We start from the raw sequence: 51,590 nt of genomic DNA on the forward strand, positions 1-51,590 counted from the left end.
CGATTTAATATTTTTTATAAGTGTCTGTTCAAAATTATTATAATCATTGTAAATCAAACATGAAATAATTTTGGCTATTGTTGTAAACATTACAAATTTTACTATTTTTCAGTAACCAAGAAAAGTTAGTAATAATAAAAAAATAAAATAATTTTATTTGTAAATAATTTTTTTTTTATTTTTTTTTTTATTTTTTTTTTTTAAAATAAATTAAATTTTATTTGTTTTTTTTTTAATAAAATTTGTTTGACTTTCAAAATTAAATAATTTTTTTTTTTTAATTTTTTTCTAATGCCTACAATTTTAGATCTTTTAAAATGACAACATTGATCATTCTCTGGTTCGGTTGCAGGAAGTGGGATTAGGTATGGATTAAGGATCATTTTTTTAGCATCCTCACCATATTTTTCTAAAATGGATAGAATACTTGCATGGGCTAATGCTTGGTGAAGTAATATTTGGTTCACTAATATTTAGTGAAGTAATATTTGGTTCACTTATGTTTAGTGAAGTAATATTTGTAATGTTAACCCAAAATACCGATATCACTGCTGTCAAAATGCTGTTCTGTGATGAAAAAATTATAGAATCTTCATTTAACAACTCTGCCAGCAGATGTTTTGCCCACATTTTAAATTTATGTTTTGTTTCAAGATGACTATGTAGAGCCCTACTTTAAAGCAAAAAAAAAATAAAAATTAAAAAAATTTAAAAAAGACTGATATAATAATAAAAAACTCATTTTTAAAATTCATGGTTTATTTAAAATTTGGCCTTTTCTTCGTAGTTTTTTAAAAAATTTAAATCTTTGTTTGAGAATTTAACATTTTTTAAAAAAAACTGTGTTATTTCTTGATTTTTACTGTCTATTGCGTTGACTACCAATTCCTTTTTCATTAACAATGATGGCTTTTTAATTAAAATGGCTTTTAGCACTTGTATATAACCTCTTGAAACTGATACCATTATTAAATCGTCGAGTTCGATATTTAATTCTACCAACTTTAAAAACAAACAAACACTAACATTATATGATCCTTTATGGAACAATGTAACAAGTTTTGAAGGTGTGTTGAATATTCTAAAGAGGGCATCATAACGTGCACATCTGCATAAGAGGGATTCCCAATTCCCATATCTTAGTATAATTTCGTAGGCTTTTTTATTTTCTGGGTTTGTACCTGATTTAATAAGTAATTCTGAAGATCCACTGTTATCAAATAAATATTGATCTGAGAGGTCTTGAAATATCCATGATAAAAATTTATAAGTTTTTGTGTACGAGGAATATCCAATGATTACTTCAATTTCTAAAACATCACTTCTTTTTAAATTCTTTATATAGCTTTCTAAAACTGATATTACTAAATCTTGTCTATTTTCTTCTATTGCAAAGCAAAGGAAATTATTATAACGGCTAATTTTGAAACCATTTTCTATAATATAAAGTTGAGGGTTTTTGAATGCTATTTCCAAAACTTCTAATAATCGAGTACTATCGTTATAATCTGGATGGGCACTGATTAAAAACTTTCTAGATTTACTTTTCATTAAATTTTCAAAATGGTGCAGTACTTTTTCATTGATGTGAGGCCAATATATGTTTTGGTCACTAAATAAAAGTTGGTTTGTTTTTTTATTGTTAAAAAAGTAATCTAAAACCTCTGTTTTTGTAATTAAAGGTAAAGATTCGGGAATACACTCTTCTGAAAGACATAAGAATTCCTCTAAGTTATCAAAGGTATGTTGTATTAAATCCAATCTATTGGTTGAAATAACATTGATTTGTAACTCATAAGTAGAGTGAAATAAATTATTTGAAGAAAAAAATAAATCTTTTTGATATTTTTTGCAATTATCGCTGTTGATTACTGTAAATAGTTCTTTTCCAAATGAAATTATATCTTCACCTCTTTCTTTAATAATTTGTTCTGCTTTTGACTTTTCTTTAAAATAAATATAGTACATAGTTGGTTTTTTTGAATTAATAAATTTTAATTTATATATTGAATATAAAACTTTAAATATATTGCAGATTATTGGGTTTAAACTTTGATCATTTGACATTGATATATCATCAATGGTTGAATTTAGTTGTAGTGTGCTAAATTGGTTCAGCTCTAAATGTTTGTTTATTGATTTCACTATACTCTGGTACTTTTCTTTTGGTTCGAGATTTTTTTCTTGGGTATTCTTGTATATCTTTATTAAGATTTTGAACTTTTGCGAATACATAAACCCTCGAATAACATGGTATATTGTTAATTCTACTAAATTATAATTATATCCATTTGCTTTAAGGTACTCTGTCATCTTATAACCTTTATAGCAATTATCATAATAGTTTTCAAATTTTCCTATTTTTTTATTTAAATTTGATGAAACTGAATTTTTATCCATATTAAATACTTTGATGTACCCATTAAATGCGGGAATATTACTGTTATTAACACAAAGTTGTAACCAGAATGGGGCGTTGGTGAACTGATTATAATTGTCACAACCTTTGGAATAGTATGGAAAGTTTGAGAACAATTGTATATAGAACTCTCTATTCTCTTTGGTATCTTTGGTAATTTTTTCTATAACTATCTCCAATTCCCTGAAATTGGCCATTAAATAATTTTTACTCTTTATTTTATCTCTTATAATTGCGTCCCCATTACTAAAGTTGTCCAATACATAGCTTGCACCAATTAAATCATTGTAGCTGCACAGTTTGCTATATTTGAAATTTGAAAATATTGATTTGAAAAGAAAAACATTTCTAAATATTTTCCAGAACAACAACTCCTCAGTACTTGCATTTTCGACAGTTAACTGTGATGGTTCTTTATTTGTATTACTTTGGATCTCTTCAATTTCTTCTGTTGGACCTTTGAGATAATTTTCTATTCTATTATAGATTGAAATTTTAGTGCCACCACCACCCAAATTTAATGATATTGATAATTTTTGAAGCTTTCTATAATCTAAACTATCTGAATTAAATTCACTTTTAAATTTTTTATATGTGATTGTACTATTATCTGTATCTAAATCTTCTATTTCTTTCCTTTTCTTTTCCATGATTGTCTTTCTATATATATATTTAATATTTTTTTAAATAAAAAAATAAATAAAAGGGAAAGATATTTTATAAAAAAAAATTTAAAAACAAAAAAAAAAAAAAATTTTTTTTACATTTAATATTATGGAAAATGTTTTTTTAGAAAATCAAATAATTTTAAAAAAAATAAAAAAAATTAAAAAAAAATAAAAAAAGATATTAAAAAAAGATATTGAAAAAAATTAAGATATTTATAAAAAAAATTGAAAAAAAAATGGTGTCACCAAAAAACTATGTGAATCATTTGTTTTATGCTATAAACCATATTTAATATTTATATAATATTATATAATTTTAATATATTTTTTTATTTATTTTTATAAATGGATAAAATATTGGATCTAAACTATTAATTAAATAAGTATGGGTGTTATCAAATTGAATTGTTTTTAAGTTGTAAAATTTGGGGTTGCCATATTCATCATTTGATATTTTAATAATTGGATTTGAACTATTGATTTGAATAGTTTCCAAGTTTTTAAAATGATCAAGATTAATTTCTTTTATAAAAAAACCATTGATTTCTAAAAATTTAATATTATTATCTTTTGGAAAAGTGGTTTGATCAAACTGGTACCTATAATATCCTATCACTAATTTTTCTAAATTGATTTTGTTTTTGAAAAATGATTCATTGATGGAATCTTCTCTTCCAAAAAAAGAAAGTGAACGCAACTGCTCGGGATTTGATTCATAGTATTTGATTCTTCTATCTAGATCATAGCAATAGATAATTGGGTTTACTTTAGGATCTGAATTGAACATTAATGTGTGTTCATAGTTTTTATTTGAAATTTTGAGGTATTCTAAACTTGGTGGAATTGAACTTTCATTAATAATTTGATTATATGTGCTACCCAAAAATAGTTGTTTTAACTTTCCTGTTTTGGGTATTGTGTTTTCTCCAATTTTTTGATCAAATAAATTAAATTTAAGAAAAGTTAAAGACTCTGGGAATATATTATCTTGAACCAATGGTTTATTTCCGTTTGTAAATTCACCTAAACTAAGGTACTCTAGATTTGGTGGCAACTGATTGGGTAGCAGGGGCTTGTCGGCTAGAAGAGCACCAAAAACATTTCCAAACCGTATTGATTTCAAACTTTTTGGAAGCAATGAAATATCATAGGAACTACTATTAAATATTTTGAAATGTGATGATTTATCTATATCGATACCAAGAGTTTCTAAAACATGTAGTTTTGATAATGTTTTTAATGCTTTTCTTCTGTTGCCCACTCTATTGATGTATATATATAAGTAATTTAGGTTCTTGGGCAGATCTTGAGGCATCTTTTCAAAGGTGCAATCCAACACGGTCAATGTTTCTGGGAACTTAAAGCCTTTTTTAAATTTGAAGTTTTTCATTCCATAGATTTTTAAGTTTTTTAATGATTTAAAGCTGTTATCGAATTGAAAATACGAAATTTTTTTTACTGAAAAAAAGTAGATATCCTCGATGGTATCTGGTAATGATTCTATTTGGCATTGTGATATTCTATTGTCATACTGATAGAGGGTGAAGTTTTTTAAATTTTTTGGTAACATTTCTTTGTTGATGGGAAATTCGTAATTTTGTAAACTTAATTTGGTAATTGAATCTGGTAATGAATTTTCAACGATCTTGAAATTTTCAGTTAAACTATTAATTATTTCCAATGATTCTAAACTATTTAACCTCTTTATTATTTCCATGTCGAAGCCAGAAGGTATTGTAACCTCTTTTAACCAGTATGGTAAATTTGTGAGATCTCTTGTATAATATAAACAATTGAGATGGGTATCTGGACCATCACTATACCATATAAAATCGAGTGATTCTATATTCTTTGGCAAATCTTCTAAATTGATAGATCTTGTGTTAAATAGAATCCTAAATTTCGAATTGTATTGATTGTACTTGTAACTGTCATAATATTCTTGAGTTTCAAATACCACTAAATTATATATAATATTTAAAACCGAAATTTCTTTTGCATATCTAAAAATTTTATTTATTAAATATTTATTTTTGAAAATTTTATTATAAAATAAATTATCTGTTATATTCATTAAAATTAATTTATATATGATAAAGAAAAAAATTTTAAAAAATTTTTGAAAAAAAAAAAAAATAAAAAAATAAAAAAATATCTATTTTTTTTTTTTATATTTCAAATAATGATAAATTCAGATTAAAAATATTTTTACCAAAATCAATTAAAATATGAACTATAATAGAAAATTACAAAGAAAATAATTTACTAATTTTGATCTTCAAATAAAAAAAATAAAAAAAGAAATTAAATAAAACCGACACCACAAAACCCATTTTATTATTATTATAAATATACAATCAAAAATTTTATTATTTCCAAAATTAGAAAATTAAATTAACCAAAAAAGTAGATAATCATTCACTGAACTTTTTTTATAAAAAAACAAAAATGAATATTATTGATAAGAAAATATCTTTAAAAATATTTATTTATACCGATTCTAATAATTTAAAAAGTAAAAAAAGAAAATTATAAAAATCAATCAAATCAATTTTTTATTAATTTTTACACCACCCATATTGTTTAATCCTCTTTTATTTTTTTTAAATATATTATAATGATAATAGATGAGTTTAGATTATTATAATATTTTTATAAGATTTAAATTTTAATTTTTAATAATTACCCAGTATCAGAGTAACCCCAAATGATAAAAAAGATGTAATATTATTGTTTTTTAGGGTAGTGGGTGTGTGATTGGTGGAATTATATATTTAATTTTTATATTTTTTTGGGGTGTGGGTGGGGAAATTATTTTAAAAAATTATAAAATATTTACAATTTTATACTTTATAAGCAATTACTGCAGTAATACTGTGTTAATACTGTTAGTATCTAAACAATGTTTTAAATATATATTCAAGAAAATCAATTCTTAAATATCGGAAATATATATTAAAAATAGTAAAAAGTGAAAATAATTATTTCTATATTTAAATTTTATTTTTTTTAAAATTAATTATAAAAAAAAACTAAAAAAAAAAAGTATAAATAACTTTAAAATTTTTTATTTAATCAATATCATAAGCATTACTAATTATTTATTTATTTATTAAGAACCAAAAATACTATTTATTTAAACTAAACTTCCTTTTTTTTAAAATTAAACTTATTTATTTATTTTTTTTTATTTATTATTAATTTTTTTATATTAATTTAAAACTTTTTATTAAAACTCAATATTTATTAATTTATTTTAAAACTATTTATTTATCTTTTTTATTTATTTATTTATTAATTAATTAATTTTTCTACTTTAAAAATGTTATTCAGTAAGTATTTGATTAATTAAATTTTTTTATATTTATATAATATTAAAATTTTTTTTTTTTTTTATTAACAGAATCAATCGTTTCATTATCATCATCACAATCATCTCAACCATCAAATGTTTTATCTAAAGAAAATACATTAAACTTTGATTCAAATTCAGTTGCCGAAACCATCCAAAAGAAAATGATGTTTTTCAGTAGACCATATTGTTTCTAAAAAAAAAAAAAAAAATAAAAAAAAACTTATCTTTTTCAAAACTAATTTTAATTTTTGATTATTATTAAAAATGAGTATTTCAATTATAATAATTTCTTTTTTTTAATTTATTTTATTATTTATTTGTTTTTTAAATTTTTTTTTTTTTTTTTTTTTTTTAATGTAATTAATATTATAAAATATAAACATACAATAACAGAAAACACTAAAAGTTAATAAATAAATCTAATGATATCTAAAATTTTAAATTTTTTCATTCAAATAAAACTAAAATAAAAAACTATTTAATTAAAAAAATAACTATTACATCTTTTTTATTTGTCTATTATTACATTTCTTTTTTATTTTTTATTTTTTTTTTTGTTAAATTATTATTGCAATCTGTTTTGGTTAAAATAAAAACCATTTAAATATCTATCTTTAATTTCTGATATAGGACTTCTTTGGAATATTTTACTGTTTGCTTTTTTACCGGTATTACCTGTACCATTATGACCCTCGATTACCTGTTGCAACTCTTTTAATAAACCTGATAATGTTGAGCTTGAATAACCATGACATTGAAAAGTTTTTTGATGATAATTATTAATTTTAATTCTTATTGTAAAATCTATAAGCGCTGTTTCTCCTGTAGTACCACTATTACTATTACCACCACCACCACTGCTATTATTTTTTGATTTTATTTTTAAATAAATATAATTTGGACATACTGGGTCTAAAAATAATAAGTAACCAATACCATTTAAACTATTTAACATTGAGCTACTAGGTATGAAATCTTTCTTTACACAGTACCCATACATTCCTTGAATATCACAAAAATTTTGAACACTTCTAAATAAACTTGATGATATTGGTGAGAATAATATATAGAATCTTGCAAAACTATCTACTGTTACATCCTTATTCTTTTCACTGACCTTTAATATATATTTTATATAATCGAGCATATATTCGTGATATGGTGATAATTTATTAATGGTATTGATATTATTACTGTTACTTTTATTATTGTTATTATTATTATTTATATTGGTCTTTAATGGTTTTGAATAGTCTATTTTAATTTGAGATAATAGATATGATTTGAAATCTTGCCATGGAATAGACTCTAATATCTTAACTTGGCTATTATTGTTGCTACTACTACCACCATTTAATTTATAGCCACAACAATTTTTCCAAAATATTTTACCGCTATTTATTGGTACACTACTTGTTATAATTTCCTCTAATCTTGATTTAATATCTTTAAAGTCTGGTCTAATCGATGGATCTTGTTTCCAGCATAGTCTAATTAAATCTTGAATACTTATGGGTAGATGGTCTAATGGTAAATGAGACTCTCTTTCCATTTCGTTCTTTATGTTTTTAATTTGATCTCTGGTTAAACTTTCATAAGGAATTCTCCAATTTAATAGCTCCCACAGCATTATACCAAATGAAAATACATCACTTGCCCTACCGACACTAGAGTTGTTGAAAAACTCTGGGGAAGTGTATCTATATGATCCCATATTAACCATATGTCTAGGACTATTGCTTGATGATTTACTGATTCCAAAGTCGATTAACTTTATTTCTCCGCTTGAGCTTTTTAAAATATTTGATGGTTTCAAATCCAAATGAAGTATGGATTTTTCGTAGTGAAGATAAATCATTGCATCTACAACGGACTGCATATCTTGAATGACTACAAGTGGATTTGGAAGCTGTTGATGTTGAATTTGGATATCTATTAATTGACGCGGCGAATGTTGTTTTGGTTCTAACGGCTGTTGCTGTGGATACTTTTCTAAACTGCCCTGATCCATATACTCTAATAATATAATTTTCTCTAAAGTTGAGCTGGTTATAATTTTGATAATATTGCTGTGGTCTAGCTTCTCTAATATTGAAACTTCATTTTCAAACAAACTACTGACCTCTGCAGATGAAGAGAGAGAAGAAGCACTCTTAAACTTTTTTAATGCACAGCCCATGTATCTATAAATGACAGAATGACCACCTTCACCAATTTTATTACTTTCATCAAAAATTGATTCTAAATTATTTGGTAATATAAATGATGTTGCTATTGACCCTGATGTTGATGGTGTTGATTTTAATCCATCACTATTACTATTACTATTATTATTATTAATATTATCATTATTTAGTGTATCATCTAAATTACTTTGACTTTGACTGTATAATGGTTTAAACAATAGTGATTTTATACTATTGGTTCGCATTAAATTTTGAATCGACTGGATTCTTTGGATGGTTCCTTGTTGTGGTGGTTGCTGAGTAGAGTTTGATAATGATGTTGGTTTTAATGATGCATCACTGCTATTATTATTTATATCTGTTGGAATATTTTTATTACTATTTAAATTTAATATTGGTTTCTTTGGTATTATTTTAGTTTCTATAATTTCCTCGAACGGTTCCTCTTCTTCTTTTTCTTCTTTTTTAACTTTTTTAACGTTTCCAAAATGATCCTCTTCAATTTCCTCTTCTTTTTTCTTTTTACCATTCAATTTTTTATTTTTCTTATCTTCATCTTCGCTGTTATTATCACTATCTTCTTTTTCACTTTCATCATCGTCATCTTCATCATCGTCCTTTATAAAAGTTTGTAAATATTTTAAATTAAATGGCTTTTGCTATAAAAGAAATAAAAAGTTTATATTAATGTTATTATTATTGTTATTATAATTATAATTAATAATAATATACATACTATATATGATGATTGTATTTTTCTTAGTTTAGAATCAATTATATCAAATAATATTGTTTTCTCTTTTGTTAAAAGTTGCTTTACTAAATTCATAAAAGATTCCTTTTCATCTTTTTTTAACAAGAGTAACCTTTTTTCAAAAGAATTCATTATTATTTATTATTATTATTTAATTTACAGATTTATTTATTTGATAGATTGATTGATTTGGTTGTTATTTACATAGTTATTTCATAATAATGTAATGATTAAAAACTTTATGATTTATATGAATGAAATCCAACCAAATATTTATTATTTTGTTGCATACTGATTAAAAATAATAATTTAAAAAAAAAAAAAATTAAAAAATTAAAAAATAAAAAAATTAAAAAAAAAAAATAAAAAAAAAATAAAAAAAAAATCTATATTTATAGCTCGTCTTTAGGTGAAAAGTTTTAAAATAAAACAAATTAATTATGATGATAATTTGCATTACACAAAAAAAAAAAATAATTAAAAATATTTTTTGTAGTTAAGTGGGACGAAATTTTTTCTTTAAAAAAAATATAGGCAAAATATATTTAGATGACAACAAAAAAAAAAAAAATAATATTTTGTTTCGGATCCATTTTTATCGTTTTGATCAAAATAAATATTTTTCATTTTATTTAATAAAAGAAAACAAATAATATTTTTTTTGATGAAAATAGGTTTGTTATTCACAAATTCCCCATTTTTAATTAGAATCCTTTTTTTATATTAAATAAAAAAAATATTTTAATTAATTTAAATGTTTATCTCTATTTTTATTTAAAAAATATACACAAACTTGAAATCAATTATCATAAAAAATTGAATAATAAAAATAAAAAAAAAATAAATTTTTTTTTTTTTTTTTTAAAAAAATTTTGTTGGATTATTTCTGTTTACTATCATAAATATAAATATATAAAAAAAATTAAAAATTTACTTTTATATGCATATGATTGATAAATTTTATTAGATTTTTTTTTTTACATATTAATTTTTGGTGGCAAAAAAAAAAACTGTTTTTGGAAAATTTTTTAATTATGATAAAATTTGGGAAAAAACCAAATTTTTCTATAAAAAAATTCTATTAAACAATACCAAAAAAATCACTTCACGGTTAGCGATTTACAAAATCTTTTTATTTTTATTTTTTTTTTATTTTTTTTTTTTTTATATTTATTTTATTTTTATTTTATTTTAAATAATATAAAGATATTTTTGATTTTCCTGTCTTTTTTCAAATAAACAAAAAAAAATCATATAAACAAGTGATGACAGAGTGTTGTCAATATTTTTTTGGATCAAAAAAATTATATATAAAATAAAAATTTTGTTCTATATATAAAATTTTTATTTTATTTTTTTTAAACAATAATGAAAAAGTATATTTTATTAATATTTATTTTTACAGTTATAAACTGTTGTTTAGGTGGTCAGTTTTTTGGAAATATTTCAAGTGATCTAAAAAATCTTAAACCAACATCAAAAGTTTTTAGTTATAATCTTGTTTTAGAAAACATTAATGATTACTATTTTTCATATTTAAATTTTAATGAAAACTTTACATACACTGGTTATCATTTAGGTTTAACTTTTAAAAATTTTAAACCATGGATGATAGTAGATTCTAAAAAATGCAAGTTATCAAAATATATTATTATAATTATACAAGATTTATTTATTTCTTATATTAAAATATTTAAATTTATGTATAGTGTTTTTTATAGGATTAAATTTAGATTTCGCCTTGCATGATACAGAAACTGGATATTTTGGATTGGATTTAAAAAAACCACTAGGTTTATCAAAGCTTTCATACCCAAATATATATAAAAACATTTTTTATGATGACGAATTGGATTTATTACTAATGACCACAAGTAATAGCACACATAATTATATTTGTGTATATAGTTTTGAAAAAGATTCACAGTAAGTATTTTACATTTATTTCAAATAGAGTTGCTTATGAACCCTTTTTACTAATATTTTTTTTATAGTTATTCAATTTATGTTGATTTTAATACAACTGTATATAGTGTAAGAGATGCTTATTATGATATCAAAGAGAAAGTATATGTATTTTCAAAAACATTGCCATTACAAGTATTTAGATTAGAAGTTTTAAAAAACACAACCGAAATGTTTAATATCGAAGGTGTATATATTAGCCAAAATTTAAATAGCTATGTGTCATCTTATAAAAACCAATTTGTTTTTTTAGGAAAGAATGAAGCTGATCCAGTTATGATGTTATACCTATTTAATACAAATACCAAATCATTGGAACTTTTATTCCAAACCAATAAGAAAGTAAAATATAGTAGCATTAATTTGGTTAGAGGTTTGAATCCACGTTTTGTTTATTTCAGTAATTTAAATACTAATGCAGAGGGTTACTTGTTTGATTTAGAAACAAAAACAATAGAATCTTTCAACACAACTAAAAAAAACCGCAATCAAGATGGCGTTGTTACAAGCTTGGTTGCTAACGAATTTTTAACCTCAATAGTCCCAAATTTTCGTTATGTACCTATAGCTTATGACTCTTCATATTATAAAGAAACAATAAGCACTGCATTATCAGTCAATAGTTTTAATCTTTCATTAGTATTTATTTTATTATTAACATCATTAATATTGTTAATTTAAAAATTTAATAAACTATAATCAATTATTTTACATCCCCTATTGTTTTTTTTTATTTACAGATAATTTGGTAATGAGATAATTTCAAATTATTTTTTTATTTTTTTCTTTTTATTTCTAATACTTTTTTTTAAATTATTAAATAGTTCTTTTAGGTTTTTATTATCATAATAATCTTCAATTAAATCTGATAGTTGATACACTTTTTGATTTTGTTCGATATAATCGTAAACTTTGTTAAATAAAAATGAAATTATTGGAAGGTTTTGAAATTGAATGGACCACACAAATAAATCCCAATTGAAATGTCTATTAAATAATTCAATGTTGCAAAGTTTCTTTAGAGTGTCTAAATCGCATTGGAATACCAGTACTTTTAAAATGTTGAAAAAGAAATCACCTAAATAAAACTGAAGTTTTAAATTGTTGTTACTTGATTCTGAAGAGTGATGAAGACTATTATTTCTTAAAGTTATGCAGTAGTATGCCAAGAACATTGATATCGTATCTTTATGGGAAAAGCTTGACAAGAGAATGGAGAAATCAGCTACAGTCGTTTTGGTAAAAAAGTTGAATAGATCCGAAAGGCATTTGTTTTTAAATAAAAACTCTGTTATTAACTCCTCTCTACAGTGGTAGAGTATTGGCGCTATACATGTTGGGTCAATTTGATTTACATTCCAATTAATGTACTTGGACCTAATGAACAACTCTCCTGTTTTAATATGACCATTTACGAAGGCGATAATAAAAGTTTCGGGTATAAATCTTTGATGTTCACCAGAGTTTTGATATTTTAATTTGGTAGCTAAAATTTTTTCTATAATCGAATAGTCTGATCCTTGTGCAAGTAGTATTCTAATATCGCTGTTATTATTATCGCTAACGTATTGACCTGTTTCATGGATTGAATCTAATATATAGTCTATTATCTCTTGATTTTCCATATAACATGCCATAGTTAATGATTTTGTAATTTTAAATTTTTTATTTTTTATTAAATATTTTATTATTTCATTTTTATTTTTATAAATTGATTCTATTGTATTATTACTGTTATTATTATTTAGATTACTGTTATTGATTTTATATTCATCTATATTGTGTTGTTGGTTATGTCTATTTTTTTGATGCTTTTTTAATTGATGTTTTTTTAGTGGGTCATCGTTATTAATGATTGCTAATGAGATGTATGTATCTATTATTGAATGATTTTGAACTTGATGTAAATATTTAACTATTTCTAGTGAGCCCTTTAGTATTGGAAATAGTAATAAATGAAGATCTTTGACTTCTACATGACCATAATAAGGTAGATTTGAAATAAATTCATAAAGTTCTTGATTCAAATTTATTAATGATAATCTTAGCCATAATATATAGTCTTCTAAATCTATTGTTTTTTCTCTCGGTTCTTTTAAAAGGATATCCATAAAGATTTCTTTTTGGTTAAAGAAGCACAGTGTGGATAGTAATCTTTGAATACTGAGTATGTTGGAGTCACTGTCTATTGATTTTTTTGATAAGAGATGGTCTATTATTAGTCTATTACACCCAATACCATTTGCTGTTGCTAAAGTTTCAAAAGATTCATCAATGGCTACACGAGGGTACAGTAATTCCATTATTTTGAAATACTTTTTAGAACATTCATCGTTACGGCCTTTAAGGTAATTGTGATGCATTTCTTGTTTTGATTCATTAACAAATGGTCTTAGTTCTTGTTTTAAAAAATTGGGACATACCAAAAATGAATTATTGGATTCTGACTTTAAAGTTATAATATCGATAGGTGTAGTTGATGAATGGTCGTAAATATGAATATCGTAATTATTTACATTGGCTGCTTCGTTGATATCGGTATCTTCATAGTTTGATTTAGGGTATCTTTCAAGTATGTCTAATAGATGAAATAAATTTGTTTCAAATTTAGATATTATAGGTTCGATTGATATTGAAAAGGTTGAAGAGTTTATAAAGTGCGTCGAATACATTGGAATGCCAGTTAAACATGCCAATTCGAATGCTACAGGTGCTATATAGCTAGAGTAGTTGGTGTTGCCTCTGCTTTCATTTCTTTCTATCCATGCAGCCAGCAATTCATATTCGCCAAGAAATGCAACGATCGATGTAAAGTAAATTGATAGTTCAAAGTCATTGTTGAAAAAGTACCATAATAATTTAACCGAGTCTTCTGTATCTTTACCATGCTTATCAAAGATTGATTTTATAAATCTTGGTAGAAGTATATTTGATTGGGATTTTAAGACATCTAGACCAAAAACTTTAACTAGGAATTCTATAGTATCATAGTTCTTTGGTTCGACCTTTTGAATTATTTTAGCCTGTGGAATCTTGTGCAACAAACCGGTTTTTTCATCTGCAATCCTTAATAGCTCTATTGGTAGCGTTGGTTCTGTGTTATATAAGTTAATTAGCTCTTCAATAACACCATTTTCTGTATGCTGATATAGTTCTTTATTATCAATTACAACCTGTAAAATATATGATAAAAATTCTTCTTTTGATTCTCTTTGTTGTTGTTGTTGATGATGCTGATGTTCATTGGGATCATTACTGTTGTGCCTTTTGATTTGATCTTTAATAAACGGTAGTAATAGTGATTTATCATTGCCTTTATTTATTATATAGTCTATAAGGTATTTTATTATATCTAATGGTAAGAGTGGCCTGGATCTGATGATTATTCGCTTAATTACATCTTCTTTGGTTAGGAATGATGAAAAGCAGCAACTTTCTTCAAAAAAGTACTTTAGTCTAGATAAGCTACCAAACTTTAAGATTCCATCTACTAATAAAAAAGTGGAGCCTTCGTACATTGCCATTATATCACGCTCGTTTTTTGGTTGTTTTTTTATAAAAGGTTGAATAAAATTGGTCGTTTGAACGAACATATAGTTATCGTTGTCATATTCATCCTCCTCTTCCTCATCCTCCTCTTCCTCTACATAGAAATCAATATTTACACTTCTTCTTCCAGAGTCACTACTTTTATTTTTCTTGGTTCTATAGCTTGAATCTTTTCCTAAACCTTCTAAAAACTCTAACCCATTTAAATTTACAGAATTACACGGTTTATAATTATCTTGCCAATACGTTAATAAATCTCTAAATAAACCTTCATCATGAATTAAACCAACTAAAACTAAAGATTCGTGATCAATTTTTAAAAACAAATTATAAATTGTATTATTATTATTATTATTATTATTATTATTATTATCGTTTATATTATTATATTGCTTTATTTTATTTATTTTATCCCTTATTAAGTTGAAATGATTGTTCTTTAAAAGCCAATATAAATTGTTTGCTTCATAATACGAATACGACTTTTTGTATCTATTTAATTGATATACTGCTTTAAAAATTTCGTTTAGAATGGTTTTATTTCTAAATGTTTTAAAAAATAATACCTCTGTTTTAATGGGGAGATAAATGTTATAATTAGTATAAATTATAGATTAAAGTAAAGATAATATTCAAATTATTATTAATAATAATAATAATAATAATAATAATAATAATAATAATAATAATAGTAATTCTAATATTACCTAATTTATTTTCATTGTTATTCATATTTTAAATATTTTAAAAAAAAAAAAAATATTTTAATTTAAAAAATATTTTTATTTTTTTAATATTTTTTTTTTTAGTTTTAAAATTTTTTTTTAAAATATATTGCAATTAAAAAAATTATTTTAAGTTTTATTATTTGAATTGTCAAATGGAATTTAAAATTATTTAAACTACTCGTTTTCAAGTATTTCTTTTTTCATCCAGAATTATTATAAATTCAGAAAGTGTAGGTTTCGTTACTTTGAACTATTTTTGTAACTGTTAGCACTGAATAAAATAGAGAATATCTAATAATCGAAACAAGGTGTAAATTTAATTTAATCATATTGTCTGGTGACTATGTTTGATAATATATCCTTACTCTCTCTCCAAGTAGTGCCATTACTGATGCTTTTTTGGGTATATTATTATTTCTTGATAATGGTGATTTAAAATCATAACTACATGTAAATTTTTTGATTGATGGAGGAAGATTTCCGCCATATTTATTTAATTGAAAAGTTTCGCCAAGAACTAACTCTGTTATTTCTGGAATTGAGTCTATAAATTGATTAAACGATGGAATTATAAGTGATTATTTTGAACGAGATGAATTGGTATGAAGCATTAAACATTCCAGTGGTTGGTTAAATAGAGTAATTTCAAGGGTAATATTTTCATCTTTTAACATTTTTAATTCGAAGATAGTTAAATAAAAAACAAAAAAAATTTTCATGCAAAACTATCAAACAGATAGAAGGCAATTTTTGAACCAACTGCACAATTAAATAAAAAAAAAAAATATAATATTTATAATTTAGTTTATTCTCTTTGTTTTTTCTCTTTATTGTTATACAATCAATTTGACTACTCAAGGGTTTCATTATACTTTCTTTTATTTTTTCTCTTTATTGTAATACTTGAAATATTGTTTGGAATATATTCCTTAATTTGTTCGTCTGAAAAATGACAGTTGCAAACACCAAAAGTTAAATTAATTACAGATGGTGGAAGGTTGCTAAAAGATTTAAACTCTTCCAAATCTTTGAAATTTTCACCTAATGTTAATGTGTGAACTGTTTCTGGAATACTATTTTTTATAATTGGGTAGTTATAATTATCTAATATTACTTCTAAAGCATTTTTTGGTATATTGTTATTCATTCTTAATGGTGATTTAAAATCATAACTGCATGTAAATTTTTTGATTGATGGAGGAAGATTACCGCCATTTTCATTAAATTTAAAATCCTTGCCAAGAACCAACTCTGATACTGTTTCTGGAATTGACTCATCATCGAGCATTTGATTAAATGATGTTAATGTGAGCGATATTAATGTTGATGGGATTGAACCGCATGGAATAGGTTTATTGAATGATGGTAGTATAAGCGAGGTAACTGATAGATTACGAATTGGAGTTTCGAGAAAATTCAACTCTTGGTTAAACAGAGGTAGAATAAGTGTTATTGATTTTGTTGGTCGTTGATTTAAATCGAATCCTAAAGATATATCATTGAATTCCTGTAATGTTATTTGAGTAACCTCCTCTCCTATTGAACAAAGTTTATCTAATTCTGAATTTTTTAATTCAACAGGTATGTTTTTTATATTATTACACTGACCTATTTTCTTTTGTATAGATACAATAAAATCATGGGTTACCAAGTCTTTTGCTTTTGGTCTTGATTCTGAATCGAAAATTAAACAATGTTGAATAAAATTTCTGCATTTGTTGGATAAATGTGATGGAATATCAGGTATACCATTTGGTCGTTCCCCTACTAAACTACCACCTGCCATCTCTATTAATGTACAACCTATACTCCATATATCTGATTTGCTGCTTGCCTTAGAGTTGTTAATAAGGACCTCTGGTGCCATATGAGTGGGTGTTCCACAGATAGATGAATATTTTGAATTGTTTTTGTCACCATAAAACTTGGATATATCAAAGTCAATTAACTTTAAACTTTCTATTTTCCCATCAATTAGCAATGAAAGAATATTATCACACTTAATATCCCTATGATGTATATATTTTTTATTTAGATATACAACGGTGTGTATGAGAAAATTAGCAACCTTTTGAATTTGTATTTCTGTAAAGGTTGAAAATTCGCAAAATTTTAAATTTGTTTTTTTTTTTAGTTCTAAAATCTGATATATGCTTTTATATTCTTTTAAATATTCCATATAAGTAAATAAACAGTCGAAATACCCTTTGTGATGCCCAAATGCATAATCATAAATATCTATTATATTTTTATGTTTAATATTTATTAATTTATCCAATACTTTAATTTCATTTTCATTCTATAATAATTATAATATTTATTAAAACAATGGTAAACAAATAATACTTTAAATAAATATAAATACTTACATTTTTATATTCTTCTGAAATTTTGATTGCACATTCGATATTTTGAGGAATATATTTAGTGTTTTTTTTTTTTTTTCCTAAATAAACACCAATACAACGTGCACCTTTTCCCAATACAGTTTCAAAATCTATATCCCATTCGTTATTATCATGGTGCTTTGTGTATGAAGATTCTGATGCTAACATTTAATATTAAATTTTGAAATTTAAAATAAAAAAATTTAAAAAAAAAAAATTTTGGTTAAAAAAAATAAAATTGAAAAAAAAAATATTAAAAAAAAGATTTTTTTTAATAATATTGCACGAGCCAAAACAGTTTGCGCAAATTTGAAATCAAATGTGTGGGCAAACTTGACCAGCTTTTATAATATAATGAAAGAAATAATAATTCAAAATCAATTATCAATATAAAGTCAAAATGAAAACCATATAGTCAATGAGAATTCGAAACCAAATAGATATAAAACATTATATAGTTTATAAATTCATTTCTAAATCAGGATTCAAAGTCAAAGTTTCCACAATAAAAAAAAATAAAAAATTTAATAAGAAAATTTTAAATAATAAAAATTTAAAATAATATTTGTGAATATAGAAATATATTTAATTAGAAAAATAGATAACTTTAAAAAGAATGGTGATGATATTCACTTGTTTGCCAACGATCCCTATGAAGAAGAGTATTACAGTCCAGAACTACAAAAAAAAAATTACAAAACATTGCAAACTGCTTAATTAAAATATCATATATTTGACAACTCTTGTGAACTGTTAGACGAGCATTTATTAGATATTAAGCTCATCTTTTTCAATTTAATTTTATATTTTAATATTTCCTATTTCTTATGGCGCCATATTCCGCTTCCAACTCCCTTTACTGTTAACTGACAGTTTATTAGTGGTTCAATTTCAAAACTGAGTCGAACAAATTAATACAAAAACATCATTAGAAAAATTACAAAACCTGTCTATTCTATATTTTCAATATTAATGTTGCTCAAAAATAATAAATTTATTTTTGGGTTTATCTTTATTTTATTAAATTTTAGTTTATTCTCTTTATTATAATATTTGTAATATTGTTTTGAATATCTTTCTTAATTTCTTCGTCGGAAAGCTGACAGTTGCAAACACCAAAAGTTAAATTAATTACAGATGGCGGAAGGTTGCTAAAAGATTTAAAGTCTTTGAAATTTTCACCTAATGTTAATGTGTGAACTGTTTCTGGAATAATGCCTTTTAAAATTGGGTGGTTGTAATTATTTAATACTAATACTGAAACTTTTTTGGGTATATTGTTATTTTTTTTTAATGGTGATTTAAAATCATAACTGCATGTAAATTTTTTGATTGATGGAGGAAGATTACCGCCATTTTCGTTAAAATCAAAAACTTTACCAAGAACTAACTCTGTTACTGATTCTGGAATTGAGTCTATATAGTGATTAAATGATGGAATTATAAGTGATTGTATTGAATCGAGAATCGAACTAGATGAATCAGTATGAACCATAAAACAATCTAGTGGTTGGTTAAATAGAGGAAGTTTAAGGGTAATATTATTTTTATCTTTTATCATTTCTATTATATCTTTGGTATTTTTACTATTAAATTCTGGGAATTCTATGGGTGTTGTTCTATTGTTATATTTCTCCAAAAAATTATCTTTTTCGTAATTCTATTTAAAGAAAAATTATTAATGTTTTATACTTAAAAATTTTAAAAAAGTTGAATACCTACAATAAATTCATGATTAATTAACTCGATTGCTTTTGGTCTCGATTCATGATCAAATATTAAACAGTGTTGAATAAAGTTTCTGCATTCAGATGATAAATGTGATGGAATATCAGGTTTCCCACTTGGTTTTTCTTTTGTTAAATCACCACCTGCCATCTCTATTAAAACACAACCCACACTCCATATATCTGATTGTTTACTTGCTTTTGATTTTTTAACCATAACTTCGGGGGACATAAATTGGGGTGTTCCTCTTTGATTTCCAAAACCTTTCAACTTTATATTTTTAACATAATCGATTTTATCAATATATATATTGCTACCCTTAATATCTCCATGAATAAGATTATGCTCTTCATTTAGATATGCCAAAGTATTTATTAGTGTTTTTGCCACTTTTTTGATATGGCTTTCTGTAAAATTGAAACCATTTTTTATTATATTTAATATAGTATCACTATTAATTAAATACTCCATAAATAAAAAAATTCTATTATTTACCTGCTTATAATTAAAAATTTCTGCAATATTGCCATGTTTAATGTTTTTTACTGATTCCACTATTGATAAATCGTATCCAATATCCTTTAGAATTTAATAATAAAAAATTTGTCAGTTTGAGTAATTTTTCAAAAATAATTTTTATATTTACCTCTGCAACCTTTACATGGATATTTGGATATTTGAATAATCTTGGGGGGATATTATTAATAAATATATTTTTAGCATAAACATAAAAATTATTAAATGATTTTGATATGAGTGATGTTATTAATGGTGATGGGAGATCATTAAAAGATTGTGTTTTTACTGATAATGAGGTTAGGTCAGGACAATTATAAAAAGATTGTAAATCGAGTGATGCTATTGGTGATGGGATTGAACCAGGTTTAATATAATCATTAAAAAATTGTAATTTCATTGATAAACAAGGTTCATAACAATGATGAAAAGATCGTAACTCGAGTAATGTTACCGATAGGATTGAGCCAGGTAGAACTAATTGGTTAAAATCATGACTGAATGTGAGTGTTGTGAGATTATTTGGTAATGTGCCGGGTAGAACTACTTGGTTAAAATCATGACCGAATGTGAGTTCTGTGAGACTATTTGGTAATGTGCCGGGTAGAACTACTTGATTAAAACACTCACCGAAAGTGAGTGTTGTGAGACTTTTTGGTAATGTGCCCGGTGGAACTTCTTGGTTAAAACAATGACCGAATGTGAGTGTTGTGAGACTATTTGGTAATGTGCCCGGTGGAACTACTTGGTTAAAATTATCACTGAATGTGAGTGTTGTGAGATTATTTGGTAATGTGTCGGGTAGAACTACTTGGTCAAAAAACTTACCGAATGTGAGTGTTGTGAGACTATTTGGTAATGTGCAGGGTTTAACTACTTGGTTAAAATCATAACCGAATGTGAGTGTTGTGAGATTATTTGGTAATGTGCCGGGTAGAACTACTTGGTTAAAACTATAACCGAATGTGAGTGTTGTGAGATTATTTGCTAATGTGCCAGGTAGAACTACTTGGTTAAAATCATGACCGAATGTGAGTTCTGTGAGACTATTTGGTAATGTGCCGGGTGAAACTACTTGGTTAAAACAATGACCGAATGTGAATGTTGTGAGACTATTTGGTAATGTGCCGGGTGAAACTATTTGGTTATAACGATCACCGAATATGAGTGTTGTGAGACTATTTGGTAATGTGCCCGGTGGAACTACTTGGTTAAAATTATAACCGACTGTGAGTGTTGTGAGACTATTTGGTAAAGTTGTTGGTAACATATTTAAATTTATCCAATATAAATTTGTCAAAAATGGTGGAAATTCATTATCTGGTGGTGTATCACCATACCACTTAAGTGTTGTTATATATGATTTATATTTAAAATGGTCATATAGTAATTTATTAAGTATTACAACACTATAATGAATAAACTTTAAAATATGTTTATGAATTTCATTTCTTAAAAATATATTACTCCAAACTCTATATAATAATCTATAATAAATAGTTAAAAAGAGAAAACACCAATTAATATGCTTTTAATTAATCCATTATTTATTTATATTTATTGTATTGTTCTTACCTATCACTAATATTACTACTGTTTTTTAACTCTTCATTTACACTAAAGTTAATTAGAGATGATAGCAGCTCATCCATAGTATAATATAAAAAAATAAAAATTAAAAGTTGGTGTGAAAATAAAAAAAAATATTTTAAATTTTTTAATACTTTTTTAAAAGTTTTCCTTTATAAAAATCAAGGGGAAAAAATTGATAATTTTAAAAATTTAAAAAATTAAAAAAAAAAAAAAAATTAAAAAAAATAAAAAAAAATTATAAATTAAAAAATTGTTTATTGAATATTTTATTGGTGGTAGTTGTATTGAGTATTTTATGGTGGATGAATTTATAACTGGTGATGAATTTGGTGTAGTATTATTTGATGGTGAGGAAGCGGCAGTTGGTTTGGTCTGATGTTGGCATTGCGACATTAAATATAGCTTGTGATCTTGGAGCTGGTTTAGCTGATGGTTTAACAGTTGCTGGTTTAAATTGTGTAGATGGGGAAGATGATGATAGTTATTATTGGTTTTTTTTTCTGTCTCTCCATGGGGTTTCATAGAATTAGTATGCTCAAATTGTTTCTATGAGAATGAATTCATTTCTAGAATACATACTCTTAGAAATGACATTGATTCATCGAGTGCCGAAAAGAATAAACCATACTATGTAGGTGTTGCAGTGGACGAAATTGATATTCTAAAAGGATTGTACAACGATGTCTATGGATCAAAATTAATTGGGCTTTGTAATGGATATGTCGATGATGAAAAAATTAAAGAAGAATGGTTTACTAAAGATTATGTTTCTGCAATCTAGCTAAAAAGGTTATACAAATTTTTCTTCAAAGCTTGGATGGTAAAATGTGGTTCAATCTTGGCAAGTTTCCAACCAATGGCAAGAATACACTGGCAGCAATAATAGAAATCATGGCATCATTAATATTAATAAGTAGAAGGTTTAATATTTTTTTTATTTTTTTAATCATGGATGTCAGCAATTATGTTTACACAATGCTACAAAGATACAAAATCAGCGAAGAACAAAGTAAAGATCAAATTCACTTTTTTCAATCAAAAGATCCATCACATGATCATACTCATCATCAACCAGGCGGAAAATTGCTCAACAGGTTCTTTATTGAAACGTGCAATTGATGATTCTGAAGGACAGGGGATACCACCATAACTATAACGAAGGTGTTTTGCACCAGTTAAAAGGCCAAATATCTTTGATCCACAATGATGTTTGAGTGTTGCAAGAAAACAGAGCGATGATTCGGACCAAACACCTTTTCCAGTGAGCAATTTTTTTGTTTGATCGGTCAAGAAGGTATAAAAGAAAGTATCTTTGAAATTTGGATCTTTTTCAAGAAGACTTGTAAGATTGGATACCAACGGATCCGTTGCTTTGGTTGGCTTTACCTTTAATCTACGATCGATGTGGATTGAGGTTTTAAAGTAACAGTATTCTTTGTTAGTCTTAATACTTAAATAACCACATATTTGGGCAAAATGTGTGACCTGTTAAAACATTACCATAACCTTGGCAAACTGAATAGAAATTACCAGAAGAACTATAAATTGCAGTGTGATGATCATCGAATTTATAGCTAAGACCATGATATAATAATAAAAAACGAACTTTTTCTTCTTCAACAATACTTGGGCACGTTCCTATTTCTTTTGGTTTGCCAGATGTATTAAAAGAACATTTATAGAAAGTGGAGATAAATTAATTAAATTTTTCTTAGAATATATGATTAACGATAACATCTCTACCGAAGTAAATAAATCACATACTTTTAAAGAGTGGTTATCTGTATTTGTAATGGCTGATTTTAACTTGTTTATTGTTGCCTTTGAGGTTGGTTGAATTTATCCAAAGAATTATTAAAATCAACTCTTTCTTTGTTTAAAGCTTCAGTAAGAGATATATTTTGTTTTTGTAGTATTAATTGTTTATTTTGATTTTGTTTGTGTAATTTTTTTACAAAAAGTCAAGATAAATTCATGACAGACAAACCTTGATAAAAATAGTTATTTTTTTTTTAATTTTTTTTTTTCAATTTTTTTTTTTTAAAAAAATATTCTTCATTCTTGAGGAGATGAGTTTTTCTTAGGGGTTCGAAAAAGGTTAGTTTGATTTTTTAAAAAAAAAAAAGTCCTGCCGACTGCACCCCCCAGCGCACCTATTTTCACTTTTTTTAAAGCTTTGAGATTTATAAAAATAAAAAATAAAAAATTCGATTGGGTTCGAAAAAAAATATTGTTTTAAAAAAATTTAATTGTTTATTTATTTATATACATTATTATTTAAAGTGGGATAATCAAAATTAAAAAAAAATAAAATTAATATCCAAAATTAAAAAAACCCTTGTTTTTCTAAAAATAACTTATTTTCGAACCCCTAGTTTTTTTTTTAATTTTAAGATATTATTTTTTTTTTTTTTTTTTGCCATTTTACCAAGTCTTTTTTTCCATATAAATTTATAATATGGGAAATTCTAATAAAAAAGAATTAAAAAAAAAAAACTCATCTCTTCAAGAATGAAGAATATTTTTTTTTTTTTAGTTTTTTAAAGATTGAAATTAAAAGCAAAGAAAAACTCATCTCCTCAAGAATGAAGAATATTTTTTTTTTTTTTTTTTTTTAAATATAAATATGAATAATTATTTAGTTTTAAAAAAAGAAAATAATTACTTTCAAACACAAAGCAATGGACACAGATGATCTTGAAAACCAGGCATATTGGGATATTGTTAGACTCTCGAAAAAACTTGATGTTTATAATGGCGGAAGAAAAACAAAAAAGTTATTAATTAATAGAATAAAAGAAAAACTTTCAAAAAATGACCCAACTAAAACAGAGAAAAAAGTTGCAAAAACAACAACAACAAAGGGAACAAATAACAAATCTAAAAAAACTGATACTAATAAAGAAGGTAATAAAGAAGTTAAAATAATTTTAAACTATACACATATAATAAATATTCATATTAATTTTTTTATTCATTAAAAAATATAGTTTTAAAAAATACAACAATATTACAAGAGTTATTTTCAAAAAATAAAACTCTTATTTATAATATTATTAAGCATTTAGACATTGACGATATCTATCATTGTGAATTAGTAAACAAAGAATGGAACAATGTTTCAAATAGTAATAGGCTTTGGGAATTATTATTTTTAAAAAATATATTAAATATCAAAGATTTCAGCGACGAAGAGAAAGAAATTTATTCGCAAGGTTTTATCAAAGAGTCATTCGATCCAACTAGTACATTAAAAGTAAGAGAGATCTACGCACTTTGTTTCCCACACCATTATAAAAGATTTTCAAATTTCAATAAATTGAAATCAGCAGGCATCATACCAAGTTCTAAATGTGTAGCAACCAATGGTGTTGTTAATTTCAAAGAAAAAAGAGGCAGTAAAGGATTAAAACAAGAATTGGAGAAGCACGTCATTGATTTATACAGCATTTTATCATCCTATAAAAGCAAATCAAAAGAAATCGATCCAATATGCTCAGACAGTGAAGAGGGGTTAAAACCTAGAGTTATTCACTTAACAAATTTTAGAACCACAGAATCAAACAAAAGAGATAGACTTTATTTTGGTGACAATATATTTCAAATTTTAATTTGCATACCAAATAAAGTTATATCAAAATTGGATCCAAACAAAACAATAATAGAATATTCAAGATTCATGAAAGCTCATTTCACATATGCATATGGTTATGATATTTCTGAATGGTAATTTTTTTTTTCTTTTTTATTTAATTATCACACAAAAATTTAAAGATCTAATTTCTTTTTTTTTTTAATTTAGTTGCCCAAATGAGAATCCAGATAATTTTGGTTTTTTACAAGGTCACTTTAAAGCTCATTATTACGATTTCAAACTATTTGATTTTGATAAGCCATACTATGATAAAATCAATAAAAAGTATGGTATGGATCAATTTAAAGAAAACAAATCAACAGAAAATAAACTCGATTTATTTGGTTTATGGATACACCAATTCAATAATGATTTTAATTCGCCAAGAAGCATAGACGAAGGATATGTAAAAGATTTAGAGAATTTCACTAGAGGAACCATTTCTTTTGGAACAGATGAATATAGTCTCCATAATCATCCACTATATGAATTAAAGGGTTTTCTTCCCGTTTTAGAATATTCTTTTAAAACAAACAATCCAATCAATTCAGATTTTGGAAACATTTTCGATACACCATCTAAATTTACAGAGTTTTATAATCAATGTGCCAATGATAATAAGATTGATGGTAAACGAATATTAAAGAATTTAATTTGGAAACTTGACCTTTATAATAATATTGTAAGCATATTTATTTTATTTACTTTAATCTTTGATATATATTAATTTTTTTAAAAAATATTTTAAACATATAGGGTTCAGTAGTATCAAAAAGTGAAGAAAATAACCTATCAGATTTTTTCAAAAATTCAATAATTTTAAATTACTGTTACAAATATGGTTGCTATTTTTATGAACAAAAAAAACAAGTAGATTATGAATTTGGTTTCTCTATTCCATACGATAAAACTAATAATCTTATGCTAAACTTCAGCTTTCAGAATATTGGGGAAAATAATAATATATATTTTTCAATTACATACCAATTTTTAGATAAAGAAAACAAACCAATTCAAGATCAAGAAAAAAAGAAACTATACAGTCTATCCGAACGTAAGGTTACCTATGAAACCGATTTAGTTAAAGAAAGCGACAGCACTAGTCTTTCATTCAAAAATTTTATTTCATTATTGTTTAAAACCAAATTCCCATTATTCAAATTTGAACTTTCAACCCTATTACAATTAGCAAGAATCGATAATTTTATATCTTGGGCCGACAGTGATACCTCCAATTTACCAATCTATTCAAAATTAAAATGGAAAAAAGATTTCTTTTTGAAGAACTGTTTAAATGGATACAATTTAAGATTTTAAAATAAAAATTATTATTACTTTTTTAAAAATATTATAGGGATCAATATTTGTCAGTTTAATAGAAACAATAAAAACAAATATCTTTAAAAAAACTTTATGATTAACAATATTATATATTAAAAATTATTCAGGTAACTGATCAATGTGAAATAAATAACAAAAAAAGCAGGAAGAGGAACCGCAACAATGACAGTTATGTATACAGAAATACATCTATTATTTAAATAAAAACAATAAATAATAAAAATAATACAATCTTTTATTATATTTTTTTTATTTGTATAATATATTGATTAATTATTTTTTTACAAAAGATAATAATTGATAATTTAAAAAAAGATAAAAAAAACTAAACAAAATTATTTAAAATTAAAATATATAAAAAATTATTTTTATTTATTTAAAGAAAAAATGATTATTATTTGTTGTGGACTTTTTCGTTTTTTTTTTTTTTTGTTAAGAACATCAATAAAATAAAATATAAACAATATCTTGAATTTGACGATTCCATTATTCCTAGAAGAAGACATGATTCAATAGAGTCTTTTAGATGATGTCTTTTATGAGCAACAATATTCTTTCCATTTGAAAAAGTTTTTTCAACTCTGACTTGATGAGCACGGAATAGCCGAATAATTATGAGCAAGAGAAAAGAAATTTTTGAAACTGATATCAGTCGAAGTTGAAAGAACTTTTTCGAATGGAAAGAAAAGCGATAAATATTCGCAAATTTCACCATGTATGCTTAGGTTTGTTCTTGATCTGTTTTCTATTACATGTTTTAGATCCAACATATCTTGAAGCAATTTGGGAAACTAGTAAGCAGTAGATACCTAATAAACTTTCTCTTTCTGAATAAAGCAAATCTAAATTATGAAGATGGAGTGATTTTTTACTATTTTCCCAAATTGCTTCAAGATGTTGGATCTAAAAGCATTGCAATGTAATAGAAAACAGATAGGTGAATCATGGCTGGAATGGATTCGCTAATAATTGAATCAAATTCTGAAAACTTAAGGGCGAAATTGTAAAGGGGCTTTAATACACTATGCAAGGACTTTTTGAATAAATTTTATAGGCGACCCTCAATTTGCTTTGGCCTGTATACTTTTATAGCAACTATATCTGATACCAAATCGAAGAAACTGTTCCAACGAGTAACAACATATCTAAAATTTATCTAATGTATGTTTAAAATTATTTTTATCCATATGATTTAATAATTGATTTGTTATCAATAACTTTATTAACAAGTTATTTGTACTTTGGTATCTTTTGCAAAACTCCAGAAGGCCTATGGCTTTTCAAAAGCTCCTAATGATTTAATTTGAGCCTCGTTGTGTGATTGGTAAAGTGCAACTACATTACATTTTAATGGGTCGCCTAGGGTTATTAGAAAAGAAATATTAATATATATAAAGATTAAAATAATATTTATCAAAGGAAAAATAATTATATTTACCATTTAATAAGTGACATTTTGTATTTGAAACTGAACGTAAAACGTTAAGGTGATCGAAACAGACCCTATCATTGTTTTTATTTTTATAATGATTTTATAATTGATTTTTCTATTGAATGAAATGCATCTTGACATACCTGAACTAGGTCTAGTGATGGGTTATGAAACATCTTTTTTGATACCCTTTCTTTAACAATTGACACTGTATTATCAAAAAAATGGTTATGCATATAAAGTAATAAGATTATGTTTGTTGATGACAAAATCGCCTTCATGAAATTTGAAATCCGGCATCTTGGGTACTCCAGAAGGTTTTATTTTACAAGTCTCACCGAGATATTGTAAAAGTGGAGTTCCAGCAGCTTGAGAGTCATCTTTATTTTCTTTTAGAAAAGATACTGAAAAAAAATTCATTAGTATTATTTAATAAAAGTTAACTTTTAAATTATATTTACTTTGAGATTGAATTTTGAGGTTAGTTTTATTATCTTTCTTTATTTTGATTTCTAATTTTTTTTTTCATTTAATAACTTCCTCTCCTCTTTCTTTTTTTCTAACCCCTCTTCTAATTTCATTTTCTGCAATTCTTTTTCCTTTAAATCTATTTCTTCTAAAATTTTTAATTTTTTTATAGGTTTTTTAAGTGGTTCTTCACGTTGACTCTCTATAATTTCACTTTTGGTCTCTCTATTTTCTTCATTTTCTTCACTTCCTATATCTTCATCATCAACATCAGTTATTTTTTTTTTTTGTGAAAATAAAAATTAAAATAAAAACGAAAAAATTTAAAAAATAAAAATTTAAAAAATATTATGTGGTTGTTCCAAATATCCATTCTTGAAAATTTATAAAAAAAATATTTTTTAAAATATTTTTTTTTTTTTTGAAATTTTTATATGGGAAATTTTTTATTTTATTTACATTTCTCATATTAAAATTTTTTTTTTTTTTTTTTTTTTGTCAAAATTTTTAAATGGCATGTTTTGATCCAACCGCATAATAAAATATTTTTATATTTTTTTTTCTTCTCTATAGACCAACTCCAACTTGCTTCTAGATTATATAAAGAAAATCCTGCCAATAATTCAATTGACCCGTCACTATTAACGCCATCCACAGACGGAGAATTGATAAACGCATTGGGTAGCGTTAAGACAAGCACACAAGTCACATTGGAAAGAAATGTTTCATCCATCAACCAAAAGTATTTCACATTTGGTCAAACTAATGCACCAACACATCAACCAACTCAAATTTGTGAGTGCGATTGTACGTGCAAAAATGGTAGCAGTGCATTCTCCAGAAAGATTTCTGATTTAGCCATCAATAATCAAGGCAATGCAGTCGCTAATATGCTTTCTACAATATGAGAGTACAATGAAAAAAATGAAGATGCAGATAGGTTTTTAGAAAACATACCTGAATTTCGTTGGATTATATTATGTTTGAAAAGAAATCAACAATTTAAAAATTTGACGGAACTAATAGAGCCGAGTTTGACAAAAATTGGGATTTGTTTGAATTCCTATTCAGACATCATTTTGTTAAACCAACTAGTGCTAATTTGCTTTCAAGTCTTCGTGGTAGTGCAATCGATAGATTAAGAACTATTGATCCACTCAATACTAAATCGGTTGAAGAAAACATCATGGCCTTAAGAACTTACTATCAAGATAGCCCAAGCATCGTCCTTGATAGATTCTCTACCTATTCTAGAGAAAACAAATTCAAGTCACTTGAAACTTTGTTACTTGTATTTGACATTGTTAAAAGAAGGAGTCAACTACCTGATGACGCCGCTATTTCTTTCTTAGGTCAGGCACTTGGATGTAATTTGAAAGAATATTTAAGCTTGCGATGCAGAAAAGGCATCACTTACGATGAATACCTCGATGAAGTTAGACATCTCGAAATTGTGTATACCGAATCCAAGGGTACATCGCTTTACTTGATTAAGGAACCAATCAATGGAATCTTTGGTGTTAACAAGTCTCCTAACTTCTCCTTAGCCAATGCTAACAACCCAACTTTTAATGTTGCTGGTGTAAGCGAGGGTATTCAAAACAAGTCCGCTGTGTGCTATAGTTTAGTTTATCCACCATCAACTCAACTAGAGTGCATGCACATAGTTGTGTAAATGATTATTTGAAAGAATGGGGGGTAGAAAAAATGGTACCAAACGATGTTTTTGAAGATAATTATCAACAAATGGAGTTTTTTAAAAAAGAAAACCAAAGACTTTTAAATCTTTTAGATTTTTACCAAGAAAAGCATACTTCAAAAAAACAAAAAATTGAAAAATGTCTTGGGGATGATTCTAGTGAAAGTTTATCTCAAACTGAAGTAAAAATTTTCAGAGTTAATAAAGAAACTACACCAAAAAAATTTAATAACTGGTAATGTTCCAATTGTTGAACCAATTATTATTTCACCAAACATTCCTTCATCAAATTCTAGTGAACCAAACATTCCTTCACCAAGTATTAACCCAGATATTGCAAGTATTCTATCTATTTTAGAAAAGTTTGGTGAAGATGCTAAAAAAATGATACTTAATCCATACCTAATCCCACTTCCTGCAGCCGAACCAGAGGATGATCAATGTTGTCATTTTAAAATTAAAAGATCTAAAATTGACCTTGCTCCAATAACATCTTTAGTTAAAGCACAGGACTTTGCCTTGGTTGATAATCTTGAGGAAATAGTACGAATATTTCAATTGAAAACTACTTTCCTTGGATGTCCACATGCCTCCACCAATTCAAAAAAATATGCATTCATTCTATATTGTAATGATATTTCGATTACAATCTGTAATTCCGACCATATCGATAGCGAAACAGTACGCAAATATATCAAATACTTTTTAGGTTTTCGAAATGATAAACAAGTATTTGAATCCCCACAATCTGGTCCAAAACATTTTAAGTGTAGAGGTTGCCCTTCTAAAACCGATGGTTCAATTAAAATGCGTGGTCTTAAAGCACCCATAGATGAAGGTTTCACTTATTTTTGTTCAGTAGTATGCTTTTTTAAAGTTTGTTATTTTGGTAAAGGTGGTGATTTTAATGCATTAGTAAATAAAGGTTGCCCAAAACCTGAAAAGAATAACAATGTAGAGATTGAAGATGAAGGAGATGAAGATGAAGATGAAGATGAAAAAGAAAAGAAAAAAAAAAATAAAAAAAATAAAAAAGAAATAAATGTAGCGGTCACCAGATCAAAAAGTAAATAAAAAAATGATAATTTAAATTATAAATTATAAAATTTTATAAAATGTTAGTCTAATTATTTTATTTTATTTTTATTTAAAGTGGATTTTATTAATAGTTATAAAGATTATGAAAAAATGATAATAACTTATTTAAAAAAGATCGTGAATTTATTGATTCATTAGACAGTGTACTTGAAACAATTGTTGCTGATAAGGGATTTCGTGGATTAAAAAAAGTTTATAATAACATGTTATTGAAGCAGGTCGTAAAAACACAAAATATAACAAACAACAAGAAAAAATTCAAAAATCAGTCAGGATTATTATCGAAATGTATTTGCAAGAATTAAAAGATTTTCAATTACAAGCAATTCTTTAAGATATAAATTTAAACAAGGAACTTTTCATATTGATAATGTTTTAAAAAAACATCATATGATATGGTGTATTGTTGCATTTTTAGTTAATTGTTATTCAGAAATTAGAACATTCTAACAACATTACTTAATAATGTATATAAATAAATAAACAATTAAATTTTTTTAAAACAATATTTTTTTTCGAACCGAATCGAATTTTTTTATTTTTATTTTTATAGCTCTCAAAGCTTTAAAAAAAGTGAAAATAGGTGCGCTGGGGGGTGCAGTTGGCAGGACTGTTTTTTTTTTAAAAAATCAAACTAACCTTTTTCGAACCCCCAAGAAAAACTAGAGTTCTAAAATTATCGTTATCTCCATTTTTACCGATTATCGTTATCGTGTTCATTATCCATTTTTTAAAAAAAATATTATCTCCTTTTTATCTTTTTTTTAAAAAAAATTATTCATTTTTATCCACTTTTAAAATTTGCCAATAGATCCAAAATAACAGTTCAAATACGCAAATCATAATTTGTTTCTTTTTCACCCTTTTTTTTTTATTTTTTAAAAATTTTATTTTTTATTTTTTTTTAATTTTTTGTAATTAATATGGGCGCTTTTTTTTTTTTTTTGAATTTAGATTTTTAAATTTTTTTTATTTTTAAATTATAATATAAATTTATATTGATTATTATATTTTTTTATTTTCCTTTCAAAAATCTTCACAAAACCATATTAATAAGAGTCTTTTACTCACACCTCTTCAATAATATAATGACAATATAATATTTTAAAAAAAAAAAATATAAATCGTAATATAAATCATATTTTTATTTAAAAAAAACGTAATAATTCCAAAATTTGTTTTTATTTTTTTGTTATCACCATAGAATTATTTTTTACTATTATTTTTTTTTATAATAATAGTAAATTATTATAAATATAAATATAAAATAGACCCAAAAAATAACTAGATTGGATCAACATTAGGTTTTTTGAATTTTTTATAACAATTCTATTTTTTTTTTTTATAAATTATTATCCTTTTTTTATCTTTTTTTAATTTTTTATTATCCACTTTTATCTATTTTTGATTTTTTTCGAAAAAAATAGTCATTTTTGGATAATTTCTCCCCGGTTATTTAAAAAAAGATAAACGGAAACGATAATTTTCGAACTCTAAGAAAAACTCATCTCCTCAAGAATGAAGAATATTTTTTTTTTTTTAGTTTTTTAAAGATTGTAATTAAAAGCAAAGAAAAACTCATCTCCTCAAGAATGAAAAATATATTTTTTTTTATTTTTTTTTTAAACTAAATATGAATATTTAGTTTTAAAAAAAGAAAATAATTACTTTCAAACACAAAGCAATGGATACAGATGATCTTGAAAACCAGTCATATTGGGATATTGTTAGACTCTCGAAAAAACTTGATGTTTATAATGACGGAAGAAAAACAAAAAAGTTATTAATTAATAGAATAAAAGAAAAACTTTCAAAAAATGACCCAACTAAAACAGAGAAAAAAGTTGCAAAAACAACAACAACAAAGGGAACAAATAACAAATCTAAAAAAACTGATACTAATAAAGAAGGTAATAAAGAAGTTAAAATAATTTTAAACTATACACATATAATAAATATTCATATTAATTTTTTTATTCATTAAAAAATATAGTTTTAAAAAATACAACAATATTACAAGAGTTATTTTCAAAAAATAAAACTCTTATTTATAATATTATTAAGCATTTAGACATTGACGATATCTATCATTGTGAATTAGTAAACAAAGAATGGAACAATGTTTCAAATAGTAATAGGCTTTGGGAATTATTATTTTTAAAAAATATATTAAATATCAAAGATTTCAGCGACGAAGAGAAAGAAATTTATTCGCAAGGTTTTATCAAAGAGTCATTCGATCCAACTAGTACATTAAAAGTAAGAGAGATCTACGCACTTTGTTTCCCACACCATTATAAAAGATTTTCAAATTTCAATAAATTGAAATCAGCAGGCATCATACCAAGTTCTAAATGTGTAGCAACCAATGGTGTTGTTAATTTCAAAGAAAAAAGATGCAAGAAACGATTAGAAGAATTGGAGAAGCACGTCATTGATTTATACAGCATTTTATCATCCTATAAAAGCAAATCAAAAGAAATCGATCCAATATGCTCAGACAGTGAAGAGGGGTTAAAACCTAGAGTTATTCACTTAACAAATTTTAGAACCACAAGATCAAACAAAAGAGATAGTCTTTATTTTGGTGACAATATATTTCAAATTTTAATTTGCATACCAAATAAAGTTATATCAAAATTGGATCCAAACAAAACAATAATAGAATATTCAAGATTCATGAAAGCTCATTTCACATATGCATATGGTTATGATATTTCTGAATGGTAAGTTTTTTTTTCTTTTTTATTTAATTATCACACAAAAATTTAAAGATCTAATTTCTTTTTTTTTTTAATTTAGTTGCCCAGGTGAGGATCCAGAAAATTTTGGTTTTTTACAAGGTACCTTTAAAGATCAATGTTACGATTTCAAACTATTTGATTTTGATAAGCCATACTATGATAAAATCAATAAAAAGTATGATATGGATCAATTTAAAGAAAACAAATCAACAGAAAATAAACTCGATTTATTTGGTTTATGGACACACCAATTCAAAAAAGATTTTAATAGGCCAAGAAGCATAGACGAAGGATATGTAAAAGATTTAGAGAATTTCACTAGAGGAACCATTTCTTTTGGAATTGATGAATATAGTCTCCATGACCATTCACTATATGAATTAAAGGGTTTTCTTCCAGTTTTAGAATATTCTATTAAAACAAACAATCCAATCAATTCAGATTTTGGAAACATTTTCGATACACCATCTAAATTTACAGAGTTTTATAATCAATGTGCCAATGATAATAAGATCGATGGTAAACTAATATTAAAGAATTTAATTTGGAAACTTGACCTTTATAATAATATTGTAAGTACATTTATTTTATTTATTTTATTTATTTAATCTTTGATATATATTAATTTTTTTAAAAAATATTTTAAACATATAGGGTTCAGTAGTATCAAAAAGTGAAGAAAATAACCTATCAGATTTTTTCAAAAATTCAATAATTTTAAATTACTGTTACAACTATGGTTGCTATTTTTATGAACAAAAAAAACAAGTAGATTATGAATTTGGTTTCTCTATTCCATACGATAAAACTAATAATCTTATGCTAAACTTCAGCTTTCAGAATATTGGAGAAAATAATAATATAGATTTTTCAATTACATACCAATTTTTAGATAAAGAAAACAAACCAATTCAAGATCAAGAAAAAAAGAAACTATACAGTCTATCCGAACGTAAGGTTACCTATGAAACCGATTTAGTTAAAGAAAGCGACAGCACTAGTCTTTCATTCAAAAATTTTATTTCATTATTGTTTAAAACCAAATTCCCATTATTCAAATTTGAACTTTCAACCCTATTACAATTAGCAAGAATCGATAATTTTATATCTTGGGCCGACAGAAATACCTCCAATTTACCAATCTATTCAAAAATAAAATGGAAAAGAAGTTTATCTTTGAAGAACTGTTTAAATAGATACAATTTAAGATTTTAAAATAAAATTATTTTTTCTTTTTTTAAAATATTATAGAACTATATATTTGATGGTAAAATACTGATTTTTTTATTATTTCACAATCATCATTTTTCCTTTTTCAGAAAAACCAACTTTTATTAATAAAATTTAATTCCCTAAAAAAAATCATATTTAACAATTTTTTAGGGATTATAATTTAGCTTAGCTTTAGAAAAAATGGCTTTGTATAGTTTTGGGGTCGAAAAGTCGCTTATTGAAATCAAATTCATTGTTTTAGTTCATTTTTTTTTTTTTTTCAGTTTTTGTAGTCCTTTGGAAATCGAAATTTTTTTTTTTTACATAAATTCAATATTTTATTTTTCAATTAATAAAAATATATAAATAAATATTTTATATTCAATTTGAACATCAACAATTTATTTATTTTTGTATAATTTTTTTGTAAAAAAAAAAAAAAATTTATAAAAAATAAAAAATCATGATAGTGTTTATTTATTATCACAAAAAAACAATTTGCTTTTTTTTTTTAAAAATTTATTAAAAAAAATTTAAAAGAAAAAATTTATAAGAAAAAATTTTTTTTTTCTTCAACTTTAAGGGTTAAAAAAAAAATTTCTTCAATTTTAAGGGTTAAAAAAAAAAATTTTTTATCAAAAAATTACATTTTTTTTAAAAAATTTAATTTATAAAAAAAAAATTTTAATTTTATTCATTAATTTTTATACCAACAATGAATAAACTACTATCATCTCTAATTAACTTTCACGTAAATGAAGAGTTAAAAAACAGCTATAATATTAGTGATAGGTAAGTATAATACAATAATACAATACATAAAATAAATATAAATAATAGATTAATTAAAAGCATATTAATCAGTTTTTTCTCTTTTTAACTATTCATTATAGATTATTATATAGAGTTTGGAATAATATAATTTTAAGAAATGAAATTCATAAACATATTTTAAAGTTTATTAAACATAGTGATGAAGATCTTGATATATCAGGTTATAGAAAGTTTAAAAATAAATCATATATAACAACACTTACCTGGCGTGGTAATACACTACCAGATAAAGATGAATATCCACCATTTTTGACAAATTTATATTTGCACGGTTCTTCTAAAATGCTAACTCTAACAACTTTACCAAACACAATAACTACACTCGCATTCCATAATCGTTTTAACCAAGTAATTCCACCCGGTACATTACCAAATAGTCTCACAACACTCATATTCGGTGAGTGTTTTAACCAAGTAATTCTACCCGGCACATTACCAAATAGTCTCACAACACTCACATTCGGTAATAACTTTAACCAAGTAATTCTACCCGACACATTATCAAATAATCTCACAACACTCACATTCGGTAATAACTTTAACCAAGTAATTCTACCCGGCACATTACCAAATAGTCTCACAACACTCACATTCGATTTTAAATTTAATCAAGTAGTTCTACCTGGCACATTACCAAATAGTCTCACAACACTCACATTCGGTCATTGTTTTGACCAAAAAGTTCTACCCAACACATTACCAAATAGTCTCACAACACTCAAATTCGGTAGTTGTTATAGGCATGTTGTTCGACCCGGCACATTACCAAATAGTCTCACAACACTCACATTCGGTGATTTAATCCCAATAGTTCTACCCAACACATTACCAAATAGTCTCACAACACTCACATTCGGTCGTAATTTTAACCAAATAATTCTACCGGGCACATTACCAAATAGTCTCACAGCACTCACATTCGGTGTTTGTTTTAACCAAGTAATTCTACCCGGCACATTACCAAATAGTCTCACAACACTCACATTCGGTGATAGTTTTAACCAAGTAATTCGACCCAAAACATTACCAAATAGTCTCACAACACTCACATTCGGTAATTATTTTAAACAAGTAATTCTACCCAAAACATTACCAAATAGTCTCACAACACTCACATTCGGTTATGATTTTAACCAAGTAATTCTACCGGGCACATTACCAAATAGTCTCACAACACTCACATTAGGTGTTGATTTTAATCGAGCAATTCTACCCAACACATTACCAAATAGTCTCACAACACTCACATTCGGTGTTAGTTTTAACCAAGTAATTCGACCTGACTCATTACCAAATAGTCTCACAACACTCACATTGGGTGGTTGTTTTAACCAAATAATTCTACCTAGCTCATTACCAAATAGTCTCACAACACTCACATTCGGTGATAATTTTAACCAAGTAGTTTTACCCGGCACATTACCAAATAGTCTTACAACACTCACATTCGGTGTTTGTTTTAACCAAGTAATTCTACCGGGCACATTACCAAATAGTCTCACAACACTCACATTGGGTGGTTGTTTTAACCAAATAATTCTACCTAGCTCATTACCAAATAGTCTCACAACACTCACATTCGGTTATGATTTTAACCAAGTAGTTCTACCCGGCACATTACCAAATAGTCTCACAACACTCACGTTCAGTTATAATTTTAACCAAGTAAACCTACCCGGCACATTACCAAATAGTCTCACAAAACTCACGCTTGGTGGAAAAAAATTAGAAAAAATTCATATAAAAAATTTTAAAATTTAAAGTGAATCTTATTTGGAATTTAATCCATTCCATTTTTGATATATTATAATAATCATAAAATACAGAGTTTTTGAAAAATCCGCTTAACAATTAAATTAATATATTTTACAATAAAAAAAAACAACAGTAAAAAAATAAAAATTCTATCTTTTTCTTTTGATTTGGATCTGCTGAGGTTTTATTTTAAAAATAAATATAATTATGATAACAATTTTTATAATTATTTTAGATTCATTTCTTATTTTAGTAAAATTTTTATTTTTTATTTTAAATTAATAATTTTTTTTTATTTTTATTTTTTTAATTACTTTTTTTTTATTTATATTTTTTAATAACTTTTTTTCCAAAAGATTGCAGAACAAAATTTTTATATTTCTTTATTATTTTTTTCACCTACAATAATAATATTCTTTTATTTCTTTATAATATTCCATACAATAATAAAATTTTTTTGTCTTTATTACTTTATTCATATACAATATCTTCATTTTTATATTTATTATTTTTAATATTACAAAGAAATATTTTTTTGTAAATCAAGTAAAAGATAACTCAATTTCTCCTCTCATTTTTTTTCAAAATGTTACTGTTATAAATCTAGTAGTTGATAAGAATTAGCTCCAAAAAATGAAAACTCCCAAAATTTTTTAAGATATCGATGAATGTAAAAGAGGTATTTCAGGTTGTTCCCGAATTATGTGAAAATACTATGGGTTCATTCTTATATTCTTGCGAACCAGGCTATACTTTAGATGCCGATAAAAAGGGTTGCAATGGTAAGTAATACTTTATAATAGTTTTAAATATATAAGTTTAAGTACTAATTGTTTTTGTTTTAGATATTAATGAATGTATTGATGGTGGTTGCTGTGAACAAACATGTAATAATTTAATGGGTTCTTGAACATTGTTTATATGATCCAGGATATATTAAATGATAAAAGGTATGCACAGGTCGGAATCTTTTTTTATATCATAGTTTATATTTTTACTTTTTTTATTAATATATTAAATTCTTATTTATAGATATTGACGAATATTTAGTCGGAAGCTCAGGTTGCCCAATATTGAAAAAAATATAAATGGTTATTTTGAGTGCTCTTGTGTTTCAAGATCTGTACATAGCAATAATCGATGGGGAAAAGGTCAATCCCATAATCATTTAACAATGTAAAACTAATAACCCAATCCAAAAAAAGATCCTCATCAACAGAGGACAAAAAGATAGAGAATTAAAAAAGCTACAGGAAAAATTATTATCAGAACAGAAATTATATAATTAAGAAAATCCAGGGCATCATTTCATCATAGATCAAATTCATCTAAATCAACAAAATCTTTTTTGTCTCAATTAGTACTTCAAGTATTTCATATCGGTATATGCACACCAGGTCAATACGGATTCATCAAAAATTATTCAAAGATAAAAGAAAACATTATAGATTTTAACCCATATAATCAAAATTTTAACATGCAATAACACATTTTTTAATATAATAATCAATCTCTATATAATTTTTTTTTATTAGGAGATATAAATATAGCTCTGCAGTTCTACCAACTTCACTTTCCAAACCGTCTTATAGAGTACAGAACTTATAAATTCAGAAAACAAAAATTAAAAAAAAATATAAAAACCTGCACCTACAACAGCAATAGACACACCAACTTCATTACATAATAATAAATCAGAATTATCAATATCAAGAAATACTTCTAAAACAACTAGTTGCTCAAAAAGTTCAATGAATGATTGAAACTTATAGAGCGATTATTCGACAGAGGATTAACCTAAAAACAATTTATTATCAAATGATTCAAATACTAAAACAAAGCAATTATATTTCTACTCAAAATTTATCGAAAACTCTTGCTTCTGTTGATAAATTGGATCTTGATGATAAGCAAACAACAATCAACACTAATAAAATAATAATTCGCCAATCATCACCATCATCAAATAATTTAGCACTACCATCACCATTTAATATTAATATAAACATTGGTTTTTCTTCTGTAAAGTATTTATTAACTTAAATAAAAAGTAATTTTTAATAAATATTTTTTTAACTAATTTTAAAAAATATATAAATGCAAATAATGAAATTTTTTAACCGATTTTTGATTAAATCAACCTTTTTGTATTAATTGCCACGGCATTGTGATTCGAAAAAACCCAAAAACGTGAAATTTTTAAGAATAAAAACAAGTTCGGATGGTGTAGTTGGTTATCACGAATCCTTAACACGGATTAGGTCGTGGGTTCGATTCCCGCTCTGAATATTTTTTTTGAAAAATATAATATCTTCCCGGATATTTTTTTTACAAACACAAATTTCACTATTTGTTTATAAAAAACATATTCGCAACCGACAAGTGTTAACATCATATAAAATCGAACTTTTTATAGCTACCGAATTGTAGGCTGATTTTTACACCATTCGACAGATCTTGAAAAGATAAACAACAACACATCTTTTCCACACTCCAAACACCTTCCCAAGAAATAAAAACAACACTCCAAAAACCATCATCAATCTAATATCCAAAGATCTTCAATCTTTAACAACCTTTTAGATTAACCCTCAATCTACAGCTATTCCATCTTATCCCCACACTTTACACTTATATCCAAAAAACCACTGATCAATCCCGCATTTCCAGCCTTTTACCGATATGTCTGATTCATCATCTATCTCATCTGAAACCATATATGATGAGTTTAACAGCCCCATCAACCACAACACCCCAGCAACGAAGAAACACGTTTACGAACTGTTGTCTAATGTTGATTTATCAATCAAAAAAATAAATCAACTCACCTCGCGTGAAAGAAACGGTGGCCTATATCGACTATCACTTTACTTAGGAAAAGATATCCCAAAAGATACCAAGGACAAAATCATCAAACTAATCGTTGAAAGCGACTGTTGCACAATCCCAAACGTAGGTCAAAACAAGGATAGTATCAAAATTGATATATCATTGGACAAAATACCAAAACTAATTGACCTAAGGTACCAACACAAACTCCACTTCAGATTATCTTGTCACGATCATCACATCATGACAATCACCTTAAAAACAAATGAAGAAAACCTCATCAAACAAACGGAGCACGGTATACTTAATCCAAGTGAAGGCGGCATGAAACCAACCCTCCATCATATAAAACACTTTGGACAGTACACAAACTTCTTTATAATGTACCCAGACAACTACGACCCTATAACTAAAATGGTAATTGGTGAAGACATGAGTTCATCCAGAATATCTTATAGAAATGTTATAGTCACTGTTAGAAGCAGTAGTAGAATACTACACAGAGAGAAATCTCAAAAGCACCCAAAAGAACCCACCACCAACAATAAACCAAAAGATGTCACTAATGCCGTAATAAAGGATACAGTCCAAACATCAACATCAAACACACAAAAACCCGCCCCAATTGCAAATCCAATCGATGACCAGAAAAATCATATTCCATTGGGTGACTCCATTTTCTCACCAATTCAATCAAAAATTAGAGCTACCCTCGATTCAATGGATTCACCAAAAACACCAACTTTTTCCTCAATCCAAAACAAAAACAAATCACCATTGACTCAAATAACAATTGCTAACTTCGCCAAATCAGTTGAAAATAATAATCCACAAATATCAATCGGGTCAACTCCAATTGAGGCCAATAAAGAGTCACAACAAAAACCAACAAAAAAAACCACTACTACCACCGCAATCCCAAATCTACCACCAACTCGTTCTAGAAGCAGTACTTTCCCTGCTCCCAAAACAAAGTAAATGGTTACACTCCAAATCAACCAGTGGAATATCGGTGGCTGTGGTACCAAAGATACATACACTTTAAAAAATGAAAACGTGGTTAATACATTACCTAACAACAAAAACCATCCAACTATCACAATTCTCAATGAACTAAACGCAGTTTATTCGAAATTCCACGACGATCATAAAGGTTCACTAACAAATGTTAATGGAATGGGAACCGGCGTGGCCATCGTTGTAAAAGAGTGGGTGATCTTCTATCTGGAAAACATATAAACAACCAAAACAAACAAACAAATAATAAATAATAAAATACCTTATAATGAGACTCTTTTGGGTTAAAACTATCTTTATTGATAATATTGATAATATTAATAATAATGATATAATGATCTTTATTTATGAATTTTTATGCCTTTTTTTTGGCGAATTATTTTTGAAAAAATATTAAAAAAATTAAAAAAAATTAAAATAAAAATTTCGGTTAAAAGAAATTTTTATGAAACACGTTGCAAGAAGCCATCGTATTACTTTTTATGGGAAAAGCTTTATAGGCTATAAAAACCCAATTATATATATATATTATATATTAATTATTATATAATTAATATGTGAGTGTCTAACAATCGTCAATCACAACCCAAACATAATTAGTATCAAACAAATAGCTATTATCACTGGTAGAGCTACCATCGCAGATATAACAATATCATCAAATACTATAAGACTACTCGCAATATACGCACCAGCAGATAAGAACCAAAGAAATGAATTTGCTGACCAACTGCTTGACCTTTATAATAGCCTATACAATAACACAAACATTAACAATTCGATACCACTACAAATCATCATTGGCGACTTCAATTGCGCCGATTACAAAGAGGTACTAAACCATCCCGATAAAAATCTGAAGGAAGAAAGCCTAAGCTTATTAATAGAGTCTCTGGTTAATCTCAACAATCTGCACGATATAGATTACAAACTAACCAGAAACACTTTCTCACACAGAAATGGTTCAGGTGATAAACGACTAGATAGAATCTACATAGACAAAAGACTCATAAACCCATCAAACCAAAACCTCGAGATTAGATACACATCTTACTCCGATCATAAAATCCTCTTTACTACCATTAACGTAATCAACTGTTCACCAGCTCCTAAAAAGCCAAGGTGGAAACTAAATCCCCTAGTTGCTAAATCCCACAGTGTTATCACACTACTTAAAGCCCACCTCAAAGCCATATCAATACCAGTCAATCAATCAAACTTCAAATTCCAAAACCTAGAAAATCTAATGAAGGAAATCATCGTCTTTTACAAAAGACACCAAATGGAATACCTGAATAGAACCCAAGTTCAAATTAACAATCTTAAAAAATTAATGCTCCACCCAGATTTAGCAAAAGAAGCTGAAGCAACTCTTTTCTCTATAATTGAAACCAAGAAACTTGAAAATACATTCTACAATGATCTAACAAGATACACACAAGGCGAAATACCATCAAGATACTTATCATCAATTCTCCACAAGAGATCGAAGCAAAACCAAATAACAGCTATTAAAGACGATAATGGAACAACAATAGAAAATCAAAAAGCAATTGAGAATGAATTCCTAAAATATTTTAAACACTTATACTCAAAAAAAAAAGATTGCTCAACAACTCACAACAAATTACTAGCAAATTGGATAATTAAAAAAGATGAATCATGGGTTGATCTCGGCTCACCATTCACCGATTCAGAAATTAACGATGCTATTAAATCATCAAATCCTCATAAATCCCCCGGACCAGACGGTATTACAAACGCCTTTTTTATTACGCATAAAAAACATCTAATACCAATACTTAAGTCAGCGTTCAATGATGCTCTTAAAGATCCCTCAACTATTTCAGATTCTTTTAAACAAGGCCTAGTTATCACTCTTCCTAAAAAAGGAGATCCACTTCTAATTAAAAATAGAAGACCAATAACACTCACCAACAGTCTTTACAAAATTTTTGCCAAAGTGTTAAATAATAGACTTTTAAAAATACTACCAAAAGTTATCAATAGAAACCAAAAAGGATTTACACAAGATAGATTCATTATTGACCATATTATAACAATGGAAAACATCATTACTTTCCTCAAAAAATTCAATATTCCAGGAATTATCACATTCTACGATTTCGAAAAAGCTTTCGATTCAATATCCCACGATTCAATAAAAAGAACCTTACATCATATTCAAATTCCAAACAATATTATAAATCTAATAATGGGACTACTAACAGGTTCAAGTGCAAAAATAGAAGTCAATGGACATCAAACTAATCCTTTCCCCATCGAAAGAGGTGTTAAACAGGGCGATCCCTTATCTCCAACCCTATTTATCTTGGTACTTGAATGTCTTGCACGAACAATTATTAATGATAAGAATATTGCTGGTCTACCACTGTGCCTTAATACAAATCAAAGAGAAAAAATGCAATGCTTTGCTGACGATTCCTCTACCTTTGCTTCTAACTACCACGAACAAACTATAATACTGAAACATTTCGATGACTTTTGCAGAGCAACCTCCTCAAAAGTTAACATAGATAAATCTACTTCAATCATTATAGGAGACTGTGGCACCCACTCATCACCAATACCTATTGCCAACACACCTCAACGATACCTAGGCTACTATTTTGATAGCCAAGGTATAGTACGTAAATTACCCGAAATCCTCAAAAGCATCCGCGCATCCCTTGTATTATGGAAATCAACAGGCGCAACAATCAAAACGAAAATCAACATACTCAAGTCATTTGCACTATCCAAACTTATATATCATCAATATATAGAAGACTTTAATGACCAAGAAATGAAAGAAATCGATAAACTTGTTATTTGGTTTCTATCAGCCCCTAACGTTAAAAGCTCAGGTGGTTTCTCAATTGGAGGAAAAAATACAGTATCCTTAATGTCAAACCAAAGATCACTCTTTCCAATGGAAAAAGGAGGTTGGAACCTCTGGGATATTAAAAAAAGACAAATTGCTCAAAAAATTTGGTTATTCAATAGATTTCTAGTTTATAAAAAAACAGGCTCCTACGAATCAGCTTATCAAAACAGCTGGGAATTCCAAATCAACCGAAACAACTACACTTCTTCACTCTTATATTCATTTATGAAACACTGGAAACAATACTTTGGAAATCACTCAAACAACCTTTATCCGATTATTGATACAAACAATAATGGTATAAAGCTAAAAGATATATATCTAAATATATTGAAACTACCAGAAAAAATTCCAAAAACATGCTTTCAAATTACCCTGGATATTAGAGGATACCGTTACGATCAATTATTCAATAATATATTAAAACTCAAAGATCCGAAAGGTAGAAATACACTTTTCAGATTCCAAGCAAGATGCCTACCAATAAATCTTCTACATAAAAGAACATGCCCAATGTGTAATATACCCATGAACAATGACCCTTATGGCCATCTACTATTATTCTGTAATTCAACTCGAGAATATATTAATATAAATTCACTAAAAGAATACCTATATGAAAGTACTGGTAAAGATAGCAGATGGAATTATAATAAAAGTACCAACACATTGATTTACCGAAAGACACCTCAATCCAAACTTGATAAATTCTATGGTGGCAGCGAATACGACTACCATATACACCCTCAAGATGAACCATTCCGATGGTGCTATAGAGATCTCGATTTCGATCTTGATAGAACACCGACCTACAGAAATATGATTTCAATTATCTTCCACCAGGTCTGGATTTGGGTATGCACCAAACTATTTAACAAAGAGATTAACCCAAATGCAATTGCTAAATCATTAAACTATAATGACATCCAACACAAATGGACCAAACTCGCCTCACTAGAATATGCAAGAACGATCCAATCAAACTACAACAACTTCCTAAAAGTAGATAAGCAAATAAATTCAAACCATATCCAAACCATTAGATCTAAAATATCAACCTTTTATAAATTACCAGAAACCACTTTGATCAATTTCCCAATCAAATACCTATAACAATACAAATCCTCTCACATACCATTTAAAAATTTTATTTAATAAAACACCGTCTCTTACACTAATAATATAAATTATATTATTAAGTAAGATTTTTTAAAAAAAAAAAAAAAAAAAAACATTAAATAAAATTTTGCTGATTAATGTAAAGCATTTGCTTTTAATTATCTTCACACTTAAAAAAAAAAAAAAAAAAAAAAGCTACTTTGGTTATAGATAAATAATAATTTCCCAGTCTGGCAGGTTTTCCAAATCACACACTAATTGATGTTACCGTACCTAACCACACTGTGGTAAAACTCATATTAGTATAAAACACATGCCAAAAACAAAAACAATAAAAAAAAAAAATAAAAAAAAAATGTATTTCAATAATTTTATTATTTTTATTTTTATTGTTTAGGCAGTCAAAATTTCATTGGTGTTTTTCTTTTTTATTAATTTAAAAGGTTTCTTTGATGACTGTGATTCTACTGCTATTTTTATTGTTGTTATTATTTTTGTCAATATCAGTATTGTTAATTATATTATCTTTTTTTTTAAACATTATATCATCTTGAGATGTTTTAATTTTCTTTTTATGATTACCATTTAAACTGTCTGTTTCTTTTTACTTTTGAAAAAAATGAATTATTTCTTATTATCAACTATTTTTTTATATTTTACACATGGATGGGGTATTAAATGTAAACTGATTGGTTTATCTTATAGAGTTAATTCATGAAAATCCTTTATAAAGAGTTTATGACTATTTTTTTTGAAAGGTATGCCAAGGATTTAATGAGTATAATTGAATTTTTTCTTAATATTTCTTGAAGAGTATTATAAATAAAAAGTCTATATTTGTATAAAAAATCATTTACAATACTATTTCAGAGTTAATATTTGAGTTTTATTTTGGATAATTATAGAGTAATTAGTTTAATACATACATTGATTTTATAATTTTTTTTTTTTTTTGAATATTCTAAATCTTCTATTTGAACGGCTATGTCTCGCTTTTGTGTTTTATGTAGTTGAATTTTTTCATAAAAAAAAATTGAAAGTGATTCATTTTTTATTAATTTTAATATATCCATTATTAAATTCTGAATATTTGTTTAAAAAAATGAAAAAAAAAAAATTTTGAAAAAAATTTTAAAAAAAATAAAAATTTTTAAAAAAAATTTAATTTCAAGAAAATTTTAATTTACAAATAAAATATTGAAGTTCGATTAATGGTGATTTTGTAATTGTTGGTGTGTATTTGTATAAATAAATTTTATAAAACTTGTGTTAACATTTGCATCAATCAAATTGAATGGTGAAAAAATATTTAATAAAAATTAAAACTTAAAAAAAATATTTAAAAAAATAAAGTTATTAAATTATATGAAAATGATATTCATTATATATAAAGATATTATCTTTATTTATAAAATATTAAATTATAAAAACAATTAATGAGTGAAAATAAACTATTATATTTGGAATTTTATTTTGAAAATTTTAAAAAAAAAATAAAAAAAAATAAAAAAAAATAAATGTATGTTTAATAAACACTGTTTACATTAATTTAAAGTTGTATAAAAAAAAAAAAAAAAATATAATAATTTTCAAATATTAACAAACTTAATAACAAAAAATAAAAACTAAATTCTAAAATGTTAATTATTAGTAAATATAAAAAAATAATTATTATAAAACTTTTTATGTGTATCTTAACCTTTTTTTATTTTATATAGAATCTATTTCATCAATAAACCCAGTTAACAGTGCTTCAACTATTTCAATGTTAAATTCATCAGGAAGTACCTTGTTCTCTGATAATGAATCAGCTTGTTTTGGTAATAGCTTAGGTGGTGGTTCATGTGGTTTCAATCCATGCAGCAGTGGAAACAGTAACATTATAAATATCGATATTGATATTGGTCGTCGTAGAAGATGCTGTTAAATTATTTTAAATAAAATTATTAATCATTAATTTTTATTTAATGAATTATATCTTTTAAAACTATTATCATTTACATAATTATTTTAACTCTTTATATTATAAAAATAAACTTTTATTAATTTTAAAAATAATTTTGCAATATTAAAGAATAAATAATCTAAATATTGTGATATTGATTTATTTTGCAATATTAAAGAATAAATAATCTAAATATAGGGGTATTGATTATGATTTATATAGTTTTTTTACTTGAACTGATGAATTTAAAATTGAAATAGTTCAAGTAACAATACTTGAATTTCTTTTATTAAACTTTTTAAAATTGTTCCATTTTATTCCTCATTCTTCCAAACTCTATTATTAATCTTTAACCAACTAATTTTACCTGTAATCCTACAACTAATTAAATTTAATAATGATTAAATTTTGATTTGGTTTTTTTTTTTTTTTTTTTTTTTTTAATTAAAATTTTTTACAGTATTGAAGGTGGAAAAACTGGATAATTATGTATGTTTTTTTTTAAATGAGGAGCTATTCTATTTTTAATATTTTAAAATATATTGTTATTAAAATGAATTAGACGATTAATTTTTAAAAAAAAAAAAAATAAAAAAAAAATTTTTTAAAAAATTAATTTTTAAATTAAATTTTTAATTTTTATTTTATCTATATATTTTATTTATATTTTATATTTTCACAGCCTTTTATTTTTATCAGCTTATTTATATATATATATATATATTTATATCTTATCAACATCAAATACATATTTACATATTTATCAATATCCATATATTTTCAATTATGAAGCCATATTCAAGAAATAAATTTACAAAAGAACAATTATTAGAATTATTAAAAGATTTATTAATACAATTACAGCATTCAAGAGGAGAAAAGAAAAATTTTTTTAATGAAGGAATAGATATTGCTAGAAAAGCAATTTTAGATTTCAATTTCAAATATTTAGATGCAACAACAATAGAACCAACTACTTTGGTTGTTAATTATTACAATTTTGAAGATTTTGAAGATTTTCCAAATGATGAATTAGATCAATCAAATCAAGAAAATCAAATAGTTAATAATTTAGAAGAATGCGAAGAAGAACCAATTTACTCAACTCCACCAGCTCAACAACAACAAACAACAACGACAACAACTACAACCACATCAAATGCAGAAAATCAACAACAAGATAGCGATGATGAGTCATCTGATGAAAATGATAATTATGACTATGAATGGAAATGCTATCAGACTCCAGTATCTCCACCAAAATCACCATCAGAAGCCCCAATTTCACCATTACCAACTCCAAATTCACCACAAAAACAAGATGAGGATTCATCAGAAGAAAATTTAGATAATGAAGAATTTGAAGATTGGAACTGTTATCAAACCCCACCACCACTTCCAACCCCACCATCACCAGTATCCCCCATAGTTTTTCAAGAAGGAATTTATCAAGAACCAGAAGTCATAGAAGTTGCTCAAGATCAAATTGAACATCAAGAAGAACAAAATCAATTTGATTTAAATGAGCCATTATCACAAAATCAAATCATTGATGAGCCATTACATCTTTTAACAAGGGAACAATTAGAACAATATGCAGACTCCCCATGTGAAAATGAATCACCAATTCCACTTTTAAATCAATACCAATTAGAACAATATAATGACTCATCTGAGGAAGAAAATGAAATAGATTATTATAATTGGAGATGTTATCAAACTCAAAACACTCCCCCACCAACACCATCACCAGTATCCCCCATTGTTTTTCAAGAAGGAATATATCAAGAAGAAATAAATCAAAATAATGAAAATCAAGAAAATTCCCAACAAATTCAAAATAATGAAGAACAAAATAATGAAATCCAAGATAATCATGAATTTTTAAACAATGAAGAACAAATTAATGAAATTCAAGATAATAGACAAATTATAAATGAAGAAAATCAAGAAAATGAACAAGTTATCAACAACGAAGAACAAAACCAAGAAAATCAAGAAAATGAAAATCCACACCATAATTTTATTTTTGAAGATGAAGAGCCAATTCATGTTTCACCACCATATTACATCCCCTATGAATTGGAAGAACCTATCTATTCAACACCTCCACAACAACAACAATTCAATCATATAAATGAAGTTGAACAAGAGATAGATGATTATCTTAATGACCAAGAAGAACAACAAGAAGTAAATCAAGAAGTAAATCAAGAAGTAAATCAAGAAGAAAATCAAGAAGTAAATCAAGAAGTAAATCAAGAAAATCAAGAAGTAAATCAAGAAGCAAATCAAGAAGCAAATCAAGAAGTAAATCAAGAAGAAAATCAAGAAGAACAAGAATTTCCACCAACTCAATCACCACCACACGAAGATGAAGAAGAATTTCCACCAACTCAATCACCACCACACGAAGATGAAGAAGAACAAGAATTTCCACCAACTCAATCACCACCACACGAAGATGAAGAATTACAACATCCACATGTCCGTTTCAATCTTGATTTAAACATTTATTACGATCCATCACCAATACCTTCAACACCATCTCTTACTCCAACTCAAACAGATGAAGAACAATAAATAATCATTAATAATAATAATAATAATAATAATAATAATAATAATAATAATAATAATAATAATAATCAATAATAATAATAATCAATAATAATAATCAATAATAATAATGAATAATAATCAATAATCAATAATAATAATAATAATCAATAATAATAATAATAATCAATAATCAATAATCAATAATAATCAATAATAATCAATAATAATCAATAATAATCAATAATAATCAATAATAATCAATAATAATCAATAATAATCAATAATAATCAATAATAATAATAATAATAATAATAATAATAAAAATAAAAAAAAAAAAAAATAAAAATTTTAATGTAACGCCGTCCAATGTACCACAAGTCGAGTCCAGAAGAGTAGTAGCCGCTAAAAAACTGGATAATGTCAGGTATTTCCTTAATTGGGGGTATCTGGCGTTATCTAAGTTTCCTCATCCAGGGAGGGTGAGGTTTTGCCATTTTTTTTTAAAAACGATAGAGGGAACAATTATCTATCTGCTGATAGCTTTGTTAGACCGTATAACTCAAATCATCAAAAGCTGGATTGATTTAAAGTTTTTTTTTTCTATGGAGCCTCATATAAAATTTTTTTTTAAAACCCCTAAAAAAACCCCAAATTTTTTCAAAAAATTAATGTGATGATTTTAAATTTTTTAAAAAAAAATTTGGGTTTTTTTTTTTTTTCGAAAAGTATTTAAATTAATTTTTTTTTTTTTTTTTTTTTTTTTTTTTTAAAAAAATTTTTTTAAAACCTCCAAAAAAAACATCATTTTTTAAACTTTTAAATCCCAACCTTTTTAAAAAAAATTTTAAACCAAACCCCCGGAAAAAAAAAGCCAAATTATGGGGAAGTTTTAATTTATTTTGGATCTAATTTTCTTTATAAAGGAAAACATATCAAAAAAGGGGGGATCCCGGAACCCCCCCCAAAAAAAGCCCAAACCAATTTCAACACCCCCGGGGTTTTTTTTATTTAATTAATTTAATTAATTTTTTTTTTTTTTAATTAATTGAAAGTTTTTTTTATTTTTTTTATAAATTTATAAATTGGGGTTTTTTTTAATTAACCCTAAATTTTTCCCCCCCGCCCAAAACCGAAATAAAAAATTTTTTTTTCAACTGGGGGAAGGG

The 51,590-nt window shown here is 25.5% G+C and overlaps 16 protein-coding genes across 16 annotated transcripts; 11 read left to right on the forward strand and 5 right to left on the reverse strand.

The window, feature by feature from the left end:
* Positions 1-2,880: 2,880 nt before the first annotated feature.
* DICPUDRAFT_36311 (uncharacterized protein) lies at positions 2,881-3,069 on the reverse strand (the record flags this gene model as incomplete). Its single annotated transcript, XM_003289731.1, has 1 exon — positions 2,881-3,069. A coding segment is annotated over one exon (189 nt), but the record flags the coding sequence as incomplete, so codon positions are not given.
* Positions 3,070-6,409: 3,340 nt separating this feature from the next.
* Positions 6,410-6,636, forward strand: DICPUDRAFT_154222 (uncharacterized protein; the record flags this gene model as incomplete). Its single annotated transcript, XM_003289719.1, has 2 exons — positions 6,410-6,419; positions 6,491-6,636. 2 exons carry the CDS (start codon positions 6,410-6,412, stop codon positions 6,634-6,636), a joined length of 156 nt encoding a protein of 51 aa, XP_003289767.1.
* A 371-nt stretch (positions 6,637-7,007) lies between these two features.
* On the reverse strand, positions 7,008-9,514 carry DICPUDRAFT_154223 (uncharacterized protein; the record flags this gene model as incomplete). Its single annotated transcript, XM_003289732.1, has 2 exons — positions 7,008-9,287; positions 9,365-9,514. The coding sequence occupies 2 exons, from the start codon at positions 9,512-9,514 to the stop codon at positions 7,008-7,010; spliced, it is 2,430 nt and encodes an 809-aa protein (XP_003289780.1).
* A 1,236-nt stretch (positions 9,515-10,750) lies between these two features.
* On the forward strand, positions 10,751-12,028 carry DICPUDRAFT_154224 (uncharacterized protein; the record flags this gene model as incomplete). The annotated part of the gene is made up of 2 exons (XM_003289720.1): positions 10,751-11,085; positions 11,377-12,028. The coding sequence occupies 2 exons, from the start codon at positions 10,751-10,753 to the stop codon at positions 12,026-12,028; spliced, it is 987 nt and encodes a 328-aa protein (XP_003289768.1).
* Positions 12,029-12,079: 51 nt separating this feature from the next.
* On the reverse strand, positions 12,080-13,102 carry DICPUDRAFT_92369 (uncharacterized protein). Its single transcript, XM_003289733.1, has one exon. It carries the CDS (start codon positions 12,982-12,984, stop codon positions 12,115-12,117), a length of 870 nt encoding a protein of 289 aa, XP_003289781.1. The 5' UTR covers positions 12,985-13,102; the 3' UTR covers positions 12,080-12,114.
* Positions 13,103-16,376: 3,274 nt separating this feature from the next.
* Positions 16,377-18,179, reverse strand: DICPUDRAFT_98488 (uncharacterized protein; the record flags this gene model as incomplete). Its single annotated transcript, XM_003289734.1, has 3 exons — positions 16,377-17,633; positions 17,829-17,923; positions 17,994-18,179. The coding sequence occupies 3 exons, from the start codon at positions 18,177-18,179 to the stop codon at positions 16,475-16,477; spliced, it is 1,440 nt and encodes a 479-aa protein (XP_003289782.1). The 3' UTR covers positions 16,377-16,474.
* A 2,557-nt stretch (positions 18,180-20,736) lies between these two features.
* Positions 20,737-21,510, reverse strand: DICPUDRAFT_18761 (uncharacterized protein; the record flags this gene model as incomplete). Its single annotated transcript, XM_003289735.1, has 1 exon — positions 20,737-21,510. A coding segment is annotated over one exon (774 nt), but the record flags the coding sequence as incomplete, so codon positions are not given.
* A 3,019-nt stretch (positions 21,511-24,529) lies between these two features.
* DICPUDRAFT_80543 (uncharacterized protein) lies at positions 24,530-26,799 on the forward strand (the record flags this gene model as incomplete). Its single annotated transcript, XM_003289721.1, has 4 exons — positions 24,530-24,755; positions 24,839-25,574; positions 25,651-26,164; positions 26,239-26,799. 4 exons carry the CDS (start codon positions 24,530-24,532, stop codon positions 26,797-26,799), a joined length of 2,037 nt encoding a protein of 678 aa, XP_003289769.1.
* A 1,583-nt stretch (positions 26,800-28,382) lies between these two features.
* Positions 28,383-30,398, forward strand: DICPUDRAFT_80544 (uncharacterized protein; the record flags this gene model as incomplete). Its single annotated transcript, XM_003289722.1, has 3 exons — positions 28,383-28,407; positions 29,297-29,530; positions 29,752-30,398. 3 exons carry the CDS (start codon positions 28,383-28,385, stop codon positions 30,396-30,398), a joined length of 906 nt encoding a protein of 301 aa, XP_003289770.1.
* Positions 30,399-30,806: 408 nt separating this feature from the next.
* Positions 30,807-31,496, forward strand: DICPUDRAFT_80545 (uncharacterized protein; the record flags this gene model as incomplete). Its single annotated transcript, XM_003289723.1, has 1 exon — positions 30,807-31,496. The coding sequence occupies one exon, from the start codon at positions 30,807-30,809 to the stop codon at positions 31,494-31,496; it is 690 nt and encodes a 229-aa protein (XP_003289771.1).
* A 309-nt stretch (positions 31,497-31,805) lies between these two features.
* DICPUDRAFT_36298 (uncharacterized protein) lies at positions 31,806-31,970 on the forward strand (the record flags this gene model as incomplete). Its single annotated transcript, XM_003289724.1, has 1 exon — positions 31,806-31,970. A coding segment is annotated over one exon (165 nt), but the record flags the coding sequence as incomplete, so codon positions are not given.
* Positions 31,971-33,204: 1,234 nt separating this feature from the next.
* Positions 33,205-35,479, forward strand: DICPUDRAFT_98489 (uncharacterized protein; the record flags this gene model as incomplete). The annotated part of the gene is made up of 4 exons (XM_003289725.1): positions 33,205-33,430; positions 33,514-34,246; positions 34,323-34,836; positions 34,919-35,479. 4 exons carry the CDS (start codon positions 33,205-33,207, stop codon positions 35,477-35,479), a joined length of 2,034 nt encoding a protein of 677 aa, XP_003289773.1.
* Positions 35,480-36,191: 712 nt separating this feature from the next.
* DICPUDRAFT_48822 (uncharacterized protein) lies at positions 36,192-38,032 on the forward strand (the record flags this gene model as incomplete). The annotated part of the gene is made up of 2 exons (XM_003289726.1): positions 36,192-36,268; positions 36,370-38,032. Coding segments are annotated over 2 exons (1,740 nt in total), but the record flags the coding sequence as incomplete, so codon positions are not given.
* Positions 38,033-39,883: 1,851 nt separating this feature from the next.
* Positions 39,884-40,108, forward strand: DICPUDRAFT_154235 (uncharacterized protein; the record flags this gene model as incomplete). The annotated part of the gene is made up of 1 exon (XM_003289727.1): positions 39,884-40,108. The coding sequence occupies one exon, from the start codon at positions 39,884-39,886 to the stop codon at positions 40,106-40,108; it is 225 nt and encodes a 74-aa protein (XP_003289775.1).
* A 1,200-nt stretch (positions 40,109-41,308) lies between these two features.
* On the forward strand, positions 41,309-41,872 carry DICPUDRAFT_80548 (uncharacterized protein; the record flags this gene model as incomplete). The annotated part of the gene is made up of 1 exon (XM_003289728.1): positions 41,309-41,872. The coding sequence occupies one exon, from the start codon at positions 41,309-41,311 to the stop codon at positions 41,870-41,872; it is 564 nt and encodes a 187-aa protein (XP_003289776.1).
* Positions 41,873-48,648: 6,776 nt separating this feature from the next.
* On the forward strand, positions 48,649-50,445 carry DICPUDRAFT_154237 (uncharacterized protein; the record flags this gene model as incomplete). Its single annotated transcript, XM_003289729.1, has 1 exon — positions 48,649-50,445. The coding sequence occupies one exon, from the start codon at positions 48,649-48,651 to the stop codon at positions 50,443-50,445; it is 1,797 nt and encodes a 598-aa protein (XP_003289777.1).
* Positions 50,446-51,590: the final 1,145 nt, after the last annotated feature.

Source organism: Dictyostelium purpureum (genome assembly GCF_000190715.1).
Source record: "Dictyostelium purpureum unplaced genomic scaffold DICPUscaffold_191, whole genome shotgun sequence".
Classification (NCBI taxonomy): Eukaryota; Evosea; class Eumycetozoa; order Dictyosteliales; family Dictyosteliaceae; genus Dictyostelium; species Dictyostelium purpureum.

Coding starts and splice junctions, on each gene's coding strand:
- DICPUDRAFT_92369 (XM_003289733.1), bottom strand. CDS start 12,984: ATGGCATGTTATATGGAAAATCAAGAGATAATAGACTATATATTAGAT.